This window comes from Tyto alba, unplaced genomic scaffold (assembly GCF_018691265.1).
Source record: "Tyto alba isolate M040663 unplaced genomic scaffold, T.alba_DEE_v4.0 Super-Scaffold_39, whole genome shotgun sequence".
Classification (NCBI taxonomy): Eukaryota; Metazoa; Chordata; class Aves; order Strigiformes; family Tytonidae; genus Tyto; species Tyto alba.
The window spans coordinates 15,275,334-15,346,739 of NW_024881314.1; the positions used below are offsets into that span (position 1 = coordinate 15,275,334).

At 47.8% G+C, this 71,406-nt stretch overlaps 1 protein-coding gene and 3 pseudogenes across 1 annotated transcript; 3 read left to right on the forward strand and 1 right to left on the reverse strand.

Annotated features, from left to right (window-relative positions):
- The window catches only part of LOC122154425, a 6,980-nt pseudogene extending 4,990 nt beyond the window's left edge, over positions 1-1,990 (forward strand).
- A 2,081-nt stretch (positions 1,991-4,071) lies between these two features.
- LOC122154424 (PHD finger protein 7-like) lies at positions 4,072-12,468 on the forward strand. The gene is made up of 14 exons (XM_042802776.1): positions 4,072-4,549; positions 5,277-5,347; positions 7,600-7,700; positions 8,697-8,829; positions 9,249-9,380; positions 9,501-9,625; positions 9,895-9,989; positions 10,084-10,185; positions 10,475-10,599; positions 10,687-10,849; positions 10,939-11,042; positions 11,259-11,372; positions 11,524-11,642; positions 11,809-12,468. Exons 6-14 carry the CDS (start codon positions 9,574-9,576, stop codon positions 12,384-12,386), a joined length of 1,452 nt encoding a protein of 483 aa, XP_042658710.1. The 5' UTR covers positions 4,072-4,549; positions 5,277-5,347; positions 7,600-7,700; positions 8,697-8,829; positions 9,249-9,380; positions 9,501-9,573; the 3' UTR covers positions 12,387-12,468.
- A 20,661-nt stretch (positions 12,469-33,129) lies between these two features.
- LOC122154363 lies at positions 33,130-45,116 on the reverse strand (annotated as a pseudogene).
- A 10,389-nt stretch (positions 45,117-55,505) lies between these two features.
- Positions 55,506-58,625, forward strand: LOC122154364 (annotated as a pseudogene).
- The last annotated feature ends 12,781 nt before the right edge of the window (positions 58,626-71,406 follow it).

Below are 71,406 nucleotides of genomic sequence, written 5' to 3' on the forward strand. Positions count from 1 at the left end.
AACTCACACTTGGCACTTTTTCCCCTCTTAAGATGGATCTCATGTTTGCCAGACCATCTGTGCAAACTTTTTCTGATAATCTTGATCTCAGAGGTGACTCGTGTCTCTGAAGCCTGGATACGAGATGTATGCGGAGCTTAAATGGTAAGCATATTTACACTTCTTTAAAAAGAAAGTGTTACAGAGCTTGGTATAGAATGCACATGGCACAACCCATCGGTTTCTGTACAAGTTGCAGAAACTGATCTCCTGTCTACTTGAGATCTGAGGAGGTGGCGAGTGGGCTTAAACTGAGATGCTTCAAGGAGTTGTGTGTTTAGATAGACCTGTATCTCATGTTTCTTTGATCAGGGGGTGTGCACTGTTCCAGTTCACCATAGAAACTGCTTCAGATGAATAGGTAGAGCATTTGATAGAGAAGAATTTGTGGAGATTCATTAAAAATATATATATATATATATTTAAAATACCTGAAGCCTAACTTACTCACCGTTTAACACTGACTGGTTTGATTGTTCCCTGCTGTCGAAAGAAACAGCTTTTGGAATCCTCCAGAAAGGCCTTATTAAAAATTGTATTCTATAAACTGTGAAAAAGCTGCTGAGGGCATCAGTTACCTGGAGTGATACTGAATGTTGCGTGTAATCTGTAATTTTTAAGGAAATACAAAGCAAGTAATCCAAACTTGTTTTCATAGGCTTGAACAATGAACTGTGAGCTATTGAGCCAGGATAGCATAAAACTGACTTGTACCCGTTACTAGGAACTGCTGCACTTCAACTTTTTTCTTAGAGGCTGCAGAGCTACTGATGAAATACTGCATCCAGAGCCAAATGAAGAGAACTTCCAGCTCACTCTCTGTGCAATTAAACTGTGGGCAAAATGTGAGTAAGGGGATTGTTCGTGATCTTTAAACTTTTCACAGGCACCTCGTGCTGAAAAAATAAGACCATTAGTAGTACTTCACCTTTGGATAGCTGTTTAAATGATGGCTTTTAAACTAGAACCTGTTCTTCAGTTTAGATTCACGGTCTGTCCGTGGGGTTGATTCGGTGTGGTTTTTAATGGGGGTAGAGTGGGGAGAAGAGGGGAGTGCCTACAAGACAAGGTGCTGCATTGCTTATCAGGAACCTGACTAGAGGTGATAAAAAGGCAAGTTAAGTATATAAACTTGATACGTAAGGAATAAGAAAATACTGATTGCGTATGTGTCTAGAGCAAGTGCTACAAGAACGGCAGAATTTTTTGTAAGGGAAGTTGGAGTGAAGCAATAGCTGTAGCAGTGTAGGCAAATTCCAGAGTAGCAGTATTTTGGGAAGTGGTGTGGTCATGATTCTTCTGCTCATCACTGTTAAGGACCAACAATTTTGGCCTCATTGCATTGCAAAAGTAACTGACTTGGAGGCTAAAGTGTACTGAGTATTCTACAGATTGTGAAGTTGGTGCTGTAAATTTGAAGGAAGGTCCTTGGGTATTGAAGGACTGCAGGCTAATGACACGTACCCATTCTAGGACATGGCATTTACTCCAGTGTGCTGGGATTTCTTGGTGGGGTTTCCTGGGCAGTGCTAGTAGCAAGAACAGGTCAACTCTATCCAAATGCCAAGAAAGGCAAAGCCAAGAGGAGAACAATAACTGCACTCCCAAAAGGGGAGGAGCAAACTGAGGGAGGGCAACTCATCAGCCCCTTTCAGAGTTTCAACACTTGAGATAAACAGAAGAAATAAAATTGTAGGAAGTTAACAGTGGCCGAGAAGCAGATTATAAATCCACCTGATCCAAATCTCAGAAAGACTTTCAATATTGATTTGTGTGAATACTAGACCGAGGCAGAAAATTAAGTGTTTGCTTCTGCTTTCCACGTCACGAGAAGATAACTTAAATGGGCTAAACAGTAGCGAGAAGATGCTCAAGGCAATAGCAGAGCTTACTGGTTTCCTCCACTGGACCAACTGTGCAGTGAACCAACTTAACACGGCCAGTCTAAGGATGTCACTGAAGTTGCTTAAAAAAAAAAAAAAAAAAAAAAAACAACAAACACGTAAGTCCTTATCCTGGAATGTGAAGGCAGCACCTTGGCTCCCACACAGGGTGGCAGAGATGGCCCAGCAGGGTCATGTCCCGACGTTCCAGGTCAGATAAAGAAAGTGCTGGCTGTGTTTGTGGGGTCAGTTTGACGTATCTTTTCTGTTTTCTAGAAGCCTGGGGAAGGACGCACTATGCGGTAGGACCGGTGCCACTTTAGCCCTGAGGTTCAAAAACTGCACATCAGTGCAACTCCCTGCATTGCCTTCATCACCAAATAAACCAGACTTGCTTTCTCCAGGGTGGTGGGAACAGGAGCTCACAAGTGGATTCCAGCTACACCTCAGGGTAGCAGTTAGCACATGCTTAACTTTAACTTTAAAGCCCACCCACTGGCTATTAAAGGTCACATGAACCCCAGAGATCTAATGAAAGGAAAACCAAACAAACCAAAAAAACCCCACGACAATATCCCCAGAAAACACTACACCCCGTTTCCCACTCCTGAAGGAAGCCGGGTTCACATGACACGTTGGGGTCCCCCCCTCACCCCGGGAACTTGCCAGCCTCCAGCTGGGGAGCCGGAGCATTTGTCCCCCCGCTGCCCGGGGGCAGCTGCCAAAGCAGCGGTGCAGCCAGGAGAGCAGCTCCCACTCGGGCTGGCCATGCCCATGGAACCAGAACACTACACAGAACAACCCACAAGACATCAGGTGTCCAAGCAAAAAGGCCCCGGTGTGCCAAAAGAAATAAAAGATTGAACGCTGAAGCAGCTGGGCAGGAATGCTCCGCAGTGAGCAGCTCCATGATGTCTGGCACTCCTCTGCAGGTACAATTCTACACGGCACTGCCACCAGACACAGGGACACTCAAGGGACTATTGAAGCCTTATTTAAGATACTCAAAATGCAGTGACTTTCACTTTCCATTAATGAGAAGAGCGTCACCGAATCGTGGTTGCATACTTCAACAGCAGTAGCTTAGCAGAACTGAAATGTGTGGCAGGACTTTGGAGTGAGCTTTTCAAGGATCTTCCAAGGCAGCCATGGAACCCTGCAGAAGCCCCATGGAAACCTCTGTCTGGGATAGTAGAGGTGTCAAAAAAAAAAAAATCCTTTAAGATAACAGGGGGAATGTATAGTAAAGAAGGGGATCCTTACCTACAACCCAATAGATCAAATGCTACCCCAAGAGTCCTATTCGTTTAAACACACCATGTTGGAATACCATGGCAGTGACGGCATGTGGCAGTTTCAGCCCTGGCACTGAAGGACGTTGAGCATCTTTCAGATCGGGGAAGCAAGCGGGGATAGAGAAAGGCCGCTGACAGCTGCAGCTTAGTGCCCTTTGGATCCCAGCATCTTTACTGGTGCTGTGTAAAAGGGAGCATTCTATTGGCTTTGCAAAAAAATATTTGGGGGTGCTTTTATTAAAATCATGATTCTTGAGGGGTTTCTAAATTCATGCTTTTATTAGCATGAGACTGAAACCTGATATTAATATTTTCAGGCCAAAGTTGTTAAATGCTTTCTGCATAGCATTCAGGATTTTTCAGTGGGTTTGGTTTTTTTTTTGGTCTCCCTGTTATTCTGCAGCATAAAGATTACCCACAGAGTTATATTTCTCTTCTCACATTGAAGATGTAAGTATTTGCATGCCCTGAGCTGCATGAAGAATATAAAAAGTATACAATTGCATAGCAATTAATACACATCAGCAAGACAGAATTTCTTTGGCACTTATTTCTTGCACAATAGGCCAGGTGACCATTTAAGCCCCAATGTCTTCACCACTTGCTCTGTCCTACTGTAACAACATCACTTTTTAAATATTTAAAGATTTGCTTTAATAAAGAACTGTGAATAATTATTTTGCCCTATCCTTGATTTCTCCCTGCTTTTCAGAGACGTTTTTTTCTCCTGCATTTCAAAATACTACATTGTTTATTGCCTGCTGCCACACTGTCCTGGTTTCAGCTGGGTTAGAGCTAATTTTTTTCTTCTTCGTAGCTAGAATAGTGCTGGATTTGGGATTCAGTGTGGGATTTGGTATGAGAAGAATGTTGATAATATACTGATGGTTTTAGTTGTTGCTAAGGAATCCAGGACTCTCCACCTCCCCGTTTCTGGTTACACACAGGAAAACACATTTTATCACTCCCCTGCCCCTAGCACAAGACTTTGAAAGTTGTCGTTGCTCGCAGAAAGAGCCGACATCAGTACAGTTACCTTCTGGGCTGGATATTTGCTTGTTTTCACCAAGTATCAATCAGCAAAAGAGAAAACTTGAGATGCCATTCCAGTTCAAGACTCAAGAGGGAAAGGAAGATAGCCCGACGCACAGAAATCCGGGTGTGGGTTTGCTGGACTTCCAGCATGTTGCATGGACTGGCAGCAACGACAGAGAGCTGGAGCAGGACTCTACAACCTGGGGAACACGTGCTTCCTCAACTCCGTCCTGCAGTGCCTGACGTACACACCCCCTCTGGCCAGCTACCTGCTCTCTCGGGAGCACAGCCAGTCAGGTGAGTGCTTTTATGAAATATCTCCTTGGAAATCGGTTGGGCGCTTCCCAGGGTTTCCCAGAATCTGCAAGTTGATTTAGGAGAAAAGCAGCCCTTCTTTGTCAGTCCTATAGTGGGTGTTCTTGGAACACTGAAGCCGAGAAGCTGCTTGTCTTATGTAGGTGTGTTCATCTTCAGAAAGGCACCTCTTCCTAGCCCCGGGTCTTGGTCCCTATTCCTGCAAGTCAAACTCTCTTTGTTTATTGCACAGAAACTTATGTCAGTTTAGTGGCCCTATGAAGAATGTCTTCTATGCACTAAAATGTCCTGGCCTTGTTGGGACACTGGCACCTTGGGAGGAGTGGAGACTGTTCTTATAACTTCAAGATCTCCATCAGGTTTCCCATGGCTATGGGTATTTTGCTAACTTGAGAAGCTTCCTTCCCTCCCTCCCTCCCTCCCTCTGCAGGTCACCAGCAAGGCTTCTGCATGATGTGCACGATGGAAGCACACGTTAACAAGGTCAGGTATTCCTCAGGCAGTGCCATCCAGCCTTGGGCTGTCGTCAGTGTGCTCTCACGTAAGTCATTTCAGGTGCTCTTACAGGATTTTTTCCATTCTTTTAGGAGAGAACTACTAACTTCTTTCTTAGGAATAGGAGAACATTCTGAGCCTGGCATGCAGGAAGACACCCATGAGTTCTTATGCTGACTTCCCCTACCACCAACCATTTTGATTTGCCTTCCAGTCACGTGCTTGAGCTGCAACGCGGTCTCTGATTCCTACGAGCCCTTCCTGGATATTCCACTGGATATAAAAGTAAGAGGTTTGGCAACTGTGCTTCAAGACGTCCCAAGGCCCCTGTAGCTTTCCAGAATGAACATGGTTGACTTAAAAATGCATACTGTGAACACAGGAGCGCTTGGTGGTGGGTGGGGTGTGGAATGGACGGTGTCCTCCTGGGGAGGCCATGGCACTGCTCTCCCTGTAGGTGCTGGCTTTAAGCTGGACAAGCACCCATTATCCTCACTGCACCCTTGATAGACTCTCATCCCTCTTTCTTTTGCCCTCCCTCAACACCCATCTGGCTCCTAGGCTGATGGGTTGTGTTGTTTTCCTTACCGACGATCCTTCACACCATCGGGAGCTGAACTGAGCGGTGGCACAGGGATGGAGCTCTTGATAGCCCCAGGAATCCCCAGGAAATGAGGGAAATGTCGACCATAATACCCTCTTTCTGCCTCCTCCTGGACACTGCCTGGGGGTTCGCAGTGGCTCTCCTCAGCGTCATCTAGCTGGGTTTTTGTGTAAACTCCTAGTGAGTGCTTGGGCGAGGGTATTTCCCGCAGGTCACTGCTCTCCTTTCTCACTCCTCCAGGCAGCCTCATCTGTCACCACAGCTCTGGAGGAATTTGTGACACCCAAGCAGCTGGATGGCGGGAGTAACTGACTCTCTTAAGACGGGATCATAGTTACTAACTGGGCTCAGCTGCAGAGGTCATGCCTCCCCGTGGTCCCGCCGGATACCCTCCTGGGTAACTGAAGTGGCCTCTGCCCCAGTGTGATGAGATATGGTTACTTCCTCCCTATCAAGTGACTTCACCAACCACTTGATAGTATTTAATTGGTGGTACAAAATTTCGGAGTCTAAATTGACTACCCAGAGCCTGGCCCACGGGCCTATGTTGGGCGCAGTCTGACAGCTTGTAAGGGAGTGCTGTCCAGCTTAAATTTTACCCTTACCTGGAACTGGCAAAATGTGTCTATCAGCACGGATAGCTTTTGTGTCTGTGGGCACGCGAACAAGTCTTTTGGACTTGCGTGGCGATGTGGTCCCTCGTACCATCAGAGACCACACTAAATTGGTGGAACATAGTAGGTGGGGACTTGTTCTTTTTATGACGCGTCTTTAAAACCGAAATTGACACTAATAATTGGACTTGACTAAATTTTCACCAATTTGGACCCAGGTGGATGGGCCACCATTACTTAACTCAGAAAAGAAACATATATAATTTATATGTGCTTGATAAATAGCCAGTAAGATGATTACTAACGACATATTAGTACTAGATCCTGCGGGAAGGTGCTGCATGTCATCCATCATAAGTCACCTTTTCACACAGGTTTAATGGACAATAATGAGACACAGCACTTTTTCGTATGGCCTTATGGTACTAAATAGCCGTAAAATAGCGTAAGGCTGTGTGAGACAGGAGAGCTTGCCTGGCCACCCGGAGCAAGGCAGGGTGCATTTCAGCACTGGGCTCTGTGCTTGGCTTCAAGGTGTCACAAGATGGTTGCTGCCACCAAGAGGTTTACCGTCCACCACGCGCCCAGGGTTCTCACATTTTGTTTGAAAAGGTTTGAAGATTTCACCGATGGGAAGATCAGCAACATGCGTACACAACTGGAGTGCAAGTTTCTCTTCCTGAAGCGGATTTCCCGAAGCAGTGCCCTCATGTTGCATTTTTCATGCTTCCTTCTGGGGAGAGGAGAGTTCCCGTGGGAAGACAAGCGTGTACTCTGCTCCAACTGAGCTGCTTTGGCCGACAACACTTTCCTGCCAGCCTAAGACATCACTTGAGGGAAAACCAAGTGTTCATGAGCCCCAGAGATGTTTTTATACACCTCTGGCCCCTGCTCTTTGAGGGCTATTTCGTGTAGTATTTCAGGATCATTTCGGAGCCCTCTTGGTCTCTCCGTAGGTCGTGGAGTATCCCGAGTATCTGGATCTCCACCCATACATGTCGCAGACAACTGGAGAACCGCTCCTCTACTCCTTATATGCTGTCCTGGTACACAGTGGTGACAGCTGTCAGGAAGGACACTACTACTGCTACACAAAGGTTAAGAGCAACTTCCTTCCAAAGAAGGGAAAAATGTGTGCTGGGGAAGACAAATTTGCATGGCAAGGTTACTGGCAGCCAAGGTTTTGGGAAAGAAGGTCTCCTTAGGGGCTGGAGTGGATTTGATTTGGTGTGTGTACTCTTGGTTCTGTAGTTTTCTGCCTGTGTTCTTCTGGAGAAACCACGCAGTTCATCTCCACATATCGATGCCTTTTTTCACAGGCCAGCAATGGACGGTGACACAAGATGGACGATACATCTGTGAACTGCTGAGACATCGACACAGCTCTCAGGCAGCAAGCCTACTTACTGTTTTATGTCAGGTAAAAACAAGTCACAAAATGTGTTTGGAATGGGTTTCCTTTTCCTGGCTTTGCTTTTTGTTCTTCTCAGCCTCTTTCTGTTTCTCTTTCTGTGTTTCTCTTTCTGTCATAGGAAACAATTACTACCTTCATCCTTCAGAGCTGTCAAATCTGACCTAACCCTTGCCAGTCCTTGTCTTTCCTTGTCGGGCTTTAGGCTGCTGCCCTGCTGTAAACTGCTACCTGTCTGCTATCTGAAGCTGTCCAATGTCGAGGTCCTGGTAGTTAGAATAGTGCTGTGCTTTGGATTCAGTGTGGGATTTGGTATGAGAAGAATGTTGATAACACACTGATGTTTTCAGCTGTTGCTGAGGCATCAAGGACTCTCCAACTCCCCGTGTCCTGCCCGTGTGCACGTGCACAGGAAGCTGGGAGGGAGCACGGCCAGAGCACCGGACCCAAACTGGCTAAGGGAATATTCCCTGTCATGTAACATCATGCTCAGTGTAGAAAGGAGGGGCAGCCAGGAAGAGGGGGGCTCTCCCTCGCTTCCAGGATTGCCATTGTGGGATCTTGGGATTTTGGGATTGCTGGCCAGGAATGGGCTGGGTAGCAGTCAGTGGGTGGTGAGCAATCACATTGTGCATTGCCCATTTGTACTTTCTATTATTGTTATTGTTTCATTTTATTACAGTTACTAAACTGTTTTTATCTCAACCTATGAGACTCCCTTTACCCCTTCACTGGAAGAGGTTGCCCAGTAAAGTTGTGGCTGCCCCCTCCCTGGAAGTGTTCAAAGCCAGGTTGGATGGGGCCTTGAGCAACCTGGTCTAATGGAAGATGCCCCTGCCCATGGGAGGGGGTTGGAACTAGACAGTCTTGAATTTCCCTTCCGACCATTTTATGATTCTATGTTTCTCTGAAATGGAGGATGTCAGGGGCATAAAGACAAGATCTTGTTTCGACACCAGTCAAGTTTCCCATTGTCATCTTGGTTATGTCTTCTGTCTGTTGTAGAAACGGCTCCAAGAAAATGACTGAACCCCAGAGGAGGTGCTCAGATCTGCAACCTGGAGAAAGAGCTTATTCCCCACCGGCACTGTCCTACGCCCATTTCTTCCTCAGTCAGTGGGCGGCCGGCAGCGAGCAGGTGGGCTCTGTGGGACCACAGGGTCTGCCTTGCCTGACCAAGGCAGCTCTGGGGAGGTGGCCAGGGCACCAGATGAACAGTGGACTTATTTCTGGGATCTCTTTTCCCTCCCACAAGCTGCAGCTTTCTTCACAGTTGCAGCACTGCTCCCTCTCCAAGCACCCCACCTAGATCCATCCCATTTCTCCACCTTTGGCCCTTCTGCCTTTGCAGCCCTCCAGGAGAGCCTTTAGGATGCCCTTGGCTGTTCCCTCCCACAGCTCCTGGGGCTTCCTCCCAGTGCTGCCTCTGCCCAGGAGGAGCTCAGAGAGACTTTCCAGAGACTCGGGCAGCTCTGCTGTCTGGCCCCCCTGCCCAAAGGTCCCTCGAGAAAGAGTTTTAACCCGTGTTCCGCTTTTGGGATTGCCTTGCAAAACCAGCACTCATTGGGAACGAGCAGTCAATGCTAAAGGGGACCCTGCTGATGTCACTGTGGCCATTGTGACCCGCGGGGGACAAGCCTACATAAATCATCGCTGGGCTCAGGCTGTGCCTCAGTGCAACCTGGTGAGGTGAGGGGAGGGCAGGGGGGGACGGGGCTCGTGCAGGGCTGCCGAGGGAGGAGGGCGGCCCCATGCCTGGGGGCGCTGGGCCTCTGCTGCCAGCTGACCCGCGCCCTGCTTCTCCCCCAGAGTCAGCCGAGGAGCACTTGGGAGAGACACCCCAGCGCTGCAGGGACAGCGACTCTCCCAGCGCTCACCGTTGATGTGCACCATGTCTGCGAGGAAGCAGAAGGTCGACGACTCGATGGAGCCAGGTGAGAGCAAAGCATCCCTCCCGCAGCATAGCAGAGGAGCTGTCGGGGCGCTCAGCGTGGGGCCGAGAGCGGTGGCAGGGGCAGGCAGGAGCTCCCCAAGTGCCCCGGGGCAGGGCCCCTCCGTGCCACAGCCAGCGGGGCCCAGGCTGGGCCGTGGGCACCTGCTGCTGGGACACCCGTGCCTGCAAGGCCAGCCCTCAGGGACGCTTGCCCCGGCCCTGCAGAGATGAGCTGCTCATTCCCGCTGTCATTTGCTCTCTCCCCTCCAGCATGCATGCTGTGTGGCCGAGCAGAGGCTGACCCGGACATCTGTGGGTACAAACTGCAGGATCTGCAAGGGATCTGTGCCCATGTCTTTTGCCTGGTGAGTGCCCCCGGGGCTCCCTCCAGCTTGCCGACAGGCAGTCCCGGCCACGCTCTCCTCCTCATCACCTCCTCATATCGTCTCTCCTGCACAGTATTTTGCCAACGGCCTCTTCCAGCAACGGGTCAAAAACGTGGGCCTGATGGGATTCCTCATAGAGGATATTTGCCATACAGTCGAGCGGGCAGCACAGAAGGTGAGGACTGGACAAGCTCAGGGAGATCTGTGGTGCCACGGGAGCGGTGTGGGAGCTTAGCCCAGACCCCAAGAAAGAAATCCCAGCCCTTCCAAGCAGCTCTGGGACAAAAGTCTCGTGCCTAGCAGCTCCACAGAGCCTCCACCCAGCACAGGAGCCTCGTGTGCCGGGCGCATCCGCGGGCTCTGACCCAGCAGTGGGGCCACATCCTGCGCCCAGCCTGGAGGCGTGGGGCTGGCTGTGGAGGCCCTGTGGCTGCCGCTGATGGGGGCTGCTCTGCTCTTTCCAGCGCTGCTTCGTCTGTGGCAAGAGTGGGGCCACCATCACCTGCTGCCAGGAGGGCTGCGACCGCAGCTTCCACCTCCCCTGCGCCGTGGAGGGGGAATGCGTCACACAGTTCCTTCCTCAGTACAGGTACCTCCTCTCCCCTTCTCGCCACCACCGGGGAAGGACCCAGCCATTCCCACCTCCTCACCCTTCCCTTTCCTCTTGCCTCCCCAGGTCCTTCTGCTGGCAGCACCGCCCAGAGCAGGCAGTGGAGGCGGCTCCGGGGGAGAACACCGCCTGCCTCATCTGCCTGGACACTGTTGAGGACAGGAAGTCCTACGGCACCATGGTGTGCCCAGCGTGCAAACACGCCTGGTTCCACAGGGCCTGCATCCAGGTAGGAGCCCTTCTCTCGCCCATGGGGGGGCACGGTGGGCGCCCAGCAGCACCAAGGCCTCACGCCTGCTCCTCATGTTTCCCCTGCAGGGACAGGCTGCGCGCGCTGGCATTTGCTTCCAGTGCCCTCTCTGTAGAGACAGGTGTGCATTTCTCCTGGAGATGCTCACCATGGGCATCCGAGTCCCTTTCAGGTTGGTGTCCTGCCCGCCGCACCAGACAGGAGGGTGCCAGCGCTCTGCCATGCCAGGGACTGCCCCTGCGCTCCCGGCCCTCCGGCCTCTCCCCTCAGCCTGGGCTTCAGCTTCCCGCAGGAGTCGGAAAGCGGGCAGGGGGGGAAGAGCAGGGGCGCCCTGCATCTGCCTTGTGCCGGGGCAGCAGGGGCTCAGCAATTTTCCCTTGTGTTTCAGATTGCCGGCATGGGAGAACGAGCCTGCAGATGCAGCACCAAATGAGAGGCACAGCCGCTGCGATGCCCGTGAGTGCCTTTGCACAGGAGGCAGGCAGCACGCAGAGCAACAGGGGTAAGTTGCCCGAGCTGCACCCTGGGCTCTGCCCAGGATCTCTGTCTCACCAAGGGCTCAAAGCGGAGGGACGGAGAACAAGAGCTCTGCCGGACAATCCTGTGCTGCGGTCACTTTGTCCTCACAGCCACGCACCCGTTTGCTTCCCCAGGCCCTGGCAACTGCTCCTGTGCTGCTCCTGCGCTGCCGAGGGCACCCACAGACGCTGTTCCCACTTGGGGACCGACACGGCCATATGGGAGTGTGACAGCTGTGCTGGCCTGGGCACCGGTAAGAGGCAAAGCACTCGGGTGCCCCCGGGTGAGGCCTGGCAGCGGGTGCCCATTCTGGGCTTGGCAGAGCCCCTCTGCTCCAGGGGGGCTGGGGGCACCACTCTGGCCTCTCCTGCCGCGGGCCTGGGGGGCCGTGCCCGTGACCTTCCTGCTTCCCCTTACAGCCTCCAGTGGCAGCTCGGAGGTCGCGGGTCCCATCGCTGAGAGCCAGTCAGGATCGGGGCCGTCCCACAGCTCTCCAGCACCAGAGACCAGCAGCCCCAGCACCGGCAGCACAGCGGCACTGGGGTCCTCCTCTCACTCTGCAGCAGGGGAGAACAGCAGCCCCAGCAGCACTGGTGGCCAAGCGGCATCGGGGCCATCCCAAAGCTCCCCAGCGCCTGAGAGCAGCAGCTGCTCCAGCCCACCTGGGCCCGACCGCTTGCGAGACCACTCTCGCTCGCGGCGTCGGGCCCAAAAGCCCTACAGCCGGCGCACAAGAGGCCGTGGCAGGAGCTGTGCGCCAGCACCCAGGGCTGAGAGCAGCAGCCCCGCACAGCCGGTGCCGGGATGCTCCCGTGGCTCCCCGGTACCCGAGACCGGCAGCCCCAGCACCGCCAGCCAGCTGCCAGCGGGGTCCTCCCCCAGCTCTGCACGGCTCCAGAGCAGCTGCCGCCCCAGCCACCCCGGGCCCGTGCGGGGGCGAGACCGTTCCCGCTTGCGACGTCGGGCCCAGAACCCTTACAGCCGGCCCGGACGCTGACGCGCGACCAGCCCTGCGCCGGCCCTGCCTGCTGGCCCTGATCCCCCTCCAGTGTTACAATAAAGTTGGCCGTTCATCTCTGCCCGGGGAGATTCCACGCTCCTTTGTCGGCTTTCGCCTCCCCTCCCTTTCCCGAGGGGCAGCGTTAGGGGCTGGGCCCACAGGGTTGTCTTCTCCCCGGGGCTCGGCAGCACCTTCCCCAGACCTCCCTCCTCGCGGGCTGGCCTTGGCCGGCTGCCCAGCGCCATGGCCGTGGGCTTCGGGCCTCGCTGGCCCCGCAGCCTGCTCCGCTTCCCCGGGGAAAGTTCGATCACACAAGCGGCAAAGCGCCTCTGCTTTAAAAGTTCCCCTCAGAGTCACCTCTGGAGGTGTGACATGAAGGTTGCTGCAGATGGTGCTGCTGCAGTAGTAGCCAAAGGGCATTGCCCTTCCCCAGTTCCAGCTCCTGTTGCCCACCATGGTTGCTGCTGTACCAGCTGAAGTCTTCGTTCTTGCAGTAGAAGACAATAAATCCTTTTTGCATAGAGGTTGTAAACACTTGGTAAGGGACATGTTGCGCAGAGCTCAGGTGAGCCAGAGCAGCACCTGTTCCTGAGGCCTTGAGTCGCATCATACACCTCTGAGAGCAACAAATTCACATGGAGCTCTGTTGGAGTGTAACAAGGCACCTGGGCAATGTCCATTATCAGAAAGAATTTCCCACCTGTTGGAGACCAGCAAGCCCCTCTCTTGTGCAGGGAGGAGACAGAATTTGGTTGCAGAGTAACTGCTGAAGAGCTCTGTAGAAGTTGGCAGCGAGCTAGAAGCCTGAATCAAGAAATAAGGCGATCAAAGCGTGAAGGAAATCCTGTGGGGTGGCTGGGCAGACTGAACAACCCTCTGCTCTTTGGGCGAGCTACAGGTGGCCTTACGCTGTGTGCATTAAGTGTCTTCCTGAGAGGCCTTCCTGCCGCATGGAAGTTGATGCCTTAGAGGAGGGAGCTGCTGTCCTCTCTCAGGCAAGCAGGGGATTTTCTGTCAACAGAGGCAATGAGGAAAGGAAGGAGCTCTATAATTTCATGAACACTATACACAAGACAGCCTTCAACCACCACATCGCCCAGAAGTTCCAAACTGTGGTTTCACAGTGTTTTAAATGCACTTTCAATAACGATGTAGGCAGCACTTACGCTCTACTTCTTACTACACTTCTAATAATCATACTGTGTCTGGATATACAAATGTCACTAGCATACAATATATTTTTAGGCCTAATGTAAAATGTTGCTTATGTCATTATAGATATCAGATGCCAGGTAAGAGGTCTCTCAAGTTTGATGAGTGACCTTGAGAGAGATCCCTGTTCAACAGGGAGATCACTGCCTTGCAGTCTGCTGCCATACAGGAGGTGTCGCTGGGCTCAATGGGGGTGTTGTCCTAAAAATCTGGGTACTTTCACCTGGTGAGCAATAAGCCAAAAATACACAGAGTTGAGACATTTGTTTAATCCATATCTTCACAGAGATGGGTGCTATGTGCTAATTCCACAAAGCTAGCACACCTGTGTTAATACACAGTAAGCATTTATACATCCCGAGTGACAGTTATCAGTACTTTTTACTGTTAAATTTGGCCACCTTCGCTCACATTGGTCCTTGCAACATCTTGTCTCCATTTAAAGTCACAATATCCTCTTTTTTAACTGTGCATGTTCAGTGACAAAGGGACTTTTGTTGGTAGGGGGCTTTTTCCAACTCAAGGGTGGGTTTTTACTATGTTAATGAGGAAATCTCATTCATAGTTCAAGTTGTTCTCCTTTGTTCAACTAACAGCTTTTGTTCCTGTGTGCTTATCTTGATATTTCCCTGCTTGATGGTTTTATGGTGTCATCCCTTGTGCTTATCTCAGTATATCTTTGTTTTAATTACAGTGTTGCTTCTTCAGGTTCACTCTGTCGGCTTCATCAGTTCCTTTATCAATTCCTGGCATTCTTTCACAGCTCTCCTTTGGTCATTTTACCAATTAAGATGTAATGGGGGGGGGGCTACAGATATTTATAGCTTAAAGTGATTGCCTTGTAGTCAAACCTTGCTTTGCTGTATGTGCAACAGTGCAGCTGTAGCAGCTGATGGAGGGGAAGACAAGCCCAAGGAAGAACAGAGCAGCAGCAACAACTCCACACAACACAGCAATGCAGAGCACAGCAGAGCAAAGTTAAGGTCTCCTACATCCCAACACAGTCACACCCATAAGACTATATTGATTCTTCACGGTTCATGCTCATCGCATTGCCAGAATAAGATGTTACTTGTGTTTAATTGTGATGGTGTGTAAAGCCATCATAATTCAACACCCCAAAACCATTCCAAACCAAGCTCTGTCATTTTGCACAATATGTAATTTTAATTTCCTGTAATACTTGGAGGCACCTACTTTGCAGACCCGTATGCTTAACACCTTTGGAGGTCTGTATGTCTTTGAATTTGTCACAGCTTACAGGCAAGCCAACAGCATGACAAGGCTGAATGGCCTGTCAGTACACCACAAATCAGATTGAGGAGTCAGCTTAATGAATGCTTGTCTCAGCTGGAAGCGTTGCCCTATTAAACTAGTAAGCTTGCTTGTATGCAGTTTGGTTTGGGTCATTTCAAGTCACAACTCGCATCCCAGTTTTAAGCATCTGTTGTGGTTTGACCCCAGAGGGCAACTGAGCACCATGCAGCTGCTTGCTCACTCCTTCCCCCCTCAGTGATGGAGAGGAGGAAATAAAGCAAAAGGCTTAGGGATCCAAATAAGGACAGGGAGGGATGACTCATTATAGTTACGGGCAAAAGACAGACTCAGGGGAAAAAAAAGAACACCGCTAACACTTAAGATAACAATCAAACAGAGTAGGACAGTGAGATATATAAGCACATCTTAAAAACACCTTCCCTCATCCCTCCCTTCTTCTCAGGCTCAACTTTGCTCCCAATTTCTCTTCTTCCTCCCCACCAGTGGTGCAGGGGGACAGGGGATGGAGGTTGCATTCAGGTCATCACCCGCTGTTTCTGCCTCTCCTTCCTCTGCAGGGGGAGGCCTCCTCACACTCTTCCCCTGCTCCACCGTGGGTCCCTCCCATGGGCTGCAATCCTCGCAGCAATGGACTGCTCCAGCGTGGGCCACTCACAGAGTCCTGGCCTTCTTTGGTCACAGCTCCCTGCTCCGGCGTGGGGCCCTCCAAGGGCTGCCGGTCGGCATCTGCTCCACCAGTGACGTCCATGGCTGCAGGGCACAGCCTGCCCTCTCACCACGGGCTGCAGGGAGGTCTCTGCTCCGGCCATCCTCCCCCCCCTTTTCCTTTCTTCCACTGACCTTGGTGCTTGCAGAGATATTTTCCTTGCAACTCCTCCTCCACTGCAGTTTCCCCTTCTTAAGTACGTTATCACAGAGGCACAGCCACTGTTGCTAATTGGCTTGGCCTTGGACAGAGGTGGGTCCGCCTTGGAGCTGGGGAGGCTTTGAGAAGCTTCTTCCAGGGGCCACCACTATATCCCCCTCCCCCGCTACCAGAACCCTGCCACACACAAACCCAAGACAGGATCCTAACAAAATAAAACAAATTAAAATCAATCCATTGCTATGGAATATTTACTGTTTAGCAATCTTTCTTTTCCAGACAAAGCATGGTTTGTCGGAAAACTTTTCAGATACCTCTTGAGAGCTGAACCTCACTTTCCAGGGAGCTGGAATGACTGACACAAGCTGTCAGCTTGCCGAGCTAACTTGAGTGAATTCAGCATTTGTTGAAATTAGGAGCAAACATCACCAGCTCCGTCTGCATTTAGTTCAGGGCTGCACTGAGACATTCCCTAGAGAAGCCGCAGTGTCACTAGCAGATATTCCTGCCCGGGGGCTACTTGTTGCAACCCCGCAGCTCAGCTGGTGGAAAAGTTCATGCGACTGTTCACCATCTGCCCCACGGCAAGTTAAAGAGCCCTTGTTGTCAACTGGAGGCAAACGGCCTGTGGCCACCTCCTCTGCAGGGCTGTGCCACAACTCTTTAGATCAGTCCTGTGACTTGCCTGCAGTTCTGTTTCTGTCCTTCCCTTGAGGCACGGCCAAATGTGTTGCACTGCTTTCCCGGTGAAGCAAACAAGGATAAAAATTCAGCTCTCATGGACAAATCCAGCCCAAAGCAGAATGCAGTTCTGGGCTACCTGACTGGAGGCAGCATTCTAGCATACCGTTCCCAAACAACATGGGGCCTGCGACATTTTTAGACGTACAAACACTTGAACAGGTAAATACTGTAGCAAGAAAACAAAGGAGCCGCTATTACACCTTCAGCTGCCAGATCATGGTAGATGAGATCTTGTTCCCAGCAGATGTTGCTTAACTAACTACCGTATTCCCATATTGTAAAGCAATTCATTCATGCTTATTGAAGAAGTTCTATCAAATATATACCATAAAACAACGAAAGGCATTTCAAGTCAGAACTCACTTGCTATTAGCACAAGTCTAATTTTGCAACAGTGAATGTTCCACATCTCATTATGTAAATAAAAAAAAAAATACCAAGATTGGCATGCACTAGAAAAGAACAGCTCCTCCATCCTGCGTACTATAATGTGATTATTCCTGAAGCATTCACAAGACATCGATCTAATCCAGGGTCACCTGACAAAAGCAGCCATCTTGGATCTGAAAACCTGTCAGTCAGTGGATCTACCATAGTAGCAGGAAAAGAAACCAGCTTCACATTGTGAACTGTGCATAATGAGAATTCTTTTGAGCATCTTTTTATCTTGTAGAATTACAGATACGTCATTCCTTCATTTTGTGATGCTTCTGTACTGTAGGTATGCATCAGTATTTCTGCCAGAGTTGAAAAGTAGTTTCCCCTACTGTGCTGGGTTTCTGTGGCATGGTGTTTGGTAGCTGGGGAGGGGGCTACAGTGGTACCCCTTGTGAGAAGCTTCTCGAAAACTCCCCCGCTCCAAGTGGGACCCGCCTCTGGCCAGGGCCAAGCCCACCAGCTGCGCCTCTGTGGTAACGTATTTAAGAAGGGGAACCTCAGAGGGGGCTGGGACTTGTGAGGAGCAGTTGCAATAAGGATGGACACCACGGTCAGCAGAAGGAAGGAGAAGGACGTGAGGGAGGTGCACCAGAGAAGAGACCGCTGTATCCCATGAGGAGATGGCAGGGCCCCCCACCCTGCCACACACAGGGGTCAGCGATGGCGTAGAGGCCAACCTAAACCCCTTGCAGGAGCCCACTCCAGGACAGGCGTCTGCACTTAAAGGAGGTCAGGACCCTGAGGGGGGAAGTGATCCCTGATCCCCGTTGTTGTGGTTGCAGAGACTGTGTTCATTTATTTGCATCTGCTGTGGGGAAGACTAATAACAGGTCTTAATCTGTGTAAATTAATGAAAAGACTGCTACATTACTCATAATTTTTTTTTTTTTTTTTTTTTTTTTTTTTTTAAGTTGCAAGCACTCACTTCAGAAAAACAGTAGCAGGCTATTAGACTAACAACTCAGTATGGGAGTGAGAAGACACTGTGCTGTGGTTTGAGCCTGGTCGGCAGCCAAACAGCACACAGCTGCTCACACACCCTCCCCTCAACCTGGGAATGGGGGAGGGAATTGGAGGGGTAAAGGGAAACTCGCAGCATGAGGTAGAAACAGTTTAATAATGGTAATAAAATAAAAACAATGACAGTAGTAGAAATTATAAACGGGCAATGCACAATGCAATTGCTCACCACCTGCTAACTACCCAGCCCGTTCCTGGCTAGAGATCCCAAAATACCAAGATTCCACAACCGCAATCCTGGAAGCAAGAGAGAGCCCCACCTTCCCGACTAACCCTCCTCTATATAGTAAGTATGACATTACATGATCTGGAATATTTCATTGGCCAATTAGAGTCTGGTGCTGTGGCCGTGCTCCCTCCCTGCTCCCTGTGACCTTGCGCACGGGCAGGACATGGGGAGCTGGAGAGTCCCTGAAATCTCAGCAGCAGCTGAAAACATCAGTGTGCTATCAACATTCTTCTCATACCAAACCCAATGCTGAATCCAAAACACAGCACTCATCTAGTTACCCAAAAGAAACATTAACTCTATTCCAGCCCAAACCAGGACACACTGTTTATGGAGGCTGTTGTAGTCTTTCTAAAGAGCCCATATGCCACCTAAACTTGCACACAGGTCAATGTGTATCTTATATTATAAAGTAAACACTTTCTCTTCTACCCACAGAATCTTCCCCCTTCAGCAGCAGCAAATGTTGGTGTCAGAATATTTACATGTGGTTCTTACAAGCTTCGAGTACACACTAAAGGTACAACTTTTATTGTCTGGTCATAGTTCTGATGTTTGAAAGTGACTTCCAACAATAACAGAAGAAATGGAATCTCTCTGCAGGTGCTGACATAGGTGCTGTTTGTGTTGCTCCTAGACACGTAGAAAGTTCGGATTTTTTTCAGTTGTTCTTCGAAAAACTAAAGCATCAGGAGGAAATTAAAAAATCTAAGAGCAAGTAAACTCTTTCCCTATTAATTGTGCAACTTCTACAGTAAGAGTGTTCATGTTAAAGACTCATAATGGTAGTGGATGCCTTACAAGCCAAAATTTTAAAATACATTGTTATTGAGCGCCTTCTAAAATGCTATCTTATGCAGCATGGAAATGCTGAAGACAAGCTTTTGGTTCCTTTCCCCAGTGGCTGTACATCACGTAAGAATCTTTGTGGTCCGCTCCTCCCCTGCCCTTGGTTTGAGAATGAGTCGGCTGTATCAAAAAGCAAGGCTGTCCCTGGGAGCCCTGCTTTCATCTCAGGTGCAGTAAGGGGCCTGGACATGCACGCCGGGGGAGGAGGGGGCAGCCTGAAAACTCAGGAAGTTGACGGTGATGTGGAAAGGCTCCTGTCAGTCCCTTGGCCGTGCTGTTCCTCTGGATAGACTTTAGGAGCTCTCGTTCATCCTCCTCTGGCCACGTTCCTCTCTGGCTCCTCAGCCCGAGCCTTTGTGGCCGGGATGCACACTGTCAGCTTTCCAGAAAGTTCACAGGGGCTGTGCTGGGAACATACAGAACTGCTGTGTAAAATGCCCCTCGGGTGCATGCATTGCATACCTCGCATGTAAAACTGAGCTCCTGGGAATTGTTTCTTTTAGCAGCACAGGGGGATGGGGAATGGGCATTGTGGTCAGTTCATCATATGTTGTCTTTGCTGCTCCTTCCTCCTCACACTCTTCCTCTGCTTCAGTGTGCAATCCCACCCATGGCAGACAGTCCTGAATGAAATTCTCCAGCGGGACTCCTTCCCATGGTCTGTAGACCTTCTGGAACAGGCTGCTCCAGCATGGGTCCCCCATGGGGTCACAAGTCCTGTCAGCAAATCTGTTCCAGCATGGGCTCCTCTCTCTCCATGGGTCCACAGGTCCTGCCAGGAGCCTGCTCTGGTGCGGGCTCTTCACGTTGCCACGGTCTCGTTTGGGGGACACTCATCTTGTCTGGCATAAGGTCTTCCAAGGACTGCAGGTGGGTATCTGCTCCACCGTGGACCTCTAGGGGCTGTGGGGGAACAACCTGCCTCGCCGTGGTCTTCACTATGGGCTGCAGGGGAATCTCTGCTCCGGCACCTGGAGCAGCTCCTTCGCCTCCTTCTTCACTGACCTTGGTGCTGCAGAGTTGTTCCTCTCACATATTCCTCACTCTTCTCCCCCAGTTGCTATTGCACAACATTTCCCACCCCCCCTTGCTTAATGATGTTATCGCAGAGGTGCTACCACTGTCATTGATGGGCTCAGCTTTGGCCAGCTGTGGGTCCACCTTGGAGCCGGCTGGAACTGGCTCTGATGGATATGGGGGCAGCTTCTGACATCTTTTCACAGAAGCCACCTTTGTTCCTGTCCCCCCCTGCCCTCTCCCCCCTGTCCTCCACACCCCCACCCCCCCAAAAAAAAAAATATTTGTCTTTTTAGCCCAATATAAGCTGGTTCATTCTCTCAGTATCTGCAGTTCAGGAACTTGGCACCAGAGAGCTCATTATCATGCAAAATGCCCTAACAATCCAAGGCTCCCTGCATAATTCTCCCTAATTCTTCAGGTCTCGTGTGGCTGATTTGGGAGACTCCAGGAGTGTAGCCAAACAGAAGATTTCTGTAAGAAGTAACAATAGAACAAGATACCTGCTTTTACCAGTTTTCCGTCTGTTTCTGCTTCCAGAACAAGAGTTATCAGCCTCCCCCAATTCCTCTTGATCCAGAGTGACTCCTGATGAAGTCTGAATATGTGGGAAAAGTAGGATCCTTTCTGTACGATACTGTGTGTGTAAGCTCTGTTGTCCATCGTGTCCCACCCCATCCCCAGTTCCCACGCACCGTGCCATTCCTATCACCAGCCACTTCCCACAGTCAGTAACCTTAGTGGAAAATCCCAAGTGATATACATGGGAAAGGACAGGTAGGAACATAATCAAGGATTTGGCTAGGAGGAGTATCTGGCAGGCTGCAGAAAGTTGAGAAGGGGTCAGTTTAAGCAGGACATGTGGATCGATGTGAAAGATTAGTGAGGGTCAATGCAGAGGAAGATCAGGATTTCTTCTCCTGAACATACTATATGGGCTGGAAATTTCCATGTTGGCATCTTGGCATCATGTCAGCCACATTACTTGTGGTGATTGACATCTGTGGGCTTTTATTTCTCACAGGCCCCATCCATGGGTCAGTGACTTGAGACACCACAGCTGTGAGCTGCAACCGCCTTGGGCAGGACTTGTCCCGGCACCAAATCTCTCACTCCCTGCTTGGGAATGGCACTGACCAGCCATCCCTCAGACAAATGTGGGCACCAGACGAGCTCCACCACCCGAGCCTTGCACAAGGACCTGGATTCAAGGGGGACAGATATGCCCAGCAGGGCTTTCCATCCCCCCTTTCCAGAAATGGACATGTCTCTCCAGGCTGGACAGTCACAGGTCTCGCAACCCCTTCTCATAGGAGACATGCTCCAGTCCCTTCATCATCTTCACGACCCTTTGTTGGACTCTCTCCAGTATGTCCATGCTTGTTTTGTACCCTGATTTGGCATTTCTGGAATGGTCACCACTGTAATACCTATCTTGGCATGCAATTTACTTTAACTAGAATCTCCTCCTTATTATCTGTCATATCCTTACTTAAATTCCCGATGCTGTGACGCTGCTAGTGATACCACAAATCAGGTGAGTCACATGCACGCACAGAACAAGAGCTGACACAGTGGAGTATCAGTCCAGGCAGACCTTGAGAAACTCAGGGATTTGGCCAACAGAAACCTCGAGAAGTTTTCCAAGGAGAAGGGATCTTCTCCTTCTGATCTTCTGATCATCTACATTAGGGGGTAAAACAACCCTGTAGATCAATGCAGGCTTGGACCTGAACGGGAGGAGGAGCAACCTTAAGGAGAAGGGCCTGGGCGTTACGAAGGACGCCATACAGGGCAGTGGTGCTAACCGTGAATATGGCCATGTGCATACTGGGCTGCATTGGGAGGAGCGTGGGCACCCAGACAGTGGGAGTTATCACCCCACCCCCCCGACTCAGCACTGCTGGGGCCACATCTGGAATAGTGTGTCCTCATGTGGGATTCCCTGCTCTGGAGGAGTGGGGAGGGGGTGGAGCGGGCCCATATGAGGTCTGCCAAGATGGGGTTAGGGGCCATGTGTGGAAAGGCTGAGGGGGGGGGGGGGGGCTTCATTGGCCTGGTGAAGTGGAGGCTCAGGGAAGTGTAGCAGTACCGTGAGAAAGCTTGATGGGTACTTTCAGAGATGATTGCATGTTTTTTTGGTAGTGGGAAGGAGCACAAGAAAATAAAACTACAGGAAAACGCAGTTTTGGATGTCCAGATGGATATGAGGAGGAAGAGAAGTCACCTGAAGGGTAGTGCTTTGGCACGACAGGTCACTCTGGGTTAGCCCATGATTTTCTGTTTGAAGGAACAGCCAGTGGGGATGGGGAGTTGTCAGTGAGGGTAAGGACATGCCAGGGGGGTGAGAACACGGTGAGGAAGTGTGTTGGGTGTCTACAGCCCGCAGGGAAAGAGGCGCAGACCTGGGACAGTGGAGGACCAACCCTCATAGAGGTGGCCAAGGGTACTGGCAAGGCTGAAAGGCCCTGACAGAACAGAGGTCTTTGTGCCCCTGGCTGTGGCTGATGTCTCTGCCACCACAGGCCTATGAGGAGATACCTTGTCCTCATGGCACCAAGGCCACGTTGTCTCCTCACACAGGAGGTGCCGTACTGTTGTCCCTCACTTGGCCTCACCCCCTGAAACACATCCCAGGAAGAGGCCTGAGACTCATGCGATGGACAGGATCTCTCTTCTGAGGGGCTGGGGTCAGGGCTTGGCATTTGGCTTGATAAAACACACCAAGGCTTTACACTGCATCAGAGCCACCAGCACGTTGCCTTTGACTGGCATCACTGCCTGCAATTTCCTGCTCTAACGAGTCCATGGGGAGCCTCTGTTGGTAATGGCCATCAGGGGGGATCAGTAATACTCCAAGAAACTTCAATGTTTGCTGCTGACTCTGACTCTTTGAGCAGTTTAAGCAAGCTCCTCTCAGCCTTGCACATCCACACACTCGGCACTAAAACCACCACGGGGCTCATTAAAAGGCAGAGAGCCCTCAGGTGCCTTATCTCTGTCCACAATTTTCTTCAAGTCTTCAAGACTTCTGCACCTAATTGGAGAGGTTTCAGGACAGTAGTTAAAGAGGAAGAGTTCAGATGAGCCTTTCAGATAAAAGATAATATTGTATTTTTTTGTAATATTGTAAATTTTTGTATGTTTGTTTACAGAAGAAGTGATAGCAGCGTTCTCCAAGTGATAGTGATGCAGACGGTCGCTAGGCTGATATGGGCAGGTAGGAAAAGCAGTCCCTTGAGGCCAGGCTCTCTATGGACAACCTTGCTCCTCACCTCCCCAGCCCCCTCATTTCTCTGATCAGCCCCCTGAGCCTTGCATCACTTTTCCTTACATCAGACTTCTCCACTGAAGTCTACAGCTGACTGTTACAGCTCCTTGGCCCCAATTCCCACCTGCTTTCCTCAGAAAACTGGCTGCACACAGGCACAGGAAGAATTCCCCTCATTGCCGTAAACAGAAGTTACACCTGATGTGATTCAATAAGCTTTAAAACACTCTGCCTAACTGTATGCCAAGTCCAAGTTGTATCTAATGAGGTTCACCATTCACAAGACATGTTTGTACATGAAACTGCTTTAGACAGATGGTTAGGAATGCAGAGATATAAACATAATGAAGGAGCTGACTCTAGAGTTGATTAGAATTCTCAGAGATAAGGCAAATGTCTAATTCCCTGAAGCTCAAAGCAGCAACTAAATAGTTGAGAGGTGTCTGAATCACCAAAGAGTGAGGGGGAAATCTGGAGAGCCAAGGGAAGGGCTTGTGTGCTGACAGGATGCCCTTAGCCATGGTCACTTAATCAAGAGAGGTGGGAACACCTGAAAGGGGACAGAGATTAAACACATAGTGTACTAGAGGAGGGGTAATGCAAGGGCAGAAGGAGATCAGTATTTCTTCTCTTATGATTAATGTACTTCCTGGAAGTTTCCACATTCTGCCATGGTGGGAAAACATTGCCATTTTATTAAAAACACCCAGGTGTTTCAGCTCGATCTTGAACGATCTGGATTTTGAAAACCTCCCAGGACAGAGACTGCACAGCCTATCTGGATAACCTGCTCCAACACTTGATGGAGCTGATGGGGAAGAAGTTTTTCCTTATGTCTAGGCTGAACCTCTCCTCTTTCACCTTCTGCCCATTGTTTTTGTCCTTCCAGCATGCACCACTGTGAGCCTGGCTCTTTATTCTCCATGAATAGGAATATTCTCATAGGAAAGGTGAGCTGTGATGAGATTGTCCTCTGCCTTCCCTCATGGCCTCTTGGCCTCTGCTCACAGGCCAGGTGCTCTAACCCCTGACCACCTTGCACGCAGGCCTGGAGACCTTTTCAGTAATGGCAAACTGAGTCCCTCAGCCCCACCCCTGGCTGCTGTTATTCACTTGCCCTCTCCATTCAGCAACAGCCCTGCATTTTCCTTGTTCAGCCTTGGTCTCTCATGAGCAACTGAAGCTCTTCATTTTGCTCTTGACTTTGCTTGCAAGCAACTCCAGGTGAGCTTTGCCTTTCCCCAAATCATACCTGCACAATGAAGACAATGAACATGAATTCCTTCTTTGTAGTTGTCTTTGCTGTCACCCTCTGGATGCTGCTTTGTGGTCCCATCATCACCCTGTCACTTGGATGGCCAAGCAACGGAGCTGCAAACACCGTTCCAGTCCAGCCTCCTCTCTGCATTGCCTGCATGTCTCGGCTCCAATCCGTGATCCCTGGCTGTGCACCACAACCCCCCTGGTTTAAGTCCTTACCCTGCATGGTCACACAGCTCAGCTAACTTTGGGGTTCCCTTTGCCCAGGCACTTCCCACCCCAAACCAGGCACTTCTCGGCTCTTCTCACCTCTCCCGTGACAGAGCAGCCTGCCCCAAGCTTGTGCTTGCAGGAATAGGTTTCTCTTGGTTATTTATTGTCCCCTGGAAGCACAGAGTTCTGTGGAGTGGCTGGAAGCAAATAGACGCATTACGAGCGATGCAGACCGAGGGGCCTCACATCTGCAGCTGTTGTGAAGGACATATGCAAGGTCGAAAAAGATAAGGAAGTTGGGTTTTGAGAAACTGCCTATGTTGCAAAGAGGTAAGGAGGTTGGAATGTAAGAAACAAGATAACAAGAGGGAGAAACAGAATGTAGGTACGGCAGAGCAAGGCGTGTGAACAAGCAGCTTTCAAAACGTAACGCGTGCGCTTTGTGCTAGTGTATAAATTGCTGTGTATCCTTTAATAAAGTGGCATTAACTTGATCACATTGATCATGTATGTTGTGTCCAAGACTTCCGCATCAAACCGTGACAGATTTCAATGACTTCTTTCACTTATTTGGCCCCAATTTCAACCAAATCAGCCAACTTGCCATCCTGCGATGAACACGAAGCCTCCTGTCTACAGTGTGGAAGGCCAAACTGTGATGGACCGCAGTAGTCACCTTGAAAATGAAATTTTAAAACAAAGAAGGGGGATATGTGGGAATGAATTATTGGTGGTTAGCAAAATTGTAAACTGACCCTCAGACTAGAAGGATGGTTGTGGGTAAATGCAGCAAGAGTGCGGAACACTCTGTTGCGAGCGTGAGAAGCTGCAGGTCGGAACAGCAGCTGTGGAGCGTGGGATGAGTGAGTGGTCAGTAAAGAGGCTAGATCTGAAGGTCAGTAGGATGGGAAAACAGAAATGAAAGATGTAAATAGGAGGTAATAAGTTGGGGGCTTGCATACAGGATGGCAGCATTGCCTCTTGACAGTGTTCCCCCTTCACAAACTGAAGAGAATTTGTCATTATTCAGTGCGTCGCCCTGATCCCGGCTGGACTGAGACCACCGAGAGTGTGCTCGGTGTCACCTCCTTGTTGAAGTAGTTCCCCAGGCACTGGTGACTTGAAGCTTTGCTCTGCCTTGCTAGGCTTCCCCTTTTTAACTTAATAAAGACCATTAAACCATTACAGCCCACCTTTCCTTCCTGATACTGGCATGCTTGGACCCACAGAGCGTTCGTTCTCCACTAGACGTGCTGAAACTCCTGCAGCTCTCTCTGGTAAGAGGCATCACTGAAGAATCTGTTTTCAGTGTCTCATGTCTTGCTGAGGTTCAGCCTGAAGTGCTCGTTTGTTGGAGGATGGCTCAGAGACAAGGGTCCTGAGCCCACCAAGCAATTGTACGATCAGAGCCTGTTCTAAGGGCTGATGCTGCCTCACTGATGCTGGGCCCCACTAGGGTTTGCCTGCAGCTGCTCGCAGCTGCTGATACATGAAGAATGTCAAGGACGCTTCAGCCCTGTGTACCGTGGTGTGTCGAAAACAGGTTAAGGGGAATTAGGAATAGTGGTCTGAGAAACCTAGTGTTATGGTAACGGTGGTCTGAGAAACATTGTGTTACGGTACTGTCGTGTATCGAAAACAAGTCAACAGGAATTAGAAATAGTAGCATGAGAAATTTAGTGTTATGAGAAGCTTGTGCTGTAAGCTAACTGCAAGTAGGTGGACCGTGCAAACATGACCTTTAGAGCTTAAGCCAATCAGCTAGTGACTAGTAGGCATAATAATTATCATTGTCTGTATAAATATATGTACCTGGACCAATAAAGACACACGTTGATTGATGCTCTATCTTCCACATTGAACCCGTCCACGGCTCCGCAAGATGGCGCCCGAACAGGGACCTGCATAGAAGAATAACACGGACGGAGCGGCGGACCCGGAGAAAACAGCAACGACCGAGGAATTCGAGAACGGACCCAGAGAAACACCAAATACAGCAGCGTCTGGGGTCCACGAGCTGAGACGGAGAGGCGCCGGCCCCAGCAGCCCCAGGAGAGTATGTGGAGAGAAGCCGTCTGGAGTGGCCCCGAGAGTGGAAGTGACCGGCCCCACAGAGCGCAGGCGGAGCGGCCCCGAAGAGCGGAAGTGAGTGGCCCCGAGACCGGAAGTGGAGAGGCGCCGGAACTGACGTGGTAAGGAGCAGACTGCGGCAGCCCCAGGGGCGGACGCGAAGGGACGCCACAGGCGGACGCTGAGCGGCCCTGGGGGTGGATGCGAGGGGACACTGGAGGCGAGCGCAGGGTGGTCCCGGAAGCGGAAGCAGGGAGGCACCAGAACTGATGCAGAGGGGCGCCGGAACTGACGCGGAAAGGTGCTGCATACAGCGGCGGCAGAAACGAACGTGGGGAAACATCAGATACAGCAGCGCCTAGCCGAATCAAGAACGATCGGACAGTGGGCCTCCAACGGGTCGTTCCGAGGACCTGAACCGAGATAGAGCGTCACTCTCCGCAAGGGCTGCTGGAAAGAGCTGCAACTGGTGCCTTAATCATGGAGCATCAGCAACATATCAAAGTAAGGGGGTATTTTTTGTGCCTTAATCAAGGAGCACAGGCCGGCGGGAGTATTTTTAGTGCCTTAATCAGGGAGCACAGGCCGGCGGGAGTATTTTTTGTGCCTTAATCAGGGAGCACAGGCCGCCGGGAGTATTTTTGTGCCTTAATCAGGGAGCACAGGCTGGCGGGAGTATTTTTAGTGCCTTAAACAGGGAGCACAGGCCGGTGGGAGTATTTTTAGTGCCTTAAACAGGGAGCACAGGCCGGCGGGAGTATTTTTTGTGCCTTAATCAGGGAGCACAGGCCGGCGGGAGTATTTTTGTGCCTTAGTCAAGGAGCAAAGGGCCGACAGTGCCTTAATCAGGGGTGGGTCGGCAGTAATGGTACTGTGCCTTATCCAGGGAGCACAGGACCGAAGGTGCCTTAATCAAAGAGCACCAGGTTGACGAGATGGAATAGGAGGTAGCCCTGGATTTATTACAGCGCTTTTTAGAAAAGCGGGGAGTGGATTGTATAAAATCACTCATGGGTTTAGTAGCGTTAGGACGGGTCAAAGGATGTTTTCAAGATCCTAATTCTCTTTTTGATGTCGATGAGTGGAGACGATTAGGTGATATTTTATGGGATATGGTAATTGACGAGGATAAAGCTGCAAGGAAAATGATGAACCCGTGGTGGGACATGGTGAATACTATTAAGCGGTATCAGCTTGAAAAGAACCTTGCAGCTGTGGCAACTACAAAGTTGGGGGGGGAAAGTTCCACTGTTACCCCAGATAGTGAGGCATCCGGATCTATGCTTTTTGACATTGATCGTATTCCTGTACCATCAACAGGAGTGCTGGTTTCAGTTAACATAAGTAGGGGAAGTCCGGAGGCCAGCCCCACCCAGTGCCCTTACAGTCATGCCCCCCCCACCCCCCCCACCTCGGAGGCGGAGGGGTGGAGGGACGATGGCCCCTCGCTAATATTTAGCCAACAGGAGTGGCGCGAAGTAGGTGATTTATTGTGGGACGAGACTATCACTGGAGGCAATAAAGGCAGTGAAGCACGACAGCAAGGGGTGGTCTGTCGAACAATTGTAAAAGCTCTGGGGGAGATGCCAGCAGAAAATAAAGTAGCTGCCGCTGCTACGGCGGCTGTCGGCGCTCTACCATCTCCGCCGGTCCCTGCCGAAAGCAACAGTCCGTCACGATTAGCCACCTTCTTCGGGGTTAATCAGCAGCTGCGCTCTATTAAGGGCATGTCACCAAGTATTCCTGTTTGCTCCACCGTGCAAGAAGCCGCAGAGAAATCAGGCGGCGCGGGGGTACCGGATGGAGTGGCATGCCACCATAAACTCTGCCGGCCGCCCCCCCCCACCCCCTTCGGATGGTTCCGCCCCTGACGGCGCGTCAGAGTCTGACTCGGAGAGAAAAACAGCGGCTCTGTCTGAATTAAAGCAAGAGGGTCACACATCGGTAAGGGACAGGGACAAAGTCCGAGAACTTGAAAGAAAATTACAGAAGTTAAGCTACAGAACAGAACTCTGCATTTACAATTACAAGAAAAGGAAGCGCTGCCGGCAGCCCAGCCACACCCACTCCCGTCACCCTCACCAGAACCAGCTCCGCTTTTAGCTCAGTCCCGATGGAGTGGGGTGATTCGTGATGCCTTGTTAGAAGGGGACTGGCATGCTGCTGGAGCGTTGGCCTGCCTGGTAGTGACAACAAATGGGGGACACCTGGGAACTCAAGATCACAAGATTCTCCTCAGGGGGTCTGGAGACTCCTTACGAACTTTAGAACTCTGAACTGTCATTGTATGTTGTTCAACATCAACACTGGTATCAAAAACTTGTTCATGTAGTATCAGATCCACTGTATGTCGTGGGTTCATTGCAATGTTTAAAACATAGCATGGAGAAACCTGTATTACATTCTGTATTGCATACTCTGTTGTTACAATTGCTGACACTTTTAAAACTGTAAGGATGGTTTTCTTGCTACATAAGACTGCATAAGACTGGAACATGGACTGACAGAATGGTTACAAAACTTGGGAATTTGGAAAATGGACTGACAGAATGGTTATAAATCTACAAAACTTGGAAATTACTGGGTGGCTGAAAGCTTTGTTGATGCATGGACTGGTAATGCTGATTGTCATTATGCTTGTCATGATGGTATTGGGGTCTGTGTGGAAATGCTTTATGAATGCTATGATTCAAATGTTAAAAGGAGTCTGGATTGTCCAAAAAAGAAAAAGGAGGAAAAGCTGGTAGGAATTTTTTTTTTGGGGGGGGGATCAGGGTTATGCACTGATCCTACAGGGTTTGGACAATCCAGGCTGGGTCTCTGAGCAGAAAACTGCCACGTGGTAATCCTGCCCTTGAGGTCACCTGGAAGGGCAAGAATGAGGAAGTCAGGCTAGTGCTTCCTTCCAGTTTGAATGCCTGGATACACTAACCGCAAAATAGGTTTAGTTTGTTCACGCGTGCTAACGATGCTGACCTATCACAGCACTCCCAGCTGCGTGATGAGTGCCTTTAGCCAATAGATTGTAAGCCTGCATGCTTAAATTGTGCCTTGTCATGTATTAAGAAAATCTTTGAACGAACGTTAGGGCAGGCTCTGCTCATACAAAAAGAAAAAGGGGGAATTATTGGAGAATGGCTCAGAGACAAGGGTCCTGAGCCCACCGAGCAATTGTATGATCAGAGCCTGCTCTAGCTGCTGATGCTGGGCCTCACTAGGGTTTGCCTGCAGCTGCTCGCAGCTGCTGATACATGAAGAATGTCAAGGATGCTTCAGCCCTGTGTACCGTGGTGTGTCGAAAACAGGTTAAGGGGAATTAGGAATAGTGGTCTGAGAAACCTAGTGTTATGGTAACGGTGGTCTGAGAAACATTGTGTTATGGTACTGTCGTGTATCGAAAACAAGACAAGAGGAATTAGAAATAGTAGCATGAGAAACTTAGTGTTATGAGAAGCTTGTGCTGTAAGCTAACTGCAAGTAGGTGGACCGTGCAAACATGACCTTTAGAGCTTAAGCCAATCAGCTAGTGACTAGTAGGCATAATAATTATCATTGTCTGTATAAATATATGTACCCTGGACCAATAAAGACACGCGTTGATTGATGCTCTATCTTCCACATTGAACCTGTCTCGGCGTGTCGTTCGTCCGCGGCTCCGCACTCATTCTCTTCCACAGTGTGCTGAATCCACCTCATTGACTTAATTTTTCTTGTTCACAGAGGCAGGTGACAGCTGCTCAGCCTTAAGTGAGACCAGCAGCTAATTTAGCGAGGTCTTGCATTCAACATTTTCAACATGATGTGAGTGCATCTCCCAAAGGGAGCTATGTCTTTCCCCACCCTTGTTCAGCACGGGATAAAGGTGCTCTGTAACGCACATTACTGCTGCTCCTGAGAGCACCTTGGCTGGATTTGCTTGAATTGCGTATTATGTCACTGCAGCCTTAAAACCAGGGTTAGCAAGAATGTCCCAATCCCCAGCCACAAGCTTTACAGAAATACTGATAACTGATAGAAATGAACAACATCTGGGCAGTGAGTCACATCTTTTAAATCCTCACTTTCTCTCTTTCTTTGTTGTTTTATTTTGTTTTTTTCTTTTAATCAGTTTAAGCCAGTGTCTCATCTGCTGTGTCATTCTTGTGTTCTGCTATATAACAGAAGGGATAGGAAATGAATTAAATATACTCTTAAAGACAAACTCAGGGAACTCAACTTGTTTAGCCTTGTCCTTTTTGCACACCAGAACCAAGGCCTGCTTTGGAGCATCCACATGGACACCTGCGCCAGTGGAAGCCGTGGGGGGCTGCTCCTCTTGAAGGAGGGGCAGGAGGAACCCTGGTAGCACCTGCCTGAGCTGTACGGCTGTTGAAGCAGGGACTCCTTTCTCCTCTGGAGTTTAGTGCAAAGGGGCTTGTGGATGCAGCATGTGTATGATTTCCTCCAAGTTAGGTTTTATGTCAGCTTGGATAATAATACATAAAGAAGTCAATTAAATGCTTTCTCCTGCCAGTGTCCACCAAGACTGCTAGAGAATCAAGAAGAAGCTCTTCCCTTCAACGCCCACCCACCACCCCACTCCTGAAAAAATACTCATTCACTGTTCACCCTTAATCCTTCGTTCTTCAAAGCTGTATGGCAGCAATGTTATGATGAAGTCATAAAAAGCTTACTTTGGAGCTGAAGGAGGAAAAAAAACATAGAGGCCTTTCAAGCCTCATTTCAAATACTGAGAAACCTTAAAACATGGAGAAGGAATATACTTGCTGCATCCTGAGTTTGTCAGCCACCTTCTGCTCTTTCTTCACCAAAGACGCCAATTTTCTTAGTTTTATGCCTTTAATAACGATCGCCTCTTTTTATTTTTACCTTTCAAGCCTATTTCCTTAATTTCTTGAGTTTTTTGATGCATCCAATACGAGAAAGAAAACAAACGTAAAAGGGAGCTGTCTACTGGACTGACCAATCAAGTTATTTTCCAGTGACCTGTCATGGCTTGTAATATACAACACATCTAATTAAAGACATACCGAATCAGGTTTCTTTCTATCACATGTTGTTTATTGTTTGAAGTCATGTCTTCATATTTGTATTAAACGTAACAACAAAAAACCCAAGACTTGTATTAGGAAGATTAAAGCCATTATAAACTCAAATCAAACTAGAACCAAAACAGCACTGACCAAGTGCTATCTAATTAGAGCAATTCCCCAAGTCAGAATTAACAAACATGTTGGACTACCCAAACCACTACATGAATACATAATCAGTGCTTATGAATTCACAAATAAGAAATCTAGAGAGCAAGATGCCCGTTTAATTATCTGTTCCAATTAAGATTTTGGTCTGAGGGCAGTAAGCTTATTTGAACATCTATTAGCCCAGCTGAGTTACTTGAAAGTCACGTTTGCAGTCATTACCACTTCTTCTTAATGTGACTGTTACAGGGCAGATCCTTTCCTGAGATTGCTCTTGCTCTCCCCACAAAAAAAAAAAAAAAAAAATAAGTTTTACAGCATAACTCTGCTCTGGAAAGGTTGGCAGCTGTAGCTAAATACCAAGAAAAGAGAAATGATGCTGTGTGCTTCTCTTCAAAATAAAGAGCATGCACAAGTTCAAAAATGCCTGACAAGAGATCATATGAAGATGAATTAAGAACATAAAGGAATTAAAGCTGTCTACTCCTCCACTTTTTTCACAGGAGGTTCCTGTCAAGGAGATTTTTCATGATCGGTGTCCACCTGCTCTTGGGAACTTTAGCTGGAGTTACTATATTGACTTTCTTGGGAGGAACGGCCACTTCTACTTTCTTCTCTGCCGCTTCAATTTTTGGGTTTGGCTTATACTTCTCTTTTGGTTTATTCTTCTCTTTTTTCTCCTTTTCAGAGGTTGGTCTGAAAGCAATAGCATCTGCTTCCATAACTTATCTCTCACAGGGGTGGCATCATCTCTGCTTGGGAACAGAGTTTGTTTTAACATCTGCTGCTGTAACTGGTTCCCTTGGTTGTCTCCCATCTCCCATACCACTCAGGACTGGGAAATCCTTAATTCTCCTCCCATTGTCCTCTCTTCTGGTAATTTTTATGTTTCTTTCCTTCGTCATCTTCCAGTGGCTTTTCCACCGCCTTCTCTTTGGATTTTGTAGGGTCTTTGACGCCATCGCTCTCTCTTCCAGACGGTTTTTCAGCGTAATTTCCAGCTCTATTATGACTTTGGTAGCTCTACCCACCAGAATAATCCTTCCTACATTCCCGAGCATTTGGTGAGCCCTCCCATCTCGTCCCAAGTGGACCAAACCCAGCTGGAGAAAAGTCCTCTCTGTTTACTGGAGGTCAAGTTTGAGTGTCAACAGCACAGCCCTTGTAAAATTTTTCCCTATAGTTCCTTTCCCATTCTCTGTGTCAGTCCTTTGTCAAATGGATCGCTAAAGCCAACAGATCTGCCATAAAAAGCTTTCATATCATATGGTGGAGCTCTTTATATCTGTTAAAATGCTCCCTCTCTCCTTCTAAGTTTAGGGGGAGGCTGGCCTTTAAATACTGGAGACCTTGACCGTGAATGGGACCTTCTGGATGTGGGTGATCTTGACCTTGAACCTTGATCATAACCACATGGCCTTGACCTAGAACGATGGTTGTGCCTCTTCCCTTTGCCTCTTCCTGGGTACGGTGGCGATCGCGAGTAGGAACGAGAACGGGAATGACGAAACGATCGAGAGTAGGAGCGAGTGCGGGAAGAACCCGATCTTGCCTCGGAGTAGCTATGCAAACTTCTACTGTAAGATGAAGCACTGCAGGGAAACTTGGACCTTAAGAAAAACACAACACAGTAAAAATAAATGAAATTAACTCAAAAGAATAACTCTCCCCATTTTTTTCCCTCCCAAATTTGGTTTGGCTTTTTTTCCTCTCCATATGCTCATGTCAAAGCTTCTTTCAGATGCTGACATAATGCTACTTCGCACTGAAGAATTTGGCAACACGCAAAGGTTTCCACTTACAAGACAGAACTGCTGCTTTGTTAGTGTGAAAACACACAGGAAGGGTACATCTATTTCCACTTACTTCTATCACATGAACTACCAGAGCTATTGACTGATTTAAGGTGCTGTTACTGGCTTCTACTGCTACGTGTATATTTTCACTACTCCACAACCACCTGCGGTGCAAATCATTTTTGTTGCAGTAAGATGCAGAAAGAGCAAGTTTTAATGGCTAGAGAACGGTAACAAATACCAAGAGAACACGATTTCACCTGAAGACAGTAAAGCTCCATTTTACAGTGCCAGCTTAGTCTGTTTAACTTCCCTACTTATTTATTTGGGACCTTGTACAGGATGCAAAGTACTTGTGCTGCAATCTTACATACAGGACTTCTAGACAGATACCCTAGCAAATTTTTGTACGTAGCTCTAGCTCTAACCGAGGATAGTGCCCGCATTTCAGGAAAAGTCATATCTAAAAGCTGTTAAACTCAGCGTCTAGTAATATGCCATGAGGCCATTATTCAAGGAAAGATACTGATGGCAGTACTAAGAGAGAGCTATTCTGACTCCTGCCCAAGTGAATTCTGGGGATAAAAAACATCAGCTACCCAGAGTTTCTTCTTCACAAGTTTTTCTTTTGTTATTTTTTAAAGGGCCATTTCACATTATTCCACATATGTTCATGAGCATCATGCCTCCTCTCAAAGTCCTTTACCAATTTAAGATTTCTCTACAAACATGTCTGACCTTTCAGTTCCTAAGAAAAATTTTAAAATATCAAGAAATTACTAGTGAAAGCCACCAGCTGGCAGTCCAGGTTAAAATCTCTCCATGTATCCACATGAGATAACCAAAAGTGGAAATGAAGACAATTTCTCTCCCATATCTCCTCTGAAGTGCTTTGTGGTAATGGTTACAATCAGAGCAGGGAGGCACACAAAATCCAGCAGCTGCACCTATTCAGTTTCTGGCCTCCTCATGGCTGTCAGGAGGTGAAGGACGTCACTGCAGAGAAGCTTTACCGAAAGACACACCTGCTCTGTAAGAACTGCTGCCAAATTATCGCTGTCGGTCAGCTGTAATCTCTACCATATTGGAGCTACTAACCTACATTTGAAACCCCTATCACTGCTAATCCCTTGAATCATCCAGTCCATCTAACGAGAGAGAGGTGGAGTGGAACTCCTCCTGATTCTTCTAGACAATCTGCTGCTCCATTACAGACAGGAAAATTATTAATTTCCAGTTACCTGGGAAATGAACGCCTACGCTCCTTCTGAATCTTTTTATATTCCAACAGTTCCTTGGCAGAATCGTTTGTAATCTCATCAAGTTTGGATTTTTTCTTTTCCCTGTTAAAAGAAGTTGAACCTTTATTCCAATTCTAATTTGACCTTTTTTACCAAAAGACACCAAGAAACAAAACACGGCCAATATGAGAAAATGTATACTGCATGCAAATGCAAAAGGTGGACATCCTATGTAAGCAAAAGCAGTTTAGAATTCCTACAAGGCTTAGGGAAAGTTTTAGAATTACTTGTGTCTTGGTTTAGTTTTGCACATTTACCACCTGCAACGAAAAAGTATATTGGAAGGAACACAATGCCATTTTTGCTCATGTCAGATGCAGTGTAACTGCAGTGCGATACGCTATCAAAATATAAACACGAAAACCAGCGCAACTTCATTGAGCCAAATGCCTACTCTACTTTAAGTCTCTGTTGTCCTCTGGAAAACTCCTCCCTAGGTAAGGGAGGCCGAGAGCAGCCTGGCTGGTGTCAGAAATCCCAGCAGGACCAGGGCAGTGACCGTCCCCCTGCACTCGGCCCCGGTGAGGCTGCACCTCCTATACTGGGTTCAGCTTTGGGCCCCTCACTGCCAGAAAGACATCGAGGTGCTGGAGCATGTCCAGAGAAGGGCAATGAAGATGTGAAGACTCTAAAGAACAAGTCTGATGAGGAGTGTCTGAGGGAACTGGGGGTTGTTTAGCCTGGAGGAAAGGAGGCCAAGGGGAGACCTCATCACCCTCTACAACTACCTGAAAGGAGGTTGCAGCGAGATGAGTGTCAGTGTCTTTTCCCAGCTAACAAGGGATAGGACAAGAGGAAATGGCCTCAAGTTGCTCCAGGGGAGATTTAGATCAACATTAAGAAAAATTTTTTCAATGAAAGGATTGTTGAGCGTTGGAGCAGGCTGACCAGGGATGGTGGAGTCACCATCCCTGGAGATATTTAAAAGACGTGTAGATTTTGTGCTTGGGGATGTGGTATAGTGGTGGGCTTGGCATTGTTGGGATAACGGTTGGACTTGATGATCTTAAAGGCCTTTTCTAATCTCAGTGATTCTATGATTCTGTAAAGGAGGTGCTCGTGTCGTTGGGGTGGGATCTGAATGAGCCGCTGGTGCTGCTGTTGGCACCCAAGCTGATGACATGTTTACAGGAGCTGGGGGATATCCTGGAGGGGGGACAGTGCACTCAGCAGATGGGGGCTGATCAGGTGTGTACTGAGGAGGAAATGGTGGTGGTGGTGGTACCCGCGGTGGGAGAGGAGGTGCAGTGGGGTGGTGGAGGGTGCAAGGGAGGTGTAGGCACAGGCACAAAGACCGGTGTTGGTGCTGGTACTGTTGGGGTCTGAGTCCTTTGGATATGTTCCCTGTGTGGCATCCTCAGTCTGGACTTCTAAAGAAACCCCAAAACACGTATCACTGTTTGTTACACTGTGCTCTGATTTGAAAGAGTGAAGGAACGAAGCAGGAGCACAGTGGCAAGCACTTCTTGTTCTCACCTTGAGCACTTTCCCTCCCTGCTTTCCGTTCATTTGAGACTACACTCACTTCTCGATCCTCATACTTCCTTCCACACCCTCACCCCCAGCAGTTCCCTCAGTCTTCTCTCCGTGTACTCAGCTTTGCAACTGTGGATGGAGTCTGCCTGTGCTTAAAAGAGACTCCCATCTCCCACGAGCCAAGTGCCCACTTCTCCTCTGCCACTCCTCGATACACTTAATACTTCACACTTCTGATCTTCAACGTACTGCACAGGGATTAACTCATCTGCTCTCAGACTTCTAACCTCTTCCACACGTTTCCTGTGTTGTTGCCTCGTGATGATGTATTTGGCCTGTTCTTGTCCCTGACTTTTTATTTTCTTTCTTACTGAATTTGAGGTCTTAGACAATCTGTGGGATGGATCCTGGTTTTTGTTTTGACTGATCTTCAAGATTTTATAAACACAGTGCACCCTTACAATCTCTCTACAACAAATATATACCAAAAGGAAGGAATAACTCGATACTGCACTAATAGATAAAACAGGATCCTCTCTCTCTGGCTGAGAGAAAACAGCTTGGCTATTTGAGATGACTAAATTGAAGACATTCAAAATTGTCATAAAATAACAGCATTGCCTCTTCCAGTAATTTGATCTGTCAATATTAACTAGGTTTCTAAAAAAATCTATTGGTGGCTGATTTCTATTGGGAAATCAATTTCTTCAGCCCTATTCAGCCATTAATCAAAAGGCTGGATTTTCACCCAATCCTTTAATTAGATTTCATTTTTATATGTAATTATGGTTTCCTCAAAAAGAGTTAATTTTTCAGAGTCCTCTTTGAGTCATGTACTGGAGTTTTATTTTAAATAATCTTATTGCAAGAAGGAACCCCTCTGTTAGGCCAAATGAAGCCATTTAAAAATTAATTACCACTTGTATTCTCCACAACTATCTGTGCATACTTATTTCATTGTAAAGCAGCTGTTGTATAATTTATGTGTTACTGCCTTGTTTAACAGGTTACAAGTAGCAATATATTTCATTTCTGTAGAATACTTACAGTTCCCAGCCTGGACTGATGCCTCCACCAGCTCTCATTGGGTGACCTTTTGGTGTGGGGAGAGGAAAAAGAAAAAAATCCCATTCACTTTATCTGAAGAAAATTTTTTAGAAGAAATTCTAAAGTTACAGTTACTTACCAGCTGTGGGTATTGATTGTCCTTGGGGGCCCAGAAGACTTGGTAATGTTGGCTGCTTTAGTACAGGAACCTGATAGCCCTGGTGAATAAATGCAAACAGTTGGAAAATAAGCTCCAGCAAAATACAAATATTATTGCATATGTTGAAAGAAAACTTATGTTCTCTTCCAACAAACTGCTGATTGTCAGAGGAAGATTTAGAAAGTTCAGAGGCCGTCACCAGAGCAGCAGGAGGTGTCGGAGCCCTGAGTGGCGGTGGAGGTGGTGGCGGCTGCTGCTGCTGTTGCTGCTGAATCTGCCTACAGAGCCTTTTTGTGTAGCCAGTTCCATTTTTGAAGTTGTTCACCTGCTGAAGGCAGAAAAACATTTGCAAGAAGGTAATAGGAACCTCCAGGAGATATACAGACAAAAGCCCCCACAGAGTAAAATTACTCCTGTGCTCCCATAAATACTATCAGTCCCAAAATAAGCCAACACACAGATATAGTCAGATTAGACATAAGGCAGAAACTCTTCCCTGTGTGCTGGCCCAGGGTGCCCAGAGGAGCTGTGGCTGCCCCCTCCCTGGAAGGGTTCAAGGCCAGGTTGGATGGGCACCCTGGGCTGGTGGAAGGGGTTGGGACTGGATGATCTTTAAAGGTCCCTTCCAGCCCAAAGCGTTCTGTGTATGAACACATCACATTAAACACTGATATTAATGACTGGTAGCTCAGAGTATCTGTATTTAAAGTACTTCAGTGTTAACACCAAACTGAGGCAATCATGTTAAACAAACACGTGACCTGAATTTGCCAGATTGTCTCTAAAGAGTTGTATGCTTCTGTAGCAACAGATAATGTATTTGAGAAATAAATCTAGTTTTATTCAGTCAGCCTTGCTTAAGGAGATGTAAATTAGTATTTTCTTCCCTTTCAGATTTTTACAAACAGACTTTTCTTACAAACAGTTGATGTAAAAATCTTCCTGTTACCTGGCGTAGGCACTTGTTGGCAATTAAAGCATCAGGAGAAACATCTGTCTGGTGACACGTTGGGCATGTGTGTTCCTCAGACTCCAGTAATGCTGTTCTAATACCTGTGAATAATTAGAATCATCAGAATAGTTCGTAGGCAAACTAAGGAAATTTTGTTAGTTCTAGTCAATTATAAAAACACTTAAATGATTGATGGTGAATATGGTCTTGAATTGAGACCCTGAATCTATAAATGTTCAGTAGTGTAAAAAATTGATAGTACGCAGCAAAACACTATACGGTTTTGACATTTCACTCTTGTAATATTTGAAGATGTAGAGTAGGCTGTGTCTTGATGTTCCAACTAGTCTTTTTTCCACTATCTAGAACAGTGCGAAGTCACCAACCTCAAGGTTAATGAGTAAAACGCACCTCAATCATTAGTATGTTCAAGTCCTGAAGGTTTTAACCGACTCTGCCATGGAGAAGAATGTGGATCACATGCCTAACTAGCTATTTGTTGCAGATCACAGGAAGTCACCAGCGTTGGCCATAGAGTTTTGCATGAGAGAAAAGGCTGTGGACGGGCTAAATGCATTTGATATCCAATACTGTAGTCACCTGCACAATTAAGCACTCCTCTCATACCCGTCCCTCTGCAAGTAAAGAGGGTTGAACTAGATGCATAAAAAGGGAAAAAACCTTTCTGCTTTTTTTTGTCTTAATTTCTATGAGCAGGGTTCTTTCCCAATCAGGGTATAGTTAAGTATTAAATAGAGCTGTTAGCAAAGTAATTTTGTTATCTCCTGTTTCTGCTTTCAGAATATCAGATGTGGTGCTTTGATCTAACAAACACGGGAGGAACACTAACATTCATCACAATAACTGTTTCCACGGCAGGGAATAACAGCGGCATCAGTCAAGATATCTCTACAAATGAGACATATCAACTCCTTTGGAAGAGGATCACCGTCTGAGGAGGAAGAGGATGGCTCCTCTGGTAAGAAGGGACGCTTCTCCTTCTTTCCTCTAGCATAAGCTTCCCTGGAGGGTATGTGGGGAAGGAAAAAGAAAAAAGTTAAAGATGGATAAAGGAAAACTTTTCCAAGCTTTGGTTTTTATGAAAGGAGGATAATAGATAGAATTCTCACTCCACATTAGCCTTCAGAAACACAGGCATTTAGTTTAACCTACTTTTCTAGAGTCACAACACTGGAAGAGGGAGGGGGGGAACAACTTTCCTTCTGCAGAACTTTCCCATTTGTTGTATCATCTAAGAAATTAGCTCAGACTGGAAAAATCATTTTTGACATCTAGAAATCAGGTGACATGAATCCTACCTCTCCTTTGCCAGAGGGTGAATGTAAATTGGAGGCTTGGGGAAAGTTACTCTCTGAGTAATTATGTTTTATACATGGAAGTCTGTGTTACAGCTTCTATGAAAGGAGATCCATGACAGAAAATCAGAAGTGCTTCCAAGTGCATTTTAAAACAGCCACTCTTGTCAGCACACAGTAGTACCTTCTTCATTTATAGCAACAAGAAAATGTCAGTCTGTTTCACACGTGGGCTTTGGTAAAAGCCAGAGGGGAAGGACATCTCAGTCCAATAGCTCTATGGTAAATTTTTCAAAAAGCTTTTGAAACATAAACCAGAAGTAAAAGGAGCTTTCAAAGGGAACGACTCCACTGTAAACAGTACTGAAATGCTTTGTAGAAATACAGATTCCGAGCATACCAGCAGCTTAACCAATTTCCAGGGACACAAACAGCAGGAGCTCCCTATTTTAATATTAGAAAGTATCACAGATTTCAAGGTTAAGATCCAATGACAATGCTTCCTTCCCCGTAATTACAGACGATGGCCAGCTTGGTTGCACTGTCACTCAGGCATTTACGCACGGCTTCTCTCGTTCACTTTTTGGTCAGTCCCAGTAATTCCATACTTACGCATTAATAGCTGGTATTGCATATTTTCCTGTCTTGGTCAGCACAGCACCCTTTGTATTGGGATCTTTCACCTCCATCATGAAACTCCTTGGAATTCCTGTGCTTTTTTTAATTCTGGGAACAGACTCAAATTTTTTTGTCCTGATAAGAAAAGAAATACGGACATATCTCATCTTAAGACCCACACTTACAATGACATTTCACTGATTATTTTGAGCAGCAAAAGGCTCTAATCCTCCCCTTTAACTTAGCCTAAGGGTTGCTTGATGAATATAGCCAGGATGCTCTAAAGGCTTGAGCAGTGTTTTGAACTTTCTAACAGAAAAATTTCAGCAAGATTGAAATATATGAAGATATGCATTCAAGTTCACAGAGGAAGATCTGTGGGCACATGTAATGTCTATGACCTAGAAAAAAAGAAAATTTCATGTTGAGAATTCCATCTTTCCCTTGAAATTTGAAGGGCTTTGCACCACTGCCATATAACCTCTGTATTTCACCCCAAGAGGAACAGTTGTCAAGATGAATATTCATGTATTTGTCACATAACTGCCGAGGTAAAACAATTAAAAACAAAGTAACACCAGAAGTCCCCCACAATCTTACCCCATTTGTTGGGCAGTTCTTTATATAGTGGCCAGGATTTCTGCAACGAAAACAAGTAAATGATGGTGGAGGTAGACCCAAGGATTTCTTCATGTAACTAAAATTTTTTGGGGAAAAAAAAAGAAAAAGGTATGCATGTGTCACTCTTGTCCAAACAAACATCTCTACAATTTTTCCATAGCCTTTAGAGAACAGATTTGACATTGTCAACACTTACTTGATTGGATCATACTGCCGGCAAGACTGTATCATCATAGCTTTTATCTTCTCTTCTTTGGAAGTTTTGGCTTCAGACATATTGGCAGTCTGTTTAACAGGCAGTTATTTGACACACACATTAGAAACACATCTAAGCCCGCACAGCTGAAGACAACACCACTCACCTAATGCTGTAAAGAGCAGGACCACCCTAGCTGAGGTTGCATGAAAACAGCTGCTTATATAAAATATAGTTCTCCTGAAGGTGTTTTGGGGAGTCCTTATGCCATGACGTGGTGTTTATGTGCCTCTTAACCTACTTGAAAAGAGCATTCTTGGGCACTCAAAACCTTAGGCTCTGTTTGTACCTTACATAAAGTCTTACGTAACCAGTCCAATTTTCTTCCAAGTGGATTGAAGTTATGTGTAGAAAAAAAATTATTGTCCAGTAGTTTTAAACTGATTCTCAAGCTCCAGACTATTTGAAGGGGAAGGTCTTCACTGTACATTTAGTTGAGAGAGTTCTATGCAAGTATCATTATTTACATTTGTTGTGGTTTAGGCCTGATTGACAGCCAACCACAATGCAGCACCTCTCTCTCCCTTCCCCTCCGGCAATGAGAAGGGACAGAGAGCCAGGCTTGGGGTTCAAGATAGGACTGGGATGGGGGAAAATCCCCCTTTTATGATCACGAGCAAAAGGCAGACTCGTTAGGGGAAGAAAAAAACCCATACATTTATTACAGACACAAACAACACATAACAGAGTAGGACAGTGAGAAGCAGTGCCACATCTTGAGAACACCTTCCCCCCACCCCTCCCTTCTTCCCGGGCTCAGCTCTGCTCCCGATATCTCTACCTCCTCCCCCAGTGGTGCAGGGGCAGGGAATGGGGGGTGCAGTCAGTGCTGCCACTTCCTTCATGTTCGGTGAGGGGAGTGTCCAAAACTTGTTACCCCCTGCTCCATCGTGGTCCCCCTCTCACAGCAGACAGTCCTCCACAAACTTTCTCTGACTTGAATTCCTCCCATGGGCCGCAGCGTTCCCCACACTGCTCCGTCATGGGTCACTAACTTCCTCCGACTGGATTCTTTCACACGGCTGCAGCCCTTCCCGAGCTGCTCCGGCGTGGGACTCCCCCGCATGCTGCAATCCTCCCAGCACTGAATTACAGCAGCGGGGCTACCTTTTTCCATGAGACCCCGGCCTTCTTCGGGCACAGAACCTTGATCATCCGAGCAGGAACAACAGGCTGTAAATCAATGTCTGCTCCACCGTAGATCTTCATGGGTGGCAGGGGGGGGCCGCCCTGCCGTCTCACCACAGGATACAGGAGGGTTCTCTGCTCCGGCACACCTCCCCCCTCCTTTCTTCCTCCGTTCCTCCACTGACCTTGGTGTTCATGCAGCTGCAGTGACTCCTCCTCACAAGTCCGACTGCCCGTCACCACGTCCCTTCTTAAATACGTTATCGCAGAGGCGCAGCCGATTGGCTCAATTTCCCAAACAGAAGTGGAGCTGACGTGGAGCTGGGGGAGCTTCGAGAAGCTTCTCACAGGGGGCCGCCCCGATATCCCCCTCCCCTGCCACCAAAAAACTTCACCACTCACTCAACCCAGGACAACATTTTCCAGCATTAAAAGGACACACAACTTAAGAGTTGGGGAAGATGTTGCTTGCTGAAATTTGCCTTCAGATACAGAAGCTTTAAAAGGAATCAAGCTTCTTATAACGCCTCAGGAAAAGATCCTTTTTGGTAGAAATTTGACTGTCATGTGCTGTTGGCAGCCCAAATGGCACGTCCCCTGCCTACTAACTTCTTCATATGAAGGGATTTAACTACAGTCAGCACAACCTGCAGTTTTTCTCCAGGTGACTGTGTCTTTTTAACATGCAAATTGTAACAGAAACCTTACACAGAACGAGATCGTCACATTGTTGAAGCCAGCTGATTTTTTTTTCAGTAGTATTTGTTCAAATGTTTTTATTACACACTAGTGCAGACACAAGCAGGGCCTAAGGGAGCGACTGTAAATGATTTGGACCTTCAAGCACCTGTCACTCAGATCTACCACTCGTGTGTCTGTTTTTATATGAATTCATTCACAAAAGTAACCAGCTAGTTTCAACAGTTTGTTAAATGGCCGTTTCATAGACACAGTTTTTTCTCAACCGTAACAAAATCCAGGTTGACATCCATGAAATAATTTTCATTAACATTTAGAGAAAACTTTACAGATACTCGACTAATTTGTTTGAACCCAAGCTGTTTACAAAACACGTCCCAAAATGACTAAGCATTACTAGGCATAGACCAAAATTCAAATAAAGCATTTCATACGTAGTAATAATAATGCAGAAAACTTTTTTGCAACACGTTGCCTCCATGCTAAACCAGTCTGCACTGAAGAGGTTAGAATAAGTAACAGCTTTGAGCTGCTTTATGCCATGTTCCTGCATTTTTCTGAAACACTTAAATTTTCTCGAAAGCTTCAATGCGTACACCACTTTGACAGCGTTTCACATTTTAGAGTAAAACTTCACATGAGTTTACAGAACTAAGGGTACGTTTAGGGACAGCACTAATGGAGACCAATTTCTTTTGGTGGCTACCTTCCAAACTAATTGTGTGTGTTTGGTTGGTTTTCTGTCTTCCCAAATATACACAATTTAATTCTGCATTGGGAGGGAGAGGAGATTTCTCTTTCTTGGTAATGAACTCCAGCCTTTATTTTCAGAAGAAAGAACTAGCTCCTCTGCATTGGGTCCTACCTTCTCTAATCCTTGTCACTTTAAAAACTAGTAATTTCCCTGGCTAGCACTCCTCCTTTTCACACAGTGCAATCACTAGTGCTTTCCCAGGCAAAGTTACACAGCGTTGAGCAAATAATGCAAGCAGTTCCATAGCAAAACATGGCGTTACAACAGCTTCAGAAAGTCACATCTGCTAATATGCCACACATACACATGGTATGTTCCTACAAACCATTAGGTACATTTACACAATTTCCACAGCCTGCATTCAAACAACTGAGATTGTGTTGTCCACTGTCTACATGAAACTGTGCAGCGTTCCACGAATGGATCTATACAGTGACTAGAAATTAGAAAATAGCCGTGCAGTTGTGCGTGGTACAGGAACGCTTCTCTTTTGGCTGTTCACAACTTACAGCAAATTAAGTTATTCTGTGAAAATTCTGTTAGTTTCCAGTGCAAAATTAAGGAAAAAAATGAGAAACAGCAAAAGAGCTTCTGAAGTGCTGCTTCTTTGTGTTCTGAAGGTGAGTAGTACTGCAACAGTATGTTGCAGCTGAGAAGTTACTCCCCTTCTATCTTCCCAAACTGGGAACTAATCTTTACAAGACAGTAACAAAATAGGCACACATTGTAAAGTTAAAACAAGTACTGTAAATTATTAAAAATTAAGTTTTGTTCACATTACAACAGTTATCCAGCTACAGATCACAGTATAAGATTTAAAAATACAAAGCAAACACTTGTTATTTTTTTAAGTATTTGACAAGTATATACCTTAATAAGCTGCGCCAGAGAAATTGATGCAGAAGACTCATCAATCTGTTCGCAAAAAATCAAACACATATTCAAGTTCTAACATCAAAATATAGCAATAGTTAACCTCTACTGTATCCTGAAAGTCTGCACTATATCCTCCGAGTGTCACTGAAAAAGGCATTTCCAACCTAGTGTAATGGTATTTGTTCAAAACAAAATCCAAACCTATGACAGCTTAAGAGTGATCGTGTGGTTAATGAGAAGAAACAAAAACAACGAAACCCACTTGAGATCACCTTATTGCTCCAGAATATCTCAGAGAGGGACCCTTGTCAGATGCTCACAAGTGCTTAAAAGTTGAAGGGGGAAGCTGTCAGTTTTCGGCTAACAGGGAATTTTTAAAAAGTTGTGCTTATCTGAGAGGGAAGCATCACTACGGGAAACTTCTCAGTGTAGTTTGTAAATGAATCAGTTAATGTCTAATCGCGTATAAATGCACATGGTTATGCTTCTACGAACAAAGTATCGTTGTCTGTCAAAATAAAGCAGAGGCATATGAGCCCTGAAACATGAACTCTGCCCCTCCTGTCAAGGAGCTGAAAAATGCCAAACTCACCACACCTCACAAAACCCAGAGAAAAACACCAATCTGAACCATCAGCCGTAAATGTAACCCACTACTTTGTCTAGAAAAAAAACCAAACTGCTCAAATTAGTGAAAGAAAAGTTTTTACCATGACAAAGTGGACTATAAAAACTGAGAAAACTGGTTACTTGTATTATCTTAAACCACAGGGCATAGTATCCAAGTTAGTTTGGGAAGGGTGAGATTTTAATACTATTCTCCCTGTTGTCAGACAAAAACCAATCTTTAATGATGATGAAAACATGGATTCAGAGCACAGTCCCGTCGTTTTCTTCTCCACTGCGACCACACTCCTCCCTCCCAGCCACCCGTGGGAGCAGCTTGCAGGAACGAAGTCCCCAGGCCGCAGGTTAGTAATGGACTGCAGGGCTTATTGAGAACTAATATTGAAGCGCAGGTTTTCCACAAGGAATGGGGAACTCCTGTCTTTTTCCTTTTCCGGTCTATTGAATTCTATTATGCCACAGGCAGCAGTTAAGCCTACACTAGTAAAACATTCTCAGAAAGACCCTCAAACCAGTGCTTATTATGTCTTCAGTTGTTCAAAAACATAGACTAAAATTTCACAATGTGACATGAACAGCTCTCACAGACCCCCACTTCAGGGATGTCCCCAGAGCCCATGCAGCTCCTAGGGACGCTCTCCAGCCCCCGCTGTGCTCTCCGTCCTGGCGCAGAGGAGAAGCACTTGCCCGGGAGTGAAGCCAGTGAGGCGTCAGGACGGGGCCCCCCGTCCGCCCTGGGGCTCTCCTCTCCTCGGCCCCAGGCAGCACCTTCCCCCCCTCCAAACTGGCCGCAGGCACGGCAGTGACAGAGGATTTGTGGCCTCCTCACTGGCATGAGCGAGCCTGGGCCTCAGCTTCCTCCTGCGTGGGCTGCTGCAAGGGCAGCTGGGGCCTCCCCCCGGGGAGCTCCCTATCCAGGCTAAATAATCTTAATGAGCTGCAGGGGCATCCCACGGCTGGTTTTGCCCAGAGCAGCCCCCAGCAGGGTGCAGGCACAGGGTGGGTGTCACCTGGGCTGTGGCTGAGCAGAGGCTGAGGGCGGCCATGGAGCGAGGGGGCCGGGGGGACCAGGACCCCATTGCCCGTGGAGGGGCTCACAGCTGGTCCCGGGTCCCGGCCCCTGCGTGTGTGATGTCATCAGGAGGTGATGCCATAATGGGGCACGTTCCAACCCCCCAGGCAGACAGGGTTGCAGAGCTTCAGTGTTCCAGGCCATGCCACCACCGGTCCCTGCCTGGCATGCTGCTCTCCGTCCCAGGGCTGGCGGTGTCCTCCCAGCCCGCCCAGCTCCACCCCGTCACCTCCCAGCTGCCACAGGCCAGCGTCTGGCAGGGGGTGCCAGGGCCCATGGGGGCCCCGGGGCAGCTCCCCTCTGGGGTGCCGCTTCCCCTGGGGGTCCAGCTCCCCACCATTGTACAGTTCCCCCCTGGGGTGCAGCTCCCCCCTGGGGTGCCACTTCCCCCCATGGTGCCACTTCCCCCCCTGGTACCTGGGGTGCAGCTCCCCCCTGGGGTGCAGTTCTCCCCCATGGCTGCTCCCTGTCCCCCTGCCTACAGCTGGGGACAGCAGCTGGTGCTGGGGACACTGGTGCCCCACCAGCCGATGGGGCTGGGGCCAGGGGCTGTGGTCCAGGGGGATCCCCTGTACCCCACGGGCTCCTGCCTGTGGCACGTCCCTGCCCACCCCGTCCCCCCGCCACCCTGTCACCCCACAACTCAGCATTGGGTGCAGGGCCCCCCTGTGCCCCACACCCTCCCTGGCAGCGCCCAGAAGCCATCAGAGGCCTCCAACAAGAACGTGGTGGCCACTGAGGACAGCGTCCCTGCTGCCACCCCCCACCCCCCTGCCCTTGATCCGCCGACCAGCGGACCCACCATACAGCCAAAGGGTGAGTTTTAGGGGGTGGCAGGGCCCGCAGGTGGGTGGCCAAGCCGAGGAGAGCTTGCATCACCAAGGACTGGTTGTCTTTGATTGCTTTTTCAGCAGTGGTGACCACCCCAGCAGCCCCGGGGAAGCGCACAGACCTGCCCGAGCAGGGGCCAGCTGCCTTCGCTGAGGCCTTTCCTGAGCAGGCAGAGGACACCACCGCCTGGCTCCACACCGAGGACAGTGAGGACACTGTCCCCGATGGCCCCGACAGCCCCAGCTTGGCCGCCTTCCTCCGAGAGCTGCCCGACCTCTCGGACTATATGGCAGAGGGCAGCTGCCCCAAGGATCAGACAGCGGTGGCGGGGCTGGGGGACAGCGAGGACACCGGCCCCGATGACCCTGGCTTGGCTGCCTTCCTCAGTGAGCTCCCCGACCTCTCCGAGTACGTGGGGGCAGGTGGCTGCCCCAAGGAACAACGGGTGGTGGCGGGGCTGGGGGACAGCGAGGACACCGTCCCTGATGTCCTTGATTTCCCCTACAGCCTGGCCAGCTCCGCCTTCCTCAATGAGCTCCCGGACCTCTCCATGTACATGGTGAATGGCAACAGGCTCCCCGGACCAAGCGGTGGTGGCACAGCCAGGGGACAGCACGGACAACCGCTTGAGCACCGATGTCCCCCGCTTGACTGTCGAGGTCCTTGATGAGCTTCCCCACCTCTCCGAGTATGTGGGAGGGGGCAGCTGCCCCAAGGAGCGAGCGGTGGCGGCGGGGCTGGGGGATGGTGAGGACACTGTCCCCAATGTCCCCAACCTGACCACCTCCCTCAACGAGCTCCCCCACCTCTCGGAGCACAGGGCAGAGGGCGGCTGCAAGGAGCAGGCGGCGACAGTGGAGATGGTGGCCGGCGAGAACACCTTCCCCGATGTCCCCCACAGCCTCGCCAGCACCACCTCCGTCGGCGAAGTCCCCGACTTCTTGGAGGATGAGGTGCAAGGACAACAGCCCCAAGGTTCAGCCTGGCAGTGGCCATGCTGGGGGACGCTGACCCCTTCTGGGGTGCGGCGGCCTCCCCCTCGCAGGACCCCAAGGGGCAGCAGGGTGGGGTGGCAGCAGACCTCCCCACCCGGCTGCCCCCGAGCCCCTCGGAGGCTGCTGAGGAGGAGAGCTCCCTGGAGACTTCCGAGGAGACTTCAGAGGCCCGTCCTGTGGAGAGTCCCTGGAAGGATCCCCCGCAGGGTCTTCTGGAGAGTGTCCTGCTGAGCCCCCTGCGCATCCCGCTACTGAGCCCCCCGGCCAGCCCCCCGGCTGCCCCCCAGTGTCATCCACCCCTCAGGGCCCCACTGGTGGGGGAGGCGCTGCGGAGGCAGCCCCGGGGGGGTTGGACCCACTTGCCGCACAGGGACAGCGCAGCGGTGGGCAGCAGCAAGAGGCAGAGCATCCGCATGACAGCAGCGTGCCCACCAAGCGAGCCAGAGCCCTGAGGGACCCCACGGGGCAGAGTGCCCCACACCCCCCCGGCCGCTTCTGACAGCTGGGCACAGAAGCTGTGGGGCACAACCCCTGGGACATGCGACCCGCACCCGCCCGCTCCAGCCCCAGCCCCAGCCCTCTCCCATCTCTCTCTTTCCTTCTTCAGTCATTAAAGGGTTGAGGATTGTTTCACATCGCCTCTGCCAGTGGGAATTCCTGCAGTGGGAGGTGGGGGGGTTAACGCAGCCCCTGCCCCACGCATAGATCTGACCCTCCACCTCATCACCCCACTGTCTGAGGAACCCCCCATGATTGGAGACGTTTAGTGAAAACGTTAATCCCCACAGTCAGGGTAAATGAACTAGAAAGAGCTCTCAGAAATCTCTCTGCTGCCATGGAAGCCACAGACAATTCGCACAGCAGATGCCACTTCAGCCCCGCAACAGGAAAATTCTCTTTTAGCTTTGACAGCGGCACAAAATCATCTAGTACTTGCTATGCTTACCCTGCACCAAGGAGGTTCCTGTGCATTGATTCACAGCACCTCTTGTGCCGAGGTTAACAAATCTCAACAAAATCAACACAACGTCCCGTACCACTTCCAAACTTTTCTAAATGTTACATCAGATCACAATAGCTCCAGGTGGATTTTCACTTTCTGAGCTGTTTAGTTGGATACCATCTCATTATGGTACACCAGAAATCACTGGGCAACTTTACTGATTGATTTGAATACCAAGAGGGAAGGGCAATGATTAGCATATTCATGTTATTTCCTGGAAAGCATTATCATATGCAAATGTCTCTAACCCACGTGTGGATATGTTGGACGGGGGTCCTCTGGTGCATGTCGATAGTCTTCCTCACCGTGTGCGCCGGTTGAACTCCATCCTTGCGCACGCTCATTTCATCTTTGGCTGATCTTCCAAACGAACACCAGTCCCTTCTGGTACCTACTCAAGGTCCATAACCAGCACCCAGTGTTTTAATTCGGAGTCCATAACGATTCGTACAGAGATCAAGGCACACCCCACCCCAGCTCCCTGTTCCTAAGGGCCTGAGCGTGCTTGCTCTTCTCCGAGCTGCTGTCGCTCCCCCTGAAACCCCAAATCCCATTGCAACCCCCCACCCCAACACTAACCCCGGCTGGCTCCCAGCTCTTTCCTTCGGTGCCCGCAGCAGCCCCGCCCCCGGGCCGGGGTGGGGGGGGCCCGTTCGGCCGTGTGCGCAGCGGGGCTCATACCATGGGGGCCGCGGCCGGGCCCTAGGGGCCCCAGGGGCGGGGCAGGGCGGGGCAGGGCGGGGGCTGCCTCCTTGCCTCCGGTTCGCCCGCCCCCAGGCCCCCGTCTCCACCCCCGGGGGCCTGCGGGGACCCGGCGCAGCAGCCGCAGCGTGGCAGAAGCGGCAGCGGCTCTTCGAAGGAGACGCCCCGCCGGCATTGCCGGCGCCCCCCGTCGCTGGCGGGGTCCCAGTGCTGCTGCTGGCCCCGCCACCGCCGCACACCCCCGCCGGGCAGGGGTCAGTGTGGGCTGTGGGGCCGGGCAGGGAGGGAGGAAGAAGAGGCGGAGGAGGGGCCGGGGCTGGGTCGGAGGCGGGCACAGCCTTGGCGCAGGGAGAGAGGCTGCCGGAGCCTGGCGGGGCGGGGGGAGACCAATTTCTTACATGTACAGATACTACGCAAGATCCTCATCATTTTTGTATTTTTTTTGTATCTCCTACTGCCGATTTCCCAGTTTTGTTTACCTGCCGCTAATCCTATGTAGTTTAGCAGTTCCTACAAACAGAAGAAGACTTCTACAGAAACCTGATAATTTTGAACCCACTTTATGTTTCTGTTTGCTTTGAGTTGAGGCTGATACTAAACCAAACAAGGTTTTGCTTCTGAAGAGCATGGTACTGGCTATGTTGAGTCTGCTTCCCATTGGCCAAGTGTTTTCATTCATCCAGCACTTTGTATGTGTTGATGCATCTGTGATTTTCCTGTCATTCAGTGTTCTTGTCCAGTTAGGCAGAAGTGCTGTGCTACAGAAGAAGATTACATGCTTGACTTTTGCTGAAGTAATTAACATACAACTGGACCTGCCTTCTCCAGTTTAGTTTATGTATGCTAAGATAGCTTTGTAACACATACTGACCAAAACAAGGGGATGCAGGATGGCAGTACAGCTTCCTGGAGTAATTTCTGGAATGCTGTTGCTTGGGTCTCACAGTGACAGTGTTTGAAGTCCTTGTCTTTGTATTAGGATATTCAGCATAGGAGAAAAGAAAAAAAGGACATACACAGGTATTTGACTTTGGAAAGTTGTCATGCTTGCTGAGTGGTTTCTGTTTAGCACTATTTTGTGTTATCATCTTTATGCTACTGAAGTTAAAAGAAAAATGCTTAGAAAATAAGTGAGAAAGGAGGAGTGTCTTTGACTTTCACCTGCCAAGTTTCTTCTGTGAGCTTGCATGTGTGCGAGGCTCAGGATGCTGTACCAGTCAGTAGGCTTATTAGGCTTATTTCAACATTGCTCAACAGAGCCGAGACCTTGAATACGCAATTAAGGATGGACACATCTCTAACTTGAGTAGCGGAACAAGCTGTAGTAAGGTATCACATCAAAGTCTGACCCACTAGAAATGGTAGATGATACAAAAACACTCACTTAATTTTAAAGTACCTGCTCTTTAGGTCTGCTGAAGTGATTAGTCACCTTTTTGGTTTCTGTTTAACTTGATTGCTGACACAGCGTATTTTTTTGTTCAAGGTTTTTCATATCAAAGTAAATTACAAGATACAGGATGGATTTGTTTTGTGAACATCCCTTTTACTAGGCAAAACTTCACATGCTGCTGGAGTATGTCTGTTTTCACCAGAACTATGAATATGCTAGAAAGGAGCTCTTCTTAAAACTTGTAATTGAGTCAAGTCTGGAAATTAATAATGCCAGCCGAGTGCTACAAGTGCATACGATAATTACTTGTATGCTTGCTAAAAGTTGTGGAGTGGCTGGAAGCAAATAGGCACGTTGTGAGCGATCCAGACCAAGGGGCCTCACAACCGCAGCTGTTGTGAAGGACATATGCAAGGTGGAAAGAGATAAGGAAATTGGGGTTTTGAGAAACTGCCTATGTTGCAAAGAGGTAAGGAGGTTGGAATGTAAAAAAGAAGATAAAAATTTGTATAAACAAAATGTAGGTATGGCAGAGCAAGGCGTGTGAACTTTAACCTAATAGCAACCAAAGCTTTAACCTAATAGCAACCAAACATAACACGTGCGCTTTGTGCTAGTGTATAAATTGCTGTGTATCCTTTAATAAAGTGGCATTAACTTGATCACAATGATCGTGCATGTTGTGTCTGAGACTTCCGCGTCACCACGCTGCACTAAGCAATCCCTGTCTGTCTTCTTCCTTTCCCTGGGAACACACAAACACTAATCAGAGCCAGAACAGCGCTTTTAGGCTCACAGCGAGAACTTCTCACAGAAAGCGCTAGCACGTACGATCGTCGCTGTACAGCAGTCTCCCCTCCAAACTACCACTGGTACGCTAAGCAATCCAGCTCTCTCTGCTTCCTTTGCCTAGGAACACACAAACACTACGCAGAGGCTGTACAAGCTCTTTTAGGTTCCTGGCGAACTTAAACTGCTTTGTGCTTATATTGTCTGTAAATGTGACTCGAGTGATGCCCAGCAACTTGGTGAATCGTATTGTTTATCATTTACCTATTTTAGGAGGGTGGGGTATTAATCCCATATGACTTTCTGCTTTTTTACATTGGTTTATACTTGGCTTTCACTAGTGTGACATTCATCTGTAACCCTGTGGTCAGTCTGCTGTGAAAATAATCCTAACGTATTGTATATTCTGTATCCTGTAGGCAAAGAGGAAGCAATTGTTTGAAGCATGGTGACAACTGTCCGATTCTCAACAGCAGGTATGTCAGTGGGTTTTGGTGAGGCTCTGATCTAATTGGAAAATTACAAACTGGAGTCAAAATTAATAAATTCATAGGAAATCTTGAACTCGGTTGCTCAAAATATAATACTGAGGACAATACTCTGAGATCTTATTTGTACGCCTTGAAAAAGATCGTCATTACTTTTATTCCAGTAGTGACCATTTCTTTCACAGTGTTGATGAAATGTGAGTCAGTGGGATGGGATGGAAGTTCTGTATGCCTGGAAATGGATGCTGAGCGGCATCTAGGGAGGAAGGTGGAATAATCTGCAACAGTTTGGGTTTTTTCTAATAATACTCATTTTTAAATGCCAGCATAGTAATTTGCTGCTCATGGAAAGACTTTGGACAGGTAAAAGCAACAGAAATCTACAGGTAATGTGCACGCAGTAATTTATTAATTTTGGTTGTCTTGAGGATACTTTTTTGCCAGCTTTCTCAGTGTATTGAAATACGAACCTGCAGATGGGGGTATTGAAAATTGGAGGGGTGCTATACCGAAATCTAATCTAAACCTCCCAATTTTCAAGTATTCTGTACCTTACCGTCCTTCCTCCTGAATGCCCTTCTTCCAGATTATTTTGAATGCGTTCTTAGAACTATGCACTATGTTCATGTTTTTTTTCTGTAGAAAAAGAATTTGAAATAGTTCTGCAGAAATATCAGTTCCTGTTTCTTACATAAGCCATCTCTCTCAGACTAGTACTCCCATAAAAGCCTTAGCTGTTAGTAGTCGTACTGAATAAACTTCCTCTTCAGGGATGTCAATCTGTTGACATAACCACAGTTCAATACTAAGGTTTTGTATTTTTATGTTGGATGTTTTTTGAATTTTCTGAAGGTGAAAGTGGATGCCTGGGATGTGCACTACACAGGTCGTGTAGTAAGTCACCTCTGTATCAAAGAGGAGGATGTGACATGGCAGTTATCCTGACAAAGCCCCTTCTGTAACTGTTGATACCTTATTTTCTCCCAGCCATACGTGCAGCTTGCTGAAGATGATAAGGTTCGGTACGAGAATGAAATGCAGTTGTGGGAAGCAAAAATGGTCAAACTTGGATGTGAAGACCTGATACGTTCCAGAAAGCAAAGCCAGAAAAGAAAACTGCTGAAACCTGTAAACAAAGCTGAAACAGCCAAAGCTTCTTCATATGAAAACGAGGCAAAGTTAAAGTTGAAAAAATCGGAAGAATGAAATGGTTAAGTATTTTATATTTGATGCCCTTTGGTTGTCATGTCTTTGTCCTGCTGTGTTAATGCTGCAGTCTGCATTAGCACCAAAATTTGGAGAACCCATAAAGGGCCCACTGGAGAAGTAGAAAAGATGATCAAGGTAAGAGAGGATGCGGTATCTCTCAGAACTGACTGAAATAATCATTGCAGTTGTAGCCTCAACTGTACAACAGTAACTGGTTAATCAAGCTGTGAATAGTGATACTCACTGACATCAGCAGAGCTCTCCAGTAATGGTAGATAACGGCTAGCTTTTATAAGATATTTTTAATGAAAGCAAGAATATTCTGCAATGTTACCAGTCTAAATGCTGTAAATAAGAGCTGAAATCTGAGTTAATGCTGCTGTGTTTTATTCCCTCTATGGTATTGGCAGTGAAATGTTCTACATTTCAACAAAAGGCACAGGAAAGGTAAAATACTAACTTTTATTTCATGCATCTTTTTGTACGAATCAATCAGTGTATACCACTTATGTTGCATTTCACTTAAAGACCACATGAGTTTTGTGTAAACGTATCTTTACAGGACTTTTATTCCATGGCTTTGTTTGGATACATGCAAACACTTTTGCCTTCCTGTTGTCACATTTGGGACAGCCTGGAAGGAAGAGACTATGTGTGAACTGTTAGAACTTTGAGTTTGGATGTAATAAATGTAGGTATTTTGAAGAGGTGCTTGTTTTTTTCTACCGGGGTCTGTCTGACTTAGTGAAAGCCTCATAGGTATATTGGAGAGTCTATTTTTAGAAGGAAGGCAAGCTTTTTCAGCAGGCAGTGGATTTCATCCATCCCGAATGACTCACAAAAGCCAGCAAAGCTTCGTTTTACCAGTGGGAAGTGGAAAGCCAAAGAGGAGTTGCTCGCCCGTTTGTTTTATCTGTTTGTTTTCCGCTGGTTTTAAAATGTACTGCTGCTAACTGTGTCTGAGCGCACCTGGCTTTCCTCCTTCGCAGGAGAACACAGAGCTGCGTCCCGAGGGCGGAGGCTCTCGCTCCTCAGCAGGTTCCCGGCCCGTCCCTGAGGGGCAGCCGTCCGCACCCAAACCATCCTCGGAACGGCGGGGGAGCAGCGGGGAAAGCCGGGCCGGCTGCAGCCTGGCCGCCGGCGTCTGCGCAGCTCCTGCCTGCTCCAATTAATTGTGTGGGAAGCCTTCCCCCTCCCCTGCCGCCCCCTGCGCCCGCCCGCTGGAGCGGCTGGAGCCGCGGAGGGGAGCGGAGCGGAGCGGAGCGGGGCCGAGCGGCGCGGTGCGGCTGAGGGGGGGGAATCCCGCCCGCCTCCCTGAGGGCGCTGCTGCCGCCGTGCCACGCATGTGCTGGCCTCAGGCTGGCGAGGGGAGGCCGGGCAGGCTGGGGCTGCTGGAGCCGTGCGGGGCCGCCTTCGGTTCTGCCGAGCGCTGCTGCGTCCTGGGTACCCGCCGGCGGGCCTCGCCGCAGGAGATCCAGCTGCGGCTGCCCCCGTGCCTCGCTCCGTGTCCACCCCGGCCGCGCCGAGCCCCACGCCAAGGAGGAGGCGACGCGGCGGTTCCAGGTGAGGGAGGCTGCCGGCCGCCCCGCTGCTGCTGGCCTGACCGGCCGGCCCCTCCGTGCCCGCAGATCCTGGGCAAGGCCTACGCCGCCCTCAGCGAGGCGGAGCAGCGCGCCCTGTACGGTGAGCAGGGCACGGTGGAGGAGGAGGGCGAGGTGCTGAGGGGCGAGCGGGACTGGCAAGAGTACTGGCGGCTGGTCTTCAAGAAGGTAAGAGCTGGGCCGGGGCCCCGCAGGGCTCGCCTGGGCGGGGGCAGGCCCTGCAGGAAGCGGGGAGCTCCCTGCTTCGGGCTTGTGGCCGTGTCTCCCTGGCGAGCTTCAGGTAAAGCACGTGGCTTCTCTTGTTTTGCTATGTTTTGTTTTGTTTTGTTTGTTTGTTTGTTTTTTTTTTTTTTAACGCTGTCTCTGAAATCCATCTGGTGAATTAATCATGTAACTCCAGAAGTGTCACTTCTTTGCTTCAGATCACAGTGAAAGATATTGAAGACTTCGAAAAGAGCTAGAAAGATTTGGACAAAGAGCTAGCTGTTATTAAAGCAGCGTACGTGGATTTTGAGGGTGACCTGGACAGAATAATGGAGTCTGTGTTGTGCGTGGACTATACAGATGGACCAAGAACATGGAAAATTGTAGAAAAAGCCATTGCCTCTGGAGAAGTCCCATTCTACAAAGGTTTTGTAAGAGAGTCTAAGCAGAAAATGATTGCGAGAAAAAAGGCGGGTAGGTTATATCAATCCGGGACCAAAGGGAAGCATTTTTTTTATGCTAAGTTTTAATCTTCCTTGTTAGAAATAAAATGGAACTGTTCTTGAGGCAAATGTTTGCTACAGGATTTCTGGGTTACAGATCTTGCTCTGTGTCTTTGACTTTCACATTTGGACACCTGTGTTCTCACCCCTCCCCCCCCCCCCCCCCCCCCCCCCCCAAATTGTTGTGAAAGGCTTTTGAGCTGTGATAGGTTGCTGCTAATCTTTATTCCTTTGTTTTATTATTAATTCTTTATTTTATTATTATACACAATGGCTTATTACAGTTTAGCATGTCCCTGCATTTATTTACACAGCTATGAGTTGCTGGAGTTCAGTGTACGTGGTAGAAATATGTTATGCTTGCCTTCTGGTGAGTGTGAAATAACATTCTGGCCTAAATGGACCTCTTCTTCAATGTGGGGTTTTTTGAACACTTTGTAGATCTTACATGCACATCGCAGTAACCGTTCTCTAAGTTAAAGAAAATGTAATAGCTGCCAAGACAAAAAAAGTGTGGGTGGGGGGAACAGGGATAGGCATAGACATCACATTCAGCATTGTGAAACAACAAAAAACTGTCCCGCTCTACTAAAGCCAGAATGGTCTTTCTTTCACCAGTTTGTCATCTGTGGCCAAATTTGGAAATGATTTGTGTTTCCTTGCAGCTAGTTGTATACAGATTAAAAAAAAAAAAAAAAAAAAAAAAAAAAGTTTCATAACTATTATAAGACTTTGTCAAATAACTTGCAAAATACTTGTTAAAAACTAGTTTGCTATTTTAGGCAGAAAAAGAAGCTAGAGAGGCAGAAGAGACTAAAGCTGAACTGGGACTTGGTGGAGAAGATGATTTGAAAGCGCTGATTCAAGTAAGGCTTTTTCTATCTGCTGAAGAGAAGTATGTTACTGGCCTATAATTCTGTTCTCCCTGAGCCTCTTTGTAGTTTGGATCCTTGCAACTTGAGAGTTCTGAGGTTAAAACCTGACCTTAATGTTAGCTACCTATGTACTTTACTTAATAGTCAGTGTGGTATGGATTTTACTGCCTGCGTCTTTTGAAAATTAACAAAGTTATTCAAATATCCTTATGGCATGCACAATCAAAATATTTAACTTCTAGTTTTAGGTAGGTAGACAGGGAGTATTAATGATTCTTTCCCTGAGGGATTCCATCAGGATGCAGAAGCTGATAGGTCTTACTGTTTTGTATCTTGAGGGCCGAGGAAAGAAACATAGTTTACATTCTGCTTTTTGGAATGTTTTCTGTTTCTCATCATCCAGTGGGCTTCCTAGAACCTTAATGCTTAATCATTCCTCAAACTGTAGTAGAGTTTTGGGTCTAAACTTGGAAATTGTTTTGCTTTTCCTAGGCTTATGTTGGGAATTTTTATAGCCACTTTACTTCCATCTCGATACTTCAGGAGAAATTAGGTATAGAGCCTAGAGTACACAAGTAGAATTTTGCTTGATAGTACTATACTTTGTATTGTATTATATTTGTATAGTATTATACTGCTTGCATTCCCTGTTTAATATATTCCAATATTTTATGTAGCTGTCATACTATCAACTTCAATAGAATAATCTGTACTAGGAAGTAGTAAAAGTTTTGGGTCGGTTTTCTTTTTTAATTTCCTTTCCCCCAGAGCAGAAGTAAAGATCGAAAAAGGGAAATGGATGACTTTTTGGCCCAACTGGAATCAAAATACAGGAAAAATGCTAAAAAAGGAGAAAAGACGACTGCAGCCAAGAAAGGAAAGAAATAAAGAACTGTGTAGGCTGAGATAGCAGGTATCATTTTGTACGGGATCACGTGGATTTGGGAGAATTTCAGAGTTTTTCTGGGCTACTGTTTCAGAGTGTGTGCATCAGTTTGCTGTGACTGGGAGGTAGGATACAGAATGCATCATGAACAAGACAAAGCATTCTGGTGCTACTCTTTAAAAATCCTTTGGGTGTTCTTCGGTTAAGATCAAACAGATTCCTGAGTAAAAGTTGTTACAGTAAGGAAGCAGTGTGAGGTTTGGGACCATGGTGCGTTTATTAAACTTCTTTGGAAGCACCTTCCTTCCAAACACCTAATAGATATTGGTACAGTTGATGGTAAAACGGTGTAACCCCTCACCTTTGAGAGTCTTCAGTGGCGATTCCTGCGGTTTCTGAGTTGGAAACCTTATCTTTTTGCTAGTCACATGTTTCTTATGTAACAAACCTTCTGCTGTTTGTTAAAAGTCCTTGAACTTCATCTCAACAGGTATTTTCAGTGGTTTTCTAAAGATACTTTGGAATATTGCAGATTTAATAGAGGAAAAGTTTTCATAGAATTCTGTGCTAAGTTGCTTCCCCAGCCCTCTCTAGGTTTTCTATGTAGCTGTTCAAAACAGTGTCGACTCTTCTGACTGATTGAAGTCAAGTAAATACTACACACTTGTATAACAGCTGTAACTATGGCTGCATTGTTAACTGCGATGTCAGTGCTGGTGATGCCATGTTCCATGAAAGGGCCAGCTCGTGTTTGGCCTTGGATTGCCTGTGGCAGATGCCTTAGGAAGAAGACTGCAGCATGTATGTCACTGTGCAGGAATCCTCTGACACACTGAGGTGAGGCAATAGCTGAAAAATCCACAGGAGAGAGTCAGTTCAGTGCATTTCTAGGGTTTGTGATGTCCCGTGACAAGGAGTTCCAAAGCTCAGAAATGCATTGCTTGTTATTTCAATAGCATCACAGTCAAGTCTGCTGTAGGGTGGTAGCGATTATCTACTTCACTATATTTGTCAACCCTTCTGTTATTTCAGAAGTGAATTCCTTAAGTAGGATCTGCAAATACTTGAAAGGTTTATGCTTCAGCTGTTTTTAAACCACCTGACAATGTGTGGGAGTATGAAATTGAAGGGTAATTAACTAGTTTTCAACTCTGTCACAAAGGGATGAGGCAGGCTTTATTTTGTGGATCATTTTTCAGAGGCTTATGAGCGACAAGGGGAACACTTCCTTTTGAGCTGAAAGTCCTCACTGCTTCAGTGATAGCATTCAGGAGCTGGCTATTTAATAGAGCTTCCCAGGGGGAAGCTAGAGGTAGATAGTAACTATTCCCTTACGTGGATTTTTTCAAAAATTATCCTGATTCTGAGAGTACAGCATATCTCTGTGTGGCACAACACATGGACAGTAACCCTAACACCTAACCCTAACCCTAACTCTAAACCTAAACCTAACCCTAACCCAAACCTAACTCTAAACCTAAACCTAACCCTAATCCTAAGCCTCACCCTAACCTAAACCTAAACCTAAAACTAAACCTAAGAGTAACCCTAACAGAAACCCTAAAATTAAGCCTAGCCCTAACCCTAACACTAACCCTAACACAAAACCTAACCCTAAACATAACCCTAACCCTCAACCCTAAACCTTACCTTAACCCTAACCCTAACCCTAACCCTAACCTAACCCTAACCCTAAACCTAGCCCTAAACCTAAACATAAACCTAACCCTAACACAAACCCTAAACCTAACCCTAAACCTAACCCTAACCCGAACCCTAACCCTAACCCTAAGCTAAGGCTAACACTAAACCCAAGCCAAACACTAAATTTAACCGTAAACCTAACCATAAACCTAACCCTAACCCTAACCCTTAAAGCTAACCCTAACCCTAACAGTAAAGCTAACCTTAACCCAACTCTAACTCTAAACCTAAACCTAAAACTACCCCTAAACCTAACTATAACCCTAACCCTAACATAAACCTAAACCTAAACCTAACCCTAAGAGTAACAATAACCAAAAACTAAAATTCACCCTAACCATAACCCTAACACTAACCATAACAAAAAACCTAACCCTAATCCTAACCCTAACCCTAACCCTAAAGCTAACCCTAAACCTAACCCTAAAGCTAACCCTAACCCTAACCGTAACCCTAACCATAACCCTAAACTTCACCCTAAACCTAACCCTAACCCTAACAGTAACACTAACCCTAACCCTAACCCTAACAGTGACACTAACCCTAACCCTAACCCTAGCATAAACCTAACCCTAACCCTAAACCTAAACCTAACCTAACCCTAACGCTAACCCTAAACCTAAACCTTACCCTAACCCTAACCCTAAAGCTAACCCGAACCCAACCGTAACCCTAACCCTAACCACAACACTAACCCTATAACTAACCCTAAACCCTAATCCTAATCCTAAAATTAACCCTAACCCTAACCCTAATCACAACACTAACCCAAACTTAACACTAACCCTACAACTAAACCTAACCCTAATACTAACCTAACCTTAACCCTAAACCTAACCCTAAGAGTAACCCTAATCCAAACCCTAAACCTAATCCTAACCCTAACCCTAACCTAACCGTAACCCTAACCCTAACACTAAACCTAACCCTAGCACTAACCCTAACGTTAACCCTAACAATAACCCTAACCTAACCCTAAACCTAAACCTAACCCTAACCCTAACACTAACCCTAACCTAACCCTAACCCTAAACCTAACCCTAACAGTAACCATAACCCAAAACCTAAACTTAAGCCTAACCCTAACCCTAACACCAACCCTAACACAAACACTAACCCTAACACTAAACCGAACCCTAACCCAAACCCAAACCTAACCCTAACCCTAACCTAACCCTAACCTAAAAACCCTAACCCTAAACCTAACGTTAACCATAAACCTAACCCTAAATCTAACCCTAAACTTAACCCTAACCCTAACCCAAACCCTAAACCCAACCCTAACCCTAAACCTAACACTGACATTAACCTAACCCTAACACTAAACCTAACCCTAACCCTTACTCTAACTCTAAAACTAGCCCTAACCCTAACTTTAACCCTAACCCTAACCCTAACCCTAACCCTAACCCTAACCCTAACCCTAACCCTAACCCTAACCCTAACCCTAACCCTAACCCTAAACCTTACCGTAACCCTAAACCTAACAGTAACACTAACCCTAACCCTAATCCTTAGACCTAAACCTAAATCTAACCCTAAACCTAACCCTAACCTAAACCTAACCCTAAACCTTACCCTAACCCTAACCCTAACCCTAATCCTGAACCTAACCCTAACCCCTAACCCTAACCCTAACACTAACCCCAACCCTAAACCTAACCCTAACCCAACCCTTACACTAACCCTACAACTAAACCTATACCCTAAACCTAACACTAGCACTAACCCTAACACTAACCCTAAAACCTAAACCTAACGCTAACCCTAAACCCAACCCTAAACCTAACCCTAACCTTAACCGTAACCCTAAACCTAAACCTAACGTCTAAACCTAAACCTAAACCTAACCCTTACCCTAACCTAACCCTAAACCTAAACCTAACCCTAACCCTAACCCTAACATTAACCCTAAACCTAACCCTAACTCTAAACCCTAACTCTAACCCTAACCCTAACGCAACCCTATTCATAAGCCTAACCCTAACCCTAACCCTAACCCAAACTCTAAACGTAACGTTAACCCTAACTCTAACCCTAAGCCTAAACCTAACCTAACGCTAAAACTAACTCAAACCCTAACCCTATCCCTAACCCTAAACCATGACCCTAATCGTAAAACTAAACATAACCTTAACCCTAATACTAACCTTAATGGCTAACCCTAACCAAAACCCTAACCCTAACCCTAACACTAACAAATAAAACTAACCCTAACCCTAAACCTAACCCTAACCCAAACCCTAACTCTAACCCTAACCTAAATGCTAAACCTAACCCTAATCCTAACCCTAACACAAACCGAAAACCTAACCCTAACCCCTAAACCTAACCCTAACCCTAAGCCAACCCTAACAATAACCCTAACCCTAAACCTAAACTAACCCTATCCCAAAACCTAACCTTAACATTAACCCTAACCCAAACCCTAAAATTAACACTAACACTTACACTAACCCTAACACAAACCCTAACCCTAACACAAATCCTAACCCTAACATTAAAACTAACCCTAACATAAACCCTAACCCTACACCGTATGCCTAACCCTAACCGAATACTAACCTTAACGCTAAACCTAATCTTAACCCTAACCCTAACCCTAACCCTAACCCTAATCCTAACCTTATCCCTAAATCTAAACCTAACTCTAAACTTAACACTAACCCTAGCCCTAACCCTAACCCTAACTCTAACTCTAAACCTAACCCTAAACCAACCCTAACTATAAACCTAAACCTAACCTTAACCCTAAGCCTCACCCTAACCTAAACCTAACACTAAAACTAACCCTAAGAGTAACCCTAAAACAAACCCTAAAATTAAGCCTAGCCCTAACCTAACACTAACCCTAACACAAACCCTAAACCTAAACCTAACTATAACCCTAAACCTAAACCTTACCTTAACCCTAACCCTAACCCTAATCCTTACCGCTAACCCTAAGCCAAATCCTAACTCTAACCCTAACCCTAACCCTTACCGCTAACTCTAAACCTAATCCTAACCCTAACCCAACCCTAACCCTAACCCTAACCTAACCCTAACACTAACCCTAACCCTAACCCTAACGCAACCCTAAACCTAACCCTAACCCTAACCCTAATCCTAACCCTAACCCAAAGTCTAACCCTAACCCTAACCCTTACCCTAACCCTAACCCTAAACCTAAACCTAAGCCTAACCCTAGCCCTAACCCAACGCTAACACTAACCCTACCACTAACACTAACCCTAAACCTAACCCTAACACTACCACTAACTTAACCGAACCCTAAACCTAACCCTAACACTAAACCTAACCCTATCCCTATCCCTAACCTTAACCCTAACCTAACCCTAACCCTAAACCTAACCCTAAAAGTAACCCTAAACCAAACCCTAAAATTAAGCCTAACTCTAACCCTAACCCTAACCCAAACCCTAACACTAACCCTAACCCTAACACTAACCCCAACACTAACCCTAACCCTAACCCTAACACTAACCCTAACCTTAACCTAACCCTAACCTTAAACCTAACCCTAACAGTAACCCTAATCCAAAACCTAAAATTAACCCTAATCCTAACGTAAACCCTAACCCTAACCCTAAAACCTCAGCCTAACCCTAAACCTAACCCTAACACTAAGTCTAACCCTAACCCTAACACTAACCCTAAGCCATCCCTCACCCTAACCCTAACCTTAACCCTAACCCTAACCTTAAACCTAACCCTAAACCCTTACCCTAAACCTAACCCTAACCCTAACCCAACCCTAACCCTAACCCTTACCCTAACCCTAACCCTAACCTAACCCTAAACCTAAACCTAAACCTAACCCTAACCCTTATCTTAACCCTAAACCTAACCCTAACTCTAACCCTAAACCTAAACCTAATCCAAACCCTAAACCTAACCGTAACCATAACCCTAAACCTAATCTAACTCTATCCCTAAACCTAACACTAAACTTAACCCTAACCCTAACCCAAAACCTAACCCTGACCCTAAACCTAACCCTAACCCTAAAACTAACACTAACTCATGACCCTAACCCTAACCCTAATCCTAACCCTAATGCCTAACCCTAATCTTAACCCTAACCCTATACTAACCCTAACCCTAACCCTAACCCTAAACCTAAACCTAACCCTAACCCAAACCCTAACCCTAACCCTAACCTAACCTTAACCCTAACCCTAAACCGAACCCTAACTCTTACCCTAACCTAACCCTAAACCTAACCCTAACCGGAACCCTAACATAAACCCAAACCCTAATCCTAACCCCTAACCCTAACCCTAACTCTAACCCTAACACAAACCCTAACCATAACCTAACCGTAACCCTAACACTTACACAAACCCTAACCCCAACACTAACCCTAACACTAATGTTGGAGAATGGCTCAGAGACAAGGGTCCTGAGCCCACCGAGCAATTGTATGATCAGAGCCTGCTCTAGCTGCTGATGCTGAGCCTCACTAGGGTTTGCCTGCAGCTGCTCGCAGCTGCTGATACATGAAGAATGTCAAGGACGCTTCAGCCCTGTGTACCGTGGTGTGTCGAAAACAGGTTAAGGGGAATTAGGAATAGTGTTCTGAGAAACCTAGTGTTATGATAACGGTGGTCTGAGAAACATTGTGTTACGGTACTGTTGTGTATCGAAAACAAGTCAACAGGAATCAGAAATAGTAGCATGAGAAACTTAGTGTTATGAGAAGCTTGTGCTGTAAGCTAACTGCAAGTAGGTGGACCGTGCGAATACGACCTTTAGAGCTTAAGCCAATCAGCTAGTGACTAGTAGGCATAATAATTATCATTGTCTGTATAAATATATGTACCCTGGACCAATAAACACACACGTTGATTGATGCTCTATCACCCACACTGAACCCGTCTCGGCGTGTCGTTCGTCCGCGGCTCCGCACCTGTCTAGCTGCTTCCTTTCACTGGGAACACACAAATCTTCAGCAGAGCCAGAATAGCACTTTTAGCCCCAAAGTGAAACCTCTCCCAGAAAGCACCCACTACATAGACGATCGTTGCTGTACAGCCCTGTTTCCTCCAAACTACCATGCTGCACATAGCAATCCCTGTCTAGCTGCTTCCTTTCACTGGGATCACATAAATCTTCAGCAGAGCCAGAATAGCACTTTTAGCCCCAAGGTGAAACTTCTCACAGAAAGCACCTGCATGGACGATCGTCGCTGTACAGCCCTGTTTCCTCCAAACTACCATGCTGCACATAGCAATCCCTGTCTGTTGGAGAATGGCTCAGAGACAAGGGTCCTGTGCCTTTAGCCAGTAGATTGTTAGCCTGCATGCCTGAGTTGTGCCTTGTCATGTATTAAGAAAATCTTTGAACGAACGTTAGCGCAGGCTCTGCTCATACAAAAAGAAAAAGGGGGAATTGTTGGAGAATGGCTCAGAGACAAGGGTCCTGAGCCCACCGAGCAATTGTATGATCAGAGCCTGCTCTAGCTGCTGATGCTGAGCCTCACTAGGGTTTGCCTGCAGCTGCTCGCAGATGCTGATACATGAGGAATGTCAAGGACTCTTCAGCCCTGTGTACCGTGGTGTGTCGAAAGCAGGTTAAGGGGAATTAGGAATAGTGTTCTGAGAAACCTAGTGTTATGATAACGGTGGTCTGAGAAACATTGTGTTATGGTACTGTCGTGTATCGAAAACAAGTCAACAGGAATCAGAAATAGTAGCATGAGAAACTTAGTATTATGAGAAGCTTGTGCTGTAAGCTAACTGCAAGTAGGTGGACCGTGCGAATACGACCTTTAGAGCTTAAGCCAATCAGCTAGTGACTAGTAGGCATAATAATTATCATTGTCTGTATAAATATATGTACCCTGGACCAATAAAGACACAAGTTGATTGATGCTCTATCACCCACACTGAACCCGTCTCGGTGTGTCGTTCGTCCGCGGCTCCGCAAGATGCTGCCCGGACAGGGACCTGCATAGAAGAAGAACACGGACGGAGCGGCGGACCCGGAGAAACAGCAACGACCAAGGAATTCGAGAACGGACCCAGAGAAACACCAAATACAGCAGCTTTCAGGGTCCACGAGCTGAGACGGAGAGGTGCCGGCCCCGGCAGCCCCGGGGGAGTACGCGGAGAGAAGCCGGCTGGACCGGCCCCGAGAAACGGAGGCGGAGCAGCCCCGAGAGTGGAGGTGACCAGCCCCGCAGAGCAGAGGCAGACCGGCCCCGCAGAACGGAGGTGACCGGCCCTGGAGAGCGGAGGCGGAGCGGCCCCGAGACCAAAAGTGAGTGGCCCCACAAACGGAAGCAGAAAGACACCGGAGCTGACGTGGTAAGGAGCTGACTGCAGCAGCCCCGGGGGTGGACGCGAAGGGACGCCAGAGGTGGACACTGAGCGGCCCCGGGGGCAGACGGGAGGGGGCGCTGGAGGCGAGCGCAGGGTGGCCCCGGAAGTGGAAGCGGGGAGGCGCCGGAACTGACGCAGAGGGGCGACGGAAGCTGACGCAGAAAGGTGCTGCATACAGTGGCGGCAGAAACAAACGCTGGGAAATATCAGAGACAGCAGCGCCTAGCCGAATCAAGAACGATCGGACAGTGGGCCTCCGACAGGTCGTTCCGAGGACCTGAACCGAGATAGAGGGTCGCTCTCTGCAAGGGCTGCTGGCAAGAGCTGCACCTGGTGCCTTAGTCACGGAGCATCAGCAACATAACAAAGGGGGTAATTTTTAGTGCCTTAAACAGGGAGCACAGGCCGGCGGGAGTATTTTTAGTGCCTTAAACAGGGAGCACAGGCCGGCGGGAGTATTTTTAGTGCCTTAAACAGGGAGCACAAGCCGGCGGGAGTATTTTTAGTGCCTTAAACAGGGAGCACAAGCCGGCGGGAGTATTTTTTAGTGCCTTAAACAGGGAGCACAGGCCGGCGGGAGTATTTTTAGTGCCTTAAACAGGGAGCACAGGCCGGCGGGAGTATTTTTTAGTGCCTTAAACAGGGAGCACAGGCTGGAGGGAGTATTTTTTAGTGCCTTAAACAGGGAACACAGGCCGGCGGGAGTATTTTTAGTGCCTTAAACAGGGAGCACAGGCTGGCGGGAGTATTTTTTAGTGCCTTAAACAGGGAGCACAAGCCGGCGGGAGTATTTTTAGTGCCTTAAACAGGGAGCACAGGCTGGCGGGAGTATTTTTTAGTGCCTTAAACAGGGAGCACAAGCCGGCGGGAGTATTTTTAGTGCCTTAAACAGGGAACACAGGCCGGCGGGAGTATTTTTAGTGCCTTAAACAGGGAGCACAGGCTGGCGGGAGTATTTTTTAGTGCCTTAAACAGGGAGCACAAGCCGGCGGGAGTATTTTTAGTGCCTTAAACAGGGAGCACAGGCTGGCGGGAGTATTTTTTAGTGCCTTAAACAGGGAGCACAAGCCGGCGGGAGTATTTTTAGTGCCTTAAACAGGGAGCACAGGCCGGCGGGAGTATTTTTAGTGCCTTAAACAGGGAGCACAGGCCAGCGGGAGTATTTTTTAGTGCCTTAAACAGGGAACACAGGCCGGCGGGAGTATTTTTTAGTGCCTTAAACAGGGAGCACAAGCCGGCGGGAGTATTTTTAGTGCCTTAAACAGGGAGCACAAGCCGGCGGGGGTATTTTTTAGTGCCTTAAACAGGGAGCACAAGCCGGTGGGAGTATTTTTTAGTGCCTTAAACAGGGAGCACAGGCCGGTGGGAGTATTTTTAGTGCCTTAAACAGGGAGCACAAGCCGGCGGGAGTATTTTTTAGTGCCTTAAACAGGGAGCAAAGGGCCGACGGTGCCTTAATCAGGGGTGGGTCAGCAGTAACGGAACTGTGCCTTATCCAGGGAGCACAGGACCGGAGGTGCCTTAACCAAGGAGCACCAAGTTGACGAGATGGAACAAGAGGTAGCCCTGGATTTATTACAGCGCTTTTTAGAAAAGTGGGGAGTGGATTGCATAAAATCACTTGCGGGTTTAGTAGCATTAGGATGGGTCAAAGGATGTTTTCAGGATCCTAATTCTCTTTTTGATGTCAAGGAGTGGAGACGATTAGGTGATGTTTTGTGGGATATGGCAATTGATGAGGATAAAGCTGCAAGGAAAATGATGAAACCATGGCGGGAGGTGGTGAATAATAGTGGGCGGTATCAGCTTGAAAAGAACCTTGCAGCTGTGGCAACTGCAAAGTTGGGGGGGGAAAGTTCCACTGTTACCCCAGATAGTGAGGCATCCGGATCTATGCTTTTTGACAGTGATCGTATTCCTGTACCATCAACAGGAGGGCCAGTTACAGTTAATGTGAATAGGGAAAGTCTGGAGGCCAGCCCCACCCCCAGTATCTTTACAGTCATACCCCCCCCCACCCCCCCCTACCTCGGAGGCGGAGGGGTGGAGGGACGATGGCCCCTCGCTAATATTTAGCCAACAGGAGTGGCGCGCAGTAGGTGATTTATTGTGGGACGAGACCTATCACTGGAGGCAATAAAGGCAGTGAAGCACGACAGCACGGGGTGGTCTGGCGAATGATCGTAAAAGCTCTGGGGAAGATGCAAGCAGAAAAGAAAGTAGCTGATGCTGCTATTGAGGCTATCGGCGCTGTACCATCCCCACTGGTACCTGCCGAAACCACTTGTCCGTCACGATTAGCCACCTTCTTCGGGTGTAATCAACAGCTCTGCTCTATTAAGGACATGTCACCAAGTATTCCTGTTTGCTCCACCGCGCAAGAAGCGGCAGAGAAATCACGCAGCGCGGGGGTACCGGGTGGAGCGGCGTGCCACCATAAACTCTGCCCACCCCCCCACCCTTCGGATGGTTCCGCCCCTGACGGCGCGTCAAGCGTCTGAGTCGGAGAGAAAAGCAGCGGTTCTGTCCGAATTAAAGCACCAGGGTCACACACCGGTAATGGACAGTGACAAAGTCCAAGAACTTGAAAGAAAATTACAGAAGTTAAGCTACAGGACAGAACTCTGCATTTACAATTACAAGAAAAGGAAGCGCTGCCGGCAGCCCCCACCAGACCCACTCCCATCACCTTTATCAGAACCAGCTCCGCTTTTAGCTCAGTCCCGATGGAGTGGGGTGATTCATCATACCTTGTTAAAAGTGGACAGGCATGCTGCTGGAGCGTTGGCCTGCCCGGTAGTGACAACAAATGGGGGACACCTGGGAACTCAAGATCACAAGATTCTCCTCGGGGGGTCTGGAGACTCCTTACGAACTTTACAACCCTGAACTGTCATTTGGGTGTTTCAACATCAACACTGGTATCAAAAACTTGTTCATGTGGTATCAGGTTCATTGTATGGTGTTTCAACATCAACACTGCTATCAAGAACTTGTTCACGTAGTATCAGATTCATTGTATGTTGTGGGTTCGTTGCAATGTTTAGAACATAGCATGGTGAAACCTGTATTACATTCTGTATTGCATACTCTGTTGTTACAATTGCTGACACTTTTAAAACTGTAAGGATGGTTTTCCTGCTACATAAGACTGCATAAGATTGGAACATGGACTGACAGAACGGTTACGAGACTTGGGAATTTGGAAAATGGACTGATGATGGTTTTAAATCTACAAAACTTGGAAATTACTGGGTGGCTGAAAGCTTTGTTGATACATGGACTGGCAATGCTGACTGTCATTATGATAGTCATGATGGTATTAGGGTCTGTGTGGAAATGCTTTATGAATGCTATGATTCAAACGTCAAAAGGAGTCTGGATTGTCCAAAAAGAAAAAGGGGGAAAAACCTGGAATTTTTGGGGGAGATCAGGGTTATGCACTGATACTACAGGGTTTGGACAATCGAGGCTGGGTCTCTGATCAGAAAACTGCCACATGGTAATCCTGCCCTTGAGGTCACCTGGAAGGGCAAGAAGAAGGAAGTCAATCTAGTGCTTCCTTCCTGTTATAATGCCTGGATACACTAACCACAAAGTAGATTTAGTTTTTTCACGTGTACTAAAGATGTAGACCTATCAGAGCACTTCCGGGTGCGTGATAAGTGCCTTTAGCCAACACATTGTAAGCTTCCATGCTTAAGTTGTGCCTTCCAATGTATGAAGAAAATTTTTGAACGAACGTTAGGGCAGATTCTGCTCCTACAAAAAGAAAAAGGGGGAATTATTGGAGAATGGCTCAGAGACAAGGGTCCTGTGCCTTTAGCCAGTAGATTGTAAGCCTGCATGCCTAAGTTGTGCCTTGTCATGTATTAAGAAAATCTTTGAATGAAAGTTGGCGCAGGCTCTGCTCATACAAAAAGAAAAAGGGGAAATTGTTGGAGAATGGCTCAGAGACAAGGGTCCTGAGCCCACCGAGCAATTGTATGATCAGAGCCTGCTCTAGCTGCTGATGCTGAGCCTCACTAGGGTTTGCCTGCAGCTGCTCGCAGCTGCTGATACATGAAGAATGTCAAGGACGCTTCAGCCCTGTGTACCGTGGTGTGTCAAAAGCAGGATAAGGGGAATTAGGAATAGTGGTCTGAGAAACTTACTGTTATGATAACGGTGGTCTGAGAAACATTGTGTTACGGTACTGTCGTGTATGGAAAACAAGTCAACAGGAATCAGAAATAGTAGCATGAGAAACTTAGTATTATGAGAAGCTTGTGCTGTAAGCTAACTGCAAGTAGGTGGACCGTGCGAATACGACCTTTAGAGCTTAAGCCAATCAGCTAGTGACTAGTAGGCATAATAATTATCATTGTCTGTATAAATATATGTACCCTGGACCAATAAACACACACGTTGATTGATGCTCTATCACCCACACTGAACCCGTCTCGACGTGTCGATCGTCCGCGGCTCCGCACCCTAACCCTAACCCTAACCCTAACCCTAACCCTAACCCTAACCCTAACCCTAACCCTAACCCTAACCCTAACCCTAACCCTAACCCTAACCCTAACCCTAACCCTAACCCTAACCCTAACCCTAACCCTAACCCTAACCTAAACCTAACCTTATCCCTAAATCTAAACCTAACTCTAACCCTAACATTAACCCTAACCCTAACCCTAACATTAACCCTAACCCTAAACCTAACCCTAAACCTAATCCTAAACCCTTACCCTAATCATAACCCTAACCCCAACACAACCCTAAACCTAAACCTAACCCTAACCCTAACACAACCCTAACCATAACCCTAACCCTAAACCTAACCCTAACCCTAACCCAAGCCTAAACCTAACCTTAACCCTAACCCTTACCCTAACCCTAAACATAACCTAACCCTAAACTTAAACCTAACCCTAACCCTCACCCTAACGCTAACCCTAACCATAACATAACCCTAAACCTAACCCTAAGACTAAACCTAACCTTAAACCTAAACCTAATCCTAAACCTCACACTAACACTTACCCTATAAGCAAAACATAAAATTAACCCTAACCCTAACCATAACACTAACAAAAACACAAAACCTAACCTTAACCCTAAATCTAACCCTTACCCTAAACCTAACCCTAACCCTAACCCTAA

Coding starts and splice junctions, on each gene's coding strand:
- LOC122154424 (XM_042802776.1), top strand. CDS start 9,574: ATGTGCACCATGTCTGCGAGGAAGCAGAAGGTCGACGACTCGATGGAG. Junction 9,990..10,083: donor GTGCCCATGTCTTTTGCCTG/GTGAGTGCCCCC, acceptor TCTCCTGCACAG/TATTTTGCCAACGGCCTCTT. Junction 10,186..10,474: donor TCGAGCGGGCAGCACAGAAG/GTGAGGACTGGA, acceptor TGCTCTTTCCAG/CGCTGCTTCGTCTGTGGCAA.